A 58429-nucleotide genomic window follows, 5' to 3' on the forward strand; every position below is an offset into this window, starting at 1 on the left:
AAGGTAAAAAAAGCTTTTGGATCTCGGCATTTGAAAGTCATTATTGAGTGTCTTGATAAGACTACAAATGGTGATATCAGGAAGTCACTTATCAATTTCAAACGAGCAGATCTGGAAATGTATTATTTGTGTTACAGACATGGATATCTGGAATATTAAGGGCAAAATAGTCAATTCCTCTATAAGTGTTGGGTGCAAGTCATAAGTGATATGGTATAAGAAGAACTAGCTTAGAATTTATCAATGGAAACTTGCAAGAACTTCTATCAATAAAAAAAAATCATAATATATAAATGAAGTGTAAACACTGTGTTATTAAAAGTCAGTTTTATGAGATTGAGTTGAAGAAAAACTCACTTATTAAGATAATATTAAAACAATCTGATTAATTTATTTGAGATTATTGAAAGTATCCACAAATCTATATTCTCACTCAAATTTAAGATTTTCATTCATTACGTCGCAATTAGTTGAAAATTTGATATTGATTATTAATATAAAAAAGTTATAACATATAAGTACTGGACGAACTTCACATTATAATTCAAATATTAAAATATTAAATTAAACAAAAACCTACTTTCTAAGACCAAATATATATATACATATATATATATATATATAAATTATTCAATTTATAATATTTTGACTAAAATTATTTAATTAATCAAATTCTTATTTTATATAGATGCAATCTTTTTTAAAAAAATAATATTTTTTCCACGAAACAATTTTCATTTTAAAGGTAAATGATAATTTAGGAAGGCGTGAGATGTTAGAAATCTAGTTGTTTAAAAAGAACGAGAAATCTAATTTATATTTTGATGTATAAAAAACATGTTAATTATGTCATGACATCATTTAGCTGTATTAAAAAAAATAATAACTCTAATTAGATAGCATTTTTCCAGTTAGTTATAAAATTTAAGAATAAATTCATATTTTTTTTACGCACTAACTCAACTTTTTCTTAGTTTTAAGAATTGAGGATCTCAGTATAAACATATATATCATCACATCCTTTAATATTTTTTAATAAGCACTTTTAAATTTATCTTCTTACCATGAGATTTTCAAAAACTTATTTAATTTACACTTTTATTTTGTATTTTAATAAAAATCAACAAATTAACATTTCGATGTAAAATCACACCAACCATGTTTTTTAGATGAGTGCTAGATACTTCCACTTTTTTTTTTTCCAAAAACTAACAAAAATATGCGTGTCCATGTTTTATTACACTAGATTAATACAATTTTAAGAAACTTATAAAATAGGTACTTTTGTAATATTAATTTGAAAGTATTACCATAAGAGAAGCACATTTTTTTTAAAAATTTTAGTGCAGAGATGTTACACAATTATTTTTAAATAGAGAAAATAGTTTACGTTTTAAAATGTAAATTTTAAAAGAAGATCACATATCAACATAACATTAATAACTATCTCCAATAATTTTTTTCTCAAAAATTAACTTTTTATCTTCTATATCATAATTTTTTAATATTAATTTCATTGAGATAATATTGTTAAAATCTATAATCACATTTAAAAATATTGTTCGTCCTGAAATTTGGAAATTCCATCATAATTTTTTTTAAAATACATATTCAAGGATTAAAAAAGGACTGTATTAGAAACATACAATGCAATTAACATAAAATTGAAATATAATTTGTTTATTGAAAATAACGTTATAAAAAAATAATATTAGCAAATTAGATGAAAACTTTGGCGTTGGAACTCAATCAAGTCCAATCCACGAACCAAGGAGAAATTAGGAGAATATTTGGTGGGCCGAAAAGTCCAACAACAGCGTTCCCATTTTCTAAAACGACGTCGTCTGCATGCTCTAAAAACCAAACAAACCCCCGCTTCCTCACTCTGTTATTATTACAGGCATAGCCGGTACCGTACTGTAATGATGGTGATGCAAACCAAAAAGCTATTTCCATTCAGTCAGTGTTTTCTTTTCGTATTTTTTTTTTCACTTTTTAGAACAATAACAGTACTTAATTATATGATTTTAATTATAATTACGCCGTGACATTTTTCTGTCGATTTCGAAGGAGAGGGAGTGGAAATCTGAGAGGGTTTCGCGGCAACGGCAATGGCGGAGCAGAGTAACCGCTGGAGCTGGAACATCACCGGCTTCGAGCCGTGGAAGTCGACGACGACGTCTCCGTCGCCGGAGCAAAACGATCAGAAACCGTCTGCGAGTAGAAACTCCACCTACTTAGTTCCTTCGCACTCCGTGGCTTCCAAAGTTGAGGAATTAAGAGACCAGGTTAAGGTAATGCGTTTTCATTTCCACGTGTATCGCATTCTTATGCTTTCAAATTCGGTAACTGGAAGTGAAATTAAGATGTCAAAATTTTTCGGCGAGAGTTCCAGTGGTTTCTGCTTAAAATTTGTGGGTTGGTCCTTAGCTGAGAATTCCTATAGATAGGAATTGATTGTTGTTATTCAGGACAAGAAATAAACACATTGTAACATTGTATCAATACTCTACTCTTTTCTCACCTTAATGCATGTGCGGACGGGCTCCCCATTTTCTGTAATCTTCGTGTGCTGTCCACACCTAGATTCTTCTTCTCTTTTCTCTCTTCTATTCTCTGGTTTCTCTGTTGCTTATTGAGCGCCTTAGTAGTTCTCCCTTGTCACATCGGTTTTATATGCATTTTGAATTTCGGGATTTTTTTTTGGAGAATTTTAGTGCTGTTAGTGGCGAGGATTTGACTGTGAAGTAGTTTTGTAATCGAAAGAGTATTTAACTTGCTGTGGAGGAAATTGTTTGCCTTACGCTATGGTTTGTTGACGAAAGAAATACGAGGTACCGGCTTAATAAGGTTTCATTTCTTAAACGTGTCTCATTGTGTGTAATGCATTTGGAAGAAGATAGCCAAATGTACGCTTTTGATTGTTGCCTTAATTGTTTCCTCTTCCAGTTGAAAGCTGTTAGTGTTGTGTTGGGCAACAAGATAGAGTATACAGAGGGAATGTGAGTTAAGAAGGGATTCACTGTCCTTATCCAAACTGGGGAATCAGAGTGTCTAGAACATACTCTTAGGCGGTAATTTATCGCAGCGGTTGTCTGAAAACTACGTCAAGCAGATTCAGTCAGCATTATTAAGATTCCAGGTTCAATCAACATTAATTAAGTTAGCGTATACAGATTACAAAGGAAAATGTGTGGAAAGAAGGGATTCGCTGTCCTTACTGAAACAGGTGTATCAGAGTCTTTAGAGCACAGTCGATGCTGGTAAATTCTTTCAAATAGGTTCAGTCAGATTGAATTATGATTCCAAATTGGAAAATGCCAATTTATTTTTTTCCCGATAGGTTTAATGCATGGTTTGAATTAAGGTGGACGCCTGGCTTCTATACGTTTTTATGTCTTCAAAATATGCATTGAATCTCTTAGAGTGAGGGATTAAACTATCTTCTAATGCAGAACTGGACATTATAAAATACCGAGCATTTATTATGTCGAAAATATTATTTGTCTAATATTAATGTAAATGATAGATAATGTAAAAATATTATGTCAATAAAAATAATTGCAAGCTAGTTTGTGGATTTTTTAAGCAAAGATGTAAAATCAAACTCTTTTCTCCTTAAAATTTGTGCTAAACCAACAGCAATTCATTACATAAAAGCAAGTTAGATTATTTTCTGAGTAAAAAAAGTGTTATCTATCCTCAAGTATATGTCTATAACTTTTTCTACTTCTAGTATTGCTAAAAAATTCCTCTGCATTTATGGAAACCTTTTTCTATGTTTGAGTTTAAATTATTTTTTAATGGTTCGTTTCGTACCATTCCATGTTTGGTTGGGATTATTTTAATAATTGCTCTTTTTTAACAAGCTTTCCTAGAAAATTGTTTGAAAATGATTATATTGTAAATATGCTTTTCCGAAGAACAATGCTATAAATACTATTTATATGAATTTTGCAGAATTTGTTTATTTGTTACTATGCACACAAGACAAAACCAAACGGTTAGACTGCTCTTTTTTTCCTTAATAATTGTAGAAAAGTGAGTTATTACTTGTCTCATTGGCTAGCAATACCATGTCATCAGAGTCTATGAATTACTTTTCTAACTTTTAGTCATACACTTTGCTAACTAATAAGTGGTAATTGGAGCAGTTCAGATTGCATAGTGAGCGAAGTTCTTAATACACAATAGAGAGGATGTTGTTCAAAATACCCTGGGAAGGGGGTAATGAAGCAAACTACTGATAAAAAGAAACTAGACTTAGTGGGGGCATTTGTCCCCACAATTTAGGATACAGGTATGCCAATTCTTAGTTCTATGGTCACCATGATCAGTTTGATTGATTAAAGTTTTGGCATTCCTCCTACATGCAAACGCCAGTGTGGGCATAATTTCTCAAAGATTCTTGAGTGAACTTTACTTAACTGAAATATTGCAACTTGTCATGATTTTACTGCTTGGTAGTTCTGCAATGAAGAAGGAAAAAATGTGTGTGGTCTTTCAGTTTCAATACTATGAATTTAGACTGTATGCATGTTTTGAGAGTCTGTTAGACCAAAAAATAAGAACTTTGGAAGATAAAATTTAAGATTGTTTTCACTGCAAATTCTGAAGGTTTGACTATTTGATGTGCAAACAGAGAACAAAGATCTTTATGTAAAACAGAGTATAAGTTGTTCTCTTCTGGATTACTAATGTCATGCATAAAATTTAAGAGAAAGCATGCCGTGTCAAACAAATATAAGTGAAGATGACTCTTACACAACATAATCCATAATTGTAATAAACCTTGGTTGGAGAGGGGAAATTATTTAATGTTTTGCAAATACCTGAGTATGTCTGGGTTGATGGAGCGTTTGAGCCAGTTGTGGTAGCCTGGTGGGTATTAGGTCCAGAACTCCAAGTTGTCCTGTACCAAAGAAAAGGATGATTAAAAAGTGGTTTTTCTTTTCTGGAGTATCTTTTATTCTATTTAAACCAATTTTATGTTCTTATAATTGCTAGCTAGTTTTGTTGGTTGGAGTATATGTTTTTATGCGGTCTGCTCTCCCACTTGATCTTTGTGGATCATGGAAACTTTTGTTTTAGACACATGTTGACAATTACATCAGGTATTTTGCACAGCTTGCTAGAAATGACTACCTGCAGTTGAGACAAGAAGCAAGTGAACTTCAAGAATATTCAAATGCAAAACTTGACCAAGTGACACGGTATCTTGGTGTTCTTGCAGAGAAAGCCCACAAGTTAGGTAACAGTAATTTGGCCCATTTGTGGTTCTTTAGATATTCAGCTAGTTTTGATATTTGTCTTTTTTATTATTAATTCATTTGGTTGATTGGCCATTTATATACTCAGATAAACAACTTAAATAAGTGCTTGCTCTAGCAGATTTCATTCAATTAAGCTATACTGTTATGAATGTATAAGAATGTCAACCAGAAATGTCAGCTACGCAGTATTATTTGTTATATCTCTGCTGATGACATTAGTATGATATCAATAGCAAAAGCCTGCATACACAAATGTTATGTGAGCTTTCCTTGGAAAAAATGCACATAATTTATTCTAAACTTATATGTCAAAGTTATTATAGATATACAAAATAATATGTAAAATGCAAATTTTGTCTCACGTACACACATATGTATGTACACATTTATTGTTATATGATATTTCATATATTATAATTATAAAAATGAATCTACATTTTATATTTATTATATCCATGTATTTTTTTTCCATGTATATATATATATATATTACATTACTACATATTATATATAATTTAATATATATGGGATTTGCTAGTATACTGAACTGATGCCTTTTTTTTTAGTTGGAGTGCATTCACAGCATAGATAAAAATTTAGGACAAAATATTCAATAATCTCTTTTATTTTGATTTGTCAAAACTGTTTAGGAAGTTTTATATTTTATCCTTATTATATTTTTATTTTGTATCACAGTTGTATCTTACTATTAATATTAGGATTATGTATTTAGAAACAATCCCACAATCATAGGGATTTGTTTCTCTAGAATTAGTTGTCCATATTTCCTAAAATAACTAGCAAGCTCTCATGTATATATAGGTCTAATGACCTCATAATTTATATAGAAGAAAATATTATTCCTTCTAAACTTGATATGGTATCAGAGCTCCTGATCTTTAGGAGTCTCTGACCGTGCCTGAAAACCCTAAGTTGCAGCCGTCATTGCTGCACAACATTGAGCCTTGCTGCAGCCTTCATTGCTGCACAACCTTGGCCTAATCGCAGCCTTCATTGCTGTGTAGCCTTCACCGCGGCTACTGTTCACCGCGGTTACTGTTCACCACGCACTGTTCATCACGGTTACTGTTCACCGCCGCTACTGTTCATCACTGTGATGGCTGAGATCACTGAGATCGTGAATCCTATTGGGGACAGATCCCAAACTGCTGGAGAATTGCAGAATGTTCATTCTGCTTATAGATTAAATGGAAAAAATTATCTCAAATGGTCTCAACTCATTAGAACCATCTTGAAAGGAAAAGGAAAGGTCAGTCACCTGACTGATATGGCCCCTGATGAACAGGATGCCAAGTTCAAATCATGGGATGAAGAAGACTCCATGATCATGGCTTGGCTGTGGAATTCAATGGTCCCAGAAATCAGTGATACCTGCATGTTCCTTAAATCAGCAAAGGAAATTTGGGAGGCAGTAGAACAAACCTATTCTAAGGCCAAGGATGCTGCTCAAATATATGATGTAAAAGTGAAAACCGTGGCTGCCAAGCAGGGAAACAAATCTGTTACAGAATATGCCAATCAACTCAAGTCCCTATGGATGGAATTGGATCACTACCGAGTTATAAAAGCAAAATGTTCAGAAGACTCAGCAATCCTTAAGGAGTATATTGAACAAGATAGAGTCTATGATTTCTTGGTAGGCCTGAATCCTGAATATGATCAGGTTCGAATCCAAATCTTGGGAAAAGAGAAGGTCCCAGGGCTTAATGAAGTGGTAGCCATTATTCGAAGTGAAGAAAGTAGGAGAGGACTGATGTTGGAGACCCCAACTACTGAAAGCTCAGCAATGAAAGCTGAAGGAGGAACAACCATGCTAACTAACCAGAAGAAAAGCGGGTTTTCCAATATAGAGAAAAAACAGGAGGAAGTCTGGTGTAGCTACTGCAACAAGCCGCGCCACACAAGGGAAAAGTGCTGGAAATTACATGGAAAACCCCCAAGCAGATAATGGGGCCAGAAAGGAGGCCCTCCAAAAAGGGAAGGACAAAGACAAGCACACATTGTTAATGGACAAGGAGAAGAATCTGTCCAGCTGAATCATGAAGAGATAGAAAGGGTAAGGTCCTTCCTTAGTAAATTGGAGAAGCCCTCAGGTATGTGCTCCTTAACATATTCTGGTAAGTTTCCATTTTCTTTTGGACTTACTGCTTCAGATACACCCTTTACTCATTTCTGGATACTAGATTCAGGTGCTACTGACCATATGACCCCTCTACCTAAATACTTCTCCACATATATCCCATGTCCTAGCAACAAGAAAATTTCCACAGCAGATGGAACATGTATAACTGCCGCAGGTCAAGGAGAAGTCCAAATAAGTCCATCTATAACATTAAAACATGTCCTTCATGTCCCTAAATTGTCCACCAATCTGATTTCTGTACAGAAACTCACAAAAGATCTCTCTTGTAACGTTGTTTTTCATAACAACTATTGTGTATTTCAGGACAAAAACTCAGGGAGGACGATTGGACATGCTAGAGAATGGAATGGCCTATACTACATGGAGGATCCTAATCTTGGTATCAATAGTCACTCTCTCATATCTGAATCCACCATGACCAGTAAAGAGAAAGCTCAACTATATCATTGTCGGCTAGGACACCCTTCATTTCAAGTTGTAAAAGTGCTCTTCCCTTCCTTGTTTCAGAATTTAAATGTGGAGAGTCTCCATTGTGAGGTGTGTGAGCTTGCGAAACACAAGCGTGTACCTTTTCCCATTAGTAATAAAATGAGTCCTTTCCCTTTTTTTCTTATCCATACTGATGTCTGGGGTCCTGCTAATATTCCTAATATCTCAGGTGCTAAGTGGTTTTTAACCTTCATAGATGATTGTACACGGGTGACTTGGGTTTTCCTATTGAAACATAAATCTGAGGTTAGCTCCATTTTTGTTCAGTTTGTGTCTATGATTAAAAATCAATTTGGAGTTAATATCAAGAGAATTAGGTCTGATAATGCCAAGGACTACTTTAACTTGGTGCTAAACTCTTTTTGCCAAAAGGAAGGGATAATTCATGAGTCTTCATGTGTTAACACACCCCAACAGAATGGGATTGCAGAAAGAAAAAATGGGCACTTATTAGACCAAACTAGAGCTCTACTTTTTCAAAATCATGTCCCTAAGAAATTTTGGGGGGAAGCCCTTCTTACGGCCACCTACCTAATCAATAGGTTACCCTCTAAAATCTTAGCATCAAAAAGCCCCATGGAAGTCCTATCCTCCTTCTACCCACACCTAAACCCTACAAATAAACTCCAACCTAGAATATTTGGGTGTGTATCCTTTGTGCATGTTCATAGTAATGAAAGGGGAAAGTTGGACCCTAGGGCTGTCAAATGTGTATTCTTAGGGTACTCAACCACACAAAAAGGATACAAGTGTTTTCACCCCCCGTCAAAGAGATTCTTTGTGTCAAGGGATGTCACATTCAACGAACAAGAGAGCTACTTCCAGCCTCATCTTCAAGGGGAGAATGTAAGAGAGGAAGATGAGCCTCTCATGCTTCCAAATATGGCATTTGGACCTGAAATTGGGACAAATAGCATTGCTGTCCCTGAAACTGAGACAAGAACAAAACAAGCACCTGAACCAGCAGCAAGACCTGAATCAGCTCCTGAACAGGCACCTGAATCAGCAGCTGAATCTGCACCTAATGGTGGTGGGAAATTCGGAAAAAATCTGGTATATTCAAGAAGAGGAAAGGTCATTCCAGAATCTATCCATGTCCAAGAATCCAACCTACCATCTTTACATGAGGTAACAGTTTCTAATCCTAGAAATTCCAATAATTCTAATGAGTTTATTTTGGAAAATTCAGAAGCACAGGAGGATCAAAACCTGGATCTTCCTATTGCCCTTAGAAAGGGAACCAGAACCTGCACCCAACAGCCACTTTACCCTTTATCAAATTTCCTATCCTTTGAAAAATTCTCTCCTACCCATAAAACCTTTCTCACAAACTTAAACTCTACACCCACACCGTATCTGAAGCATTATCTGACAGGAAATGGAAACAAGCCATGGATGTGGAAATGGAGGCACTAAACAAGAACAGGACCTGGGAGCTTGTCACCTTACCAACTGGAAAAAAACCAGTAGGGTGTAAGTGGGTATACGCTGTAAAGTATCGGGCTGATGGGACTATTGAGCGTTACAAGGCAAGGTTAGTAGCCAAAGGATTCACTCAAACCTATGGAGTGGATTACTTGGAGACATTTGCTCCGGTTGCTAAGATGAACACGGTCAGAGTAATATTGTCATTAGCAGCAAATCATGATTGGGATATGCAGCAGTTCGATGTGAAGAATGCATTCCTACATGGAGACCTTGAAGAAGAAATATACATGGAGTTGCCCCCTGGCTATGATGGACAGGTTGCTGCTGGAACCGTTTGTAAGCTAAAAAAGGCTCTATATGGGCTGAAACAATCCCCAAGAGCATGGTTTGGAAGATTCACCAAAGTTTTGACAAGTTTGGGCTACAAACAGAGCCAAGGAGATCACACTTTATTTATTAAACATTCAGTTTCAGGAGGAGTAACAATATTATTGGTGTATGTAGATGATATTATAATAACTGGAGATGACAAAGAGGAGCAGCAAACGTTAAGTCAATGTCTTGCCACGAAATTTGAAATTAAGACATTAGGGAGACTTAAATATTTTTTGGGAATTGAAGTGGCCCATTCCAAGAAAGGAATCTTCATATCTCAACAAAAATATATTACTGACTTGCTTAGAGAAACAGGAAAGACAGCCTGCAAACCAGCAAGTACTCCAGTTGATCCAAATATAAAGTTGGGAAGTGCGGAGGAGGATAATGCCGTGGACAAGGAAATGTACCAAAGACTCGTGGGCAGGCTTATTTACTTATCTCACACTAGGCCTGACATTGCTTTTGCTGTGAGTCTAGTCAGTCAATTTATGCACCAACCAAAGGAGGCACATTTGCAAGCTGCCCTTAGAATTGTGCAGTATTTAAAAGGGACTCTAGGAAGAGGGATTTTGTTCAAACGAAACAAAAGTGTTCGTCTTGAAGCATACACGGATGCAGATTATGCAGAGTCAGTTGTGGATAGGAGATCAACTACTGGATACTGCACCTTCCTTGGTGGAAATCTAGTGACTTGGAAGAGTAAAAAACAAAGTGTAGTAGCTAGATCAAGTGCTGAAGCAGAATTTCGAGCAATGGCCCAAGGAATATGTGAACTTCTATGGCTGAAGATTATATTGGAAGACTTGAAGATAAGATGGGATGAACCTATGAGGTTATATTGTGACAATAAATCTGCAATTAGCATAGCCCACAACCCAGTACAGCATGATAGAACTAAACATATCGAGGTGGACAGACATTTTATCAAGGAAAAGTTAGACAGTGGCTTGATTTGCACCCCATATGTGTCCACTCAGAGTCAACTTGCAGACATACTCACCAAAGGACTGAACTGCAGTAACTTTGAAAGAATTATATCCAAGCTGGGAATGGAGAACATCTATTCACCAGCTTGAGGGGGAGTGTCAAAACTGTTTAGGAAGTTTTATATTTTATCCTTATTATATTTTTATTTTGTATCACAGTTGTATCTTACTATTAATATTAGGATTATGTATTTAGAAACAATCCCACAATCATAGGGATTTGTTTCTCTAGAATTAGTTGTCCATATTTCCTAAAATAACTAGCAAGCTCTCATGTATATATAGGTCTAATGACCTCATAATTTATATAGAAGAAAATATTATTCCTTCTAAACTTGATATGATTTATTCATAATGGATTTGTTATAGTAATTTAATGTTTAACCATTGAAAGAAATATTTCTCTCTTTGGTTTCTACGCCATTTTCATTTCTCACAAAACATTCAATCACTGTCTCTGAAGAACATTATCCTCAATTATTTTAATCTCCTTGTGCTTTAACTGCACAACTTTCTTTGTGGATACAAGTTAATTAAGGGCATGTTTGGACAAACTTTTATATAAACACTTCTAGAAGAGAAAATTGAAGAAAATAATGAAATGATCTTTTCCATAACCTAAAATTAGCTCATGCTCAAGTTAAAAATAAGAATTTAGAAAAACTATGAGAGAGCTTTTAGAAATTAGTTTATTGCTAAACTAATTTAACTAATTAAGAAGTTCATTTCATTTTTTCTTCTTATTTTTCTCTTAGAAGTGCTTCTGGAGAAGCTTGTCTAAACATGGCCTAAATAATTCATAAGTAGATCACTTTCACTTTCTCAATCTGAATCATGAATTGCAGTTCTTTAAAACCTCTCCTTTAGATAATTTATATTGGAAAAAATCCAAGTCCCATATCGATTAGAGATAGTACCAAAATACATAATATAATTAGGGGTAATCCTCACTTTACAAGTTGACTTTACAGGATAAAGTTAATCCTAAACCACTTTTAAGATGGTACGAGAGTCTATCCTATATTCATTATAAGGATCACTCACCATAGTATACATGCACCAAGTCAATAGTGTTGGATGTGACAGATTTATTGGGAAACACCCAAGTTCTACATTGTCTAGAGATAGTGCTAAATACATAATATAAGTGAGGTTAATCCTCACTTTATACCCTGGTTTTGTAGGGTTGATATATGGCTAAATCACCTTCTAAGAATTTGAAATTGAATCATTCTGTCTTTGACCTACATCAGGTTCAATCATTGTAAATGAAAACTAAATGAACAATGGTATGAAAGAAAGAGAAGTAGGGCAAATCACTGAATTCGTGCTCTGTGTCACCCAACACCAAATCTATCTTATGAAACTTGGAAGGCAGATTCATTGTAGAACCCATTCCTGGCCAAGCATCAAACTCAAACTGGATTCACCATGCACATTGTGCCATGACCTTGTTTTTTTGCCTTTAAAAAACCATTGAAGCCTTTGACTACAACATCTATCTACCTCATCTCTCCTTCGCCAACTTCATCTGCCCCCAACAAGTGGGTTTCCAAGCTGAATGCCAGCTACCTCTTCTTCATCAGCTTCTATTACTTTGCTGACTGTAGTGTCATCACATAGTATATTAAAAAGTCTCCGCTGGTGGAAAGGGGAGGAAGTTTGGGGCGATGGTTGGATACTAGGTCAACTTTTTTTGGATTATTTTACAAATAAATTTTAAATTACTGTAAAATCCTTAAATAAATTATTTAAAATAAAAGGGATGATTGTATTATTGTCCTAAACTTTTGGTGTAGGGCTGTTAAAGCATTCCAACTAAAAAATGGATATGACTGTATTACTAAATCCCCCCACCCCAATATCTGTGTGTGTCTATATATATATATTAAAGTATATGTAATTTGATATTCAAAATAAAAAAAGATATATCTAACTCCTAACATGTTCAAATCCGATAATGATAGGTGGCATAAATGATGAATTGGTGCATTAGAGATTCTCTTAAATCTAATTCCTAGCAAGTTCAAATCATACCAAACATGTTAGCAGTTTTATCTCAGACGTGTTTACTTTCATGTAGGCATGACATGAGACTTTTACTTCTTTGTTAATATGATGTTCTGTGCAACAACAATAAATGTAGTGGATGTATATCTAGTTGCATTAATTTCTTGAAGTTATGTGAAATTTGTATGCCATTATGCTGATGGTTTTCTATTTTCGAATTTTGTGTTGCATCTGTGAATGTCAGATCAAGCTTCCCTTGAAACTGAGGCAAGAATATCTTCTGTGTTATATGAGAAGAAGAAATTGTTCAATAACTTATTGACATCTAAAGGTGATTGCTATATGTAGTTTCTTTACTATTGTTAGCTTCTTTGTATTGACTTTGTGTTTTGTCCCTCAACAATGCTGTTTTTATATTATGTTATATGTAATATACATCAACTGGAATTTATGTTGTTAACTACATGGCACCTCTCTATTTTTAAGCATACTAAAATATTTAGCTGAACGGGAAAGGCCTATATAGCTGTTAGTTATGGTTCTATATTTGCAGGTAACATAAGGGTATTCTGCCGAGCTAGGCCATTATTTGAAGATGAAGGTTCCTCAGTTGTTGAATTTCCGGATGATTATACCATACGTGTAAATACTGGAGATGAATCCTTGTCTAACTCAAAGAAAGAATTTGAATTTGACAGAGTTTATGGACCTCATGTTGGACAGGGTAAACTGGTTCCATTTTATATTACTGCTTTTTTGGTTGCAGGGGTAGGGACTGGGAGGGAGGGGTTAAAATTCAAAATCGTGTTCATGGTCTGGTTTGCTTCGTGCTTATTTTGCCTCTAATTTTATGTTTGCAGCTGAGTTGTTCAGTGATGTTCAACCATTGGTGCAATCAGCTTTGGATGGATATAATATTTCCTTATTTGCATATGGACAAACACATTCTGGAAAGACACACACTATGGTTGTTCTTTCTGTCTTTCGCTGTGTGTGCTGATTGTTATCCTACTCTTTCATAAAGAAATATATTTTTGAATCAGGGTCTAGAATTCAGTGTTGATATAAAATTGAAATACCTATTCTTTGGGTGTACTTAATTATTTATGCATGAAGTTAATATTGCCTGATAATTTGCATCTGCAATGTTCATTCATTGTTCTCAGGAAGGATCAAGCTATGATAGGGGTTTGTATGCTCGTTGTTTTGAGGAGTTGTTTGACTTGTCCAACTTGGACACAACTGCTACTTCTCAATATACATTCCGCGTTACTGTGTGCGAGCTCTATAATGAAAAGGTCTCTTTCTTTTAACTTACTTTGTGACCCTTTCTGGTTTAGTTTGACTTGGGATTATAAAGGTTTTCATTGTCTCTTTTTATGTGCTTACAGATAAGGGATCTGATCTTGGAGTCAGGGAAAAGCTTGCCTAAACTGTGTTTTGGTTCACCTGAATATCTCATAGAGCTAATGCAGGAAAAAGTTGATAACCCTCTGGAATTTTCCAGGGTTTTGAAAGCTGCACTACAGAGTCGAGGAAATAATCCATTGAAGATTAATGTTTCTCATTTGTATGGTCTCTGGCCTATATTATGCATGACTATATTGTAAAATGGCTTTGTATTTTCTATTTAATGTTTCATATGATTGATTTCTACTGATAGATAGCATAATTTCTCCAATGGAGTTGGTGATGCTAACACACAGATCTGCTTTTGTTATATGATACAATATACTCTCACCGTTCCTATTCACAAGACCTCATTACCTAATAATTCACCAGGATTAAGGAAAGTGGTCAAGTTAGCTGATGAAAATAAATGTCTTAAATTTATATTTTTGCTCCAGAACTACCTTTCATCAATACTTTTCTCTCTTGTCTAATTGTTTGTCAGTATAATCTCTCTTTTTTAATTAGGGATATTTTAGTCCAAAAATAATTAATGGAAGATACATTATGAATTGAATCTTATAAAACGCACCACTTCCAACTTGGGTCTTAAAAATAGAAATAGAGGGATTAATGTAATATGCTAAACATTTATGTGACTTCAATTTTTCTTTTTACAGATTGTACTTTTGACCAATTTAAGTAATATTAGGAAGAAAAAAATATCGAAGGCTGTAAAATTTAGAAATATGGGCTTAGAAAGCAACAATATTTATTAGTTTAACTATGTCTTAAAGTTGCTATGAATTTATCACTGCCATTATAACTGTTCTCTCTGATAGATTATTCTGGTTATTATTTTGATATTGGTGCTCATCTGTTTTGTGTAAGTTGATGTGTTGTACATTCTGTGCAGCGTACACTAATTCAGACCAGTTTCATTTTATGCCTTGTATTGTCAGGATTGTTACAATACACATATTTTATAACAATTTAATCACCGGTGAAAACTCAGATAGCAAGCTGTCTCTGGTTGATTTGGCTGGAAGTGAAGGTTTGATATCAGAAGATGATAGTGGTGAGCGTGTCACAGATATGCTTCATGTTATGAAGTCACTTTCAGCGTATGCCTTTTTTTCATTATGTTTTTTAAACTCTTCAAATTTTTCTTCCCTATGAACTTTGTATTTATTAGCTTAGTAGTCAGCAGGTGTTCTTTGGCCAACCATGTATGTTAATGTCAAATGTCAATTCTCTCAGTATATCACCTGCTAGAATTTTCTGTGTCTTACTGTTTGTTGCATTTTAAAATGTTTTTACAGGTTGGGAGATGTGTTATCTTCTTTGACATCAAAAAAGGATGTTATTCCTTATGAAAACTCAGTGCTAACGAAACTATTTGCAGATTCTCTTGGTATTATTTTTTTTTTCTTTTCTTTTATTTTAATAAGCTTATGGTAATATCTATATGGTTTTAAGTTGTTAGACACAATTTGATTCTTGATTAAAAATGACAACAGAAATTGCATGCGCCTCTTAAAATGCTAAGAAGTTTTTATATGTTGTGACTGTGTGCTATTATATTTTCCATTCAATAATTAGATACTCTGCATAGTTTTTGCTGTAACTCCTCGTTCTCTAATTGGATTGTTGTTACTACTAATCCAAACCTTCTCCACTAAAGATTTTGTTAAATGTTGGAGAAGATCTGACAGGGACTTGGGTATTATTTGGGGCCTAAGTCCTACATCAGGGAGTATGAAATACTTGGCGAAATAATTAAGTGACTTGGACTTGGTTCTCACCCCTGACAACTAGCTTTTAAGCTAGGGTTCTCCAAGTGTTTGGGTGCTTATCAGTTTGGTTGCCAGTGTCTTAGAAAGGACTGCCTTGGATTGGAAGGTTTGACCAAAGAGGCAGAGTGAAGTGGTGTAGAGTGTAGATGCTGGTATGTCTGCTCTCAGGAGTGGTGTTATGATAGGAACTTGGGTATTATGGAGTGCTTAAGCCACACATCTAGAGATGCAACATGGGATGCCAGGTGGAGTGCTTAGTCTCAACATACCCTCCTACAATATTATAAAGGAGACTATAAGTTGATAATTGGCATGGAATTTCCCTCATAATAAGAAAATCTGTAGTCACTTCCATAGTTCTGTTGAGAAGAACAGTGGGTGGGATCCTTAACTGTGATTCTTAGGAATGTAATATTATTGCAGTTGCAATTCTTCCTCCATTTGGTATCACCAGATGCCTCTGACATTTAGTCAATGTTAGTAAAAGTATTTCTAGGATACGTATAAGACTAATGTTATGGGACCTAAATTTGGGAATCTGTATATGACACTTTTTATTGTGCCTAACTTAGGCGCTACCATGCTTCTAAATTGAATTTCTAATCTATGGAAGGTTTCAGTCATGAATGGTTAAAATCTCAAATTAAAACTTTAGCTAGAACATCCCCATGCCAGTTGATTTACATGCTTGGTGGTAAAGAAAATCTATTTAATAAAGAAAAACTCAATTAACCAACTAACAATGGTGTTAAAATAATGTGGTTGTCTTGAAAATACTTTTAAGTTTAAGCCTAAGCATTGATCTGAGAAGAAAAAACTTTGGTCATGAAAAGGAAACTACATGGAACAAATTTTGGATCTAACCTTTGAATTTTTATTTATAAAAGGATGATATCTTATTCTGTGTGGGATATAGAAACACAAATACCACTATTAGGTGAGACTGAATATTTACCTACATTTCTTTATATAAAATTGAAAGAATTTACCTCTGAGCTCATTCTTGCGCTTTTTTCTTTGTCCTGAAAGTTGACATTCAATGTAGTTATTTATGTATTATTATTATTATTATTATTTCTTCATAACTAGGAATTCAATTATTTAGCTTGGTCTTAGACATATGATAACGTTTTCATTATAATTTTTCTTTCATGTTTTAGGTGGAAGTTCAAAAACTCTGATGATTGTAAATGTGTGTCCATATTCTTCGAATTTATCTGAGACATTACTGTCTCTCAATTTCTCTGCCAGAGCTCGAAATTCTGTCTTAAGCCTTGGAAATCGAGATACAATTAAGAAGTGGAGAGATGTTGTATGTTCTTCCATAATCCCATTCCTCCTTTGGAAAAAAGACAGTCTTTTACTTTTGATTTGCTTTTCATTTACAACTGTGGATTTTGTGGAAAGCAGTTAAAAAATCATAACGCATGCTTATTGTGTAAAATGAATATTATATGAATATAATGTTGAATTTAGCATTGAACTCCTCCGTTTACTCAATTCAAATTTTAGACAGTGTTTGCTAGTTTAATACAACATTACTTGTGCATGTAAAGAAAAGATTGATTCTTGTGTGATGTAACTGAGATATTGCTTGGACTTGGCTATATCTTTTCTTATAGAACATTTCCATTTCATAGTAAGTTCAATTTTACTGAGTTTTCTATCACTTTCTCAAAAAAATTGTGGTAATTTCAACAGACTTCAAGATTACATACTATATATTTCCAGATTAAGTTGTGATGGTTTTATAGGCAAATGATGCACGCAAAGAATTATATGAGAAGGAAAAAGAAATCCAAGATGTCAAAGAAGATGGGTTGAGACTTAAGCAAACATTGAAAGATGCAAATGATCAGTGTGTTCTACTCTTCAAAGAAGTACAGAAGGCATGGAAAGTTTCTTCTGCATTGCAGGCAGATTTAAAGGTTTGACTGTTTATGAATTTTACTATGGTATATGGTGATATGTTACTTAGTGGTTTGAGGATTCTGTGTATCTGCACGACATGCTTTAATAATGTTAATTAATCCATTAGGTAGTTCTTTGATCTATATACATGCAGTGAGTAGAATGAGGAAGTGCAGCCTTTAAGTAATTTTCTTAAGTGGTTAAAATTCAATCAAACATTTATAATGTCTCTTCTAGCATTTTCTGATGTCAATTTTTGGCTTGGATTTGAGGTAAATGTTAAGTCAACTGATATGGATCTGATAGAAATCAAACTCAGCAATGTTATCGTCCTCTCATAAGTGGATATCAAATTTGATACATTTTCTTGGTATTGTCCCTGTGTTCCTAAATTGTGAAGAGTGAAGGTTTTGTGTCAAGTGATGTTCTTTTACATTTTAAATATAGATACTATTTGACTACTTATCATCTCAATTGGGTGATGTTCTTTCACTTTTTTTTCCCTATTCTGTCTCTTGTTTTATAGAGTTGATCTCTATTGTCTATCGTTTAAAAGAGTTAATGTTTCATGTGCCTTTGTTTAGAGATATGTGAACATTTGTACAAGATATTTCGTGTACAGGATATGCTTGACGTCCACTCTTCTGAACATTCACACTATGCTGCAATACTTGTTTGTTAGCTTTAAACAGGAGACTTGTCAGTGAGCAACATCATTGCTTTATTTTTCTGCAGGCAGAGCATATTTTGCTGACCGATACTTATAAGGCAGAGAAAGAAGAAAATTCTCAGCTTAGAAATCAAGTTGCTCATATGTTACAGTTAGAACAAGAGCAAAGTTTGCAGATACAACAGCGCGATTCAACCATTCAAAGTTTGCAGGTTAATATTTTTTAGTTTTCATAAAATGTTCAACAAGTACTATGAGTGTTTTATCGAGTTCATTTTCTTTAATAATTCTGTTGGAGATAAGAATATTTAGGAGATAAGAGTTTCTTTAATATATTTTTTTTCAAATATCCAATATACTTGGTATGGCTAGGTTCAATGCATCCTAGGAAGTAGCGGTATCTCAATTATTCTCTGGTAAAGTTTTTGGCATTAATTATGTTTGAAACACTCTTCCATACAATAAAATATCCATTCCACTGGGTGAAAAACTCGAGCAACTTTAGAAATGTTTCCTTTGTCATTTGCTCACTGACTTTTATATCACCTGTTTTTTCCTGATGGCAATTTAAGTTATTTCAAAATAATGTTGTGTGCAATGTTACATAGCAGGATCATCCTTTGTAGTTTGTATGCAATTCAGCAAAGCCACATTAACTTATTTATCTTAGTCAATATTATGGATATTTTAGAATCCTATAGATATAGTAACTGATCGTATTAGGATCAATTAGATTGATTCTATATTTATGTTATTAGCCTAATATAGGGTAACTGATTATTTTGTATTTATGACTGAATATTCTATAAATTGAGTTGCTCCGCAGGGTCAAAACACGGAATTCATCATATGCCTTTGTGGTTCGTCTCTTCTCAAGAATTTGAATAGAAGAATTGATAGGAATCCTTCAACAGAAAGAGAAAAACAAAAAATAATTGGCAAAAACAGTTCTCTGAAAGAAGTGTTATTTTCATCTTAGTTCTAAGAGACGTGGGCAGTTGCTTCCTTAGCCCTTTTCACATCCTCGTAGATATAAGCCATTGGAGTTTCTTCTCACATAGTCTAAAGAAAGCATATGGATTAGAATACCAAGCACCTTTGCAGCACACATAATAACACATCATTCCTATTTTGTTTCTGGATTCCAAACATCATGTCGTGAACCAACTTTCGAAATTGCAAGTGTTAGGTAAGGCTCATGATTGGCTTAACAATGACAATTACAAAATCCCTCACCTAGTACAATTTTGAGACACTCATTTTCCTTGTCTCCCTTTCCCATTTCACTAGTAATCTTCTAAGATAAACATCTTTGTCTAAGTATCTGTTTAGTGTGTGAACTCTAAAAAGCAGGGGATGCAAACTAATTGTTAAGTTGGAAGATGAGGCAAGAACTAGTGGGTTTGAATTATACCTACCAGAACAGAGGATCACCAGTAACTGATGGGAAATCTACAGTCTTCTAGTGTCTTTCTTTCTAATCTACTCAGATAGTGCTGATACAGAGTTCGTGAGCTTGGTCTTATTTATGGCTTTAATATTCAGATTACATTTCCACTTAGCACATACTGTGGTTGCTACTTGCTAATGCTAAGTTTGTTATATTTATGGTGTTAGTACTACAACTATAACTGTGCCATCCACCTATCATCTGCTGTAGTCTGTGGCATGGCATTGCCGGTCATGGCATGCCACCTAAGCTTTGTTATATATATGGCAACTGTGATCTTAGATGCATGTGACCAACTTTGTTCTTGCTTGCCTGATAATGTTTGTATCTCTTTTTATTCTCTTATACAGACCAAAATTGGAAGCCTTGAAATACAACTCAATGAAGCCCTTAGATCCAGCAACACTAGGCTAAATGTTGTACCAGAAACTGTTTCTGGAGCTCTATCTAATTCCAGGACAACAGGGGATGTCATGGATTCATCTGCAGTAATCAGTAAACTGGAAGAGGAACTCAAGAAACGTGATGCTCTGATTGAGGTCTAATATACTCTGATTTTAGTATTCTTCCAATTTCTGTTTCCCACTGGGTCATGGTTATTGATGTTCACTTCTTTCTCCAATTTTCTTTTTAATTCTTTTGGTAATAATTTTAATTGAGGATAGATTTAGCAAACAAATGGCTCATTGGTCAACTGGCAGCTACTCTCTTTTCCGGGATTTCTTATGTTGAAATCCTTGTCAGCCATCTTAATATATGTGGTGAAAAAGGGGAAATGCTAAAACTGCAACCAAGAATCTTAATGTAGTTTTCTCGTGGTGTGAACTTTCTAGAATGTAAAAGTTTGAAGAAGTAATCCCTCTGAATATGACCCCGTGTATCAAAATGGCACCATGCCATAAGTTCCGAATATTAACTTTGTTGAATTCTTAAGCTGTTTTGAATTCTTACTTTCTTATATTAGTCTCATTTGTTCTAGTGAGAAACTCAATTCAATGTTTTGCAGAGGTTGCATGTAGAAAATGAGAAATTATTTGATAAGTTGACGGAGAAAGCATCTCTGGCTGGATCACCAAAGGTAGGCAATTTTTTTTTTTGTCCATTTACATACATCAAGAATTAGTCTTAACTGACTCCATCGAGTAACTATTTATAAATGTTGACAGAGAGAAAAAAAAAAGATTGGAGAGATGCCGAAAACTGTGAAGACTACACAACAAAGTCCATTTTATATAGACCGATGACAAATAAATACATGATATGATATGCCCATAAATCATATTCTGATAAGACATTCCTATAATTATAAAGTTCCTAATTAAATGAGGAAAAGAAGAATAAATCAAAAGAGATCCTTTAAGATATTCTAATATCTATAGAGATTTGTAACAATAATAGAGTTTTATCAATCAATCATTGAACTGTGGTAGACGAAGATTATAAAATTTCTTAGAATTTTAAAATTAATAGGTACTTCATTCAACTACTTTACATTAAATATTTTATGCCTTTCGAAATGTATATAAATGTTAATGTAAAATATTAGATTACTTAAAAAGAGATAGTATATCTTGGAGAGCTTGAATCACCTCTCTTATATTCTCATATTTATATTAATAGTGATACAATGAGTAGAGGGAAAAGTAAAAAACAAAACATAGAACTGGAGTCCTAGGTTAAAATATAGGTATAGCTCATAGCAATTTTCCAACACAAACTATTTTACAATTATTAAGAGGAAAAGAAAGAATAGGGTAAATCCCTTGTGTATATTGAACACATAGAATTATGTTTATATAGGAAAAGAAACATATGGGCTAAGCCCATACATAAATAGAGATATCTAGTAATATCTATAATATCTAATAATATCTAACACTCCCCCTCAAGCTGGTGCATATAGATTAAATGTACCTAGCTTGTTACAAATATAATCAATCCGAGGCCCTCGTAAGGATTTTGTAAAAATATCTGCTAATTGATTATTTGAATTAACAAACTCAGTATTGATATCTCCCGATATAATCTTTTCTCGAATGAAATGACAATCAATCTCAATATGTTTGGTCCTTTCATGAAAAACTGGATTTGAGCTAATATGAAGAGCAACCTGATTATCACATATAAGTGTTATTTGAGTGACCTATCCAAATTGCAATTTTTTAAGTAACTATTTAAGCCAAATAAGCTCACAAGTAGCCGAGGCCATAGCTCTCTATTCTTCTTCTGCACTAGATCTCGCCACAACACTTTGTTTCTTGCTCTTCCAAGAGATCAAGTTATCACCAATGGAGACACAATAACTGGAAGTTGATCTTCTATCAGATGGAGATCGTGCCCAATCAACATCTGAATAACAAACAACTTTAGTATGATTATTATTGTTGGAATATATGGCCTTAAACGAGAGGGGGTGAATTGTTTAAGAGGGGTTTTTGAAAACTTTTTCAGCTTTAACAAAATCCTTTGTGTGAATCCATATCAGAATTTCAGTTAGTCAAGAATTTAAGCACAAAACAGCAAAGCACCAGAAAAACAATAGGTTGTTTATACTAGTAAAGCAATAATAACTGAATTTAAAAAAGTTGAAGGGAAGAAAGAGATACACCAACAGTTTATACTAGTTCACTAGTCCCCAGAAGCCACTGGGTAATCCACTAAGCAATCAAAACAGATTACACACAAACCACCAAAGTAGTGACCTTGAACACTTCAAGAAACACACTCACTTTGGCACAACACACACCAAGAGTATTGATCTTGACCACCTCAAGAGCACACAACACTCCTTGCCAACAACACCAAAAAATACAGAAGATTCAGAAAGAATTACACTTGTTTACAGAACAACTTGAAATCAATACAAATGCAATCCTATTCCACTCTTTCTTGAGAAAACCCAAAGCTTGATGTGAATGTTCAAAACTTAAAAGCAATCTTTCTCACAACTGAAAAAATCAAATCTGTATCACTTGTTTGTTTTAAAACATAAACAAACCTTTTATACTTTTCAAAGATTGGTCAAAACATTTAATGAAGGAGCGTATTCAGTTGAAAATCATTTAAAGCACATTCAACCACCAAAACAGAATTCTGTTAGGATTTTCAAAGAAACAATCGGTTGAAACCATGAAACAACCGATTGTTTTGGTTTGACAGCAAGTCAACCAACCAAAACAGTGTTCAACCTTTTCAAAAACACCTAAGAGTAAAACAATCGGTTGTTTCGACAAAACAACAGATTGTTTTTCACTTAGTTTGAAAAACACTTAAATTCATAAAGGTTTTAAAACACTTTAGCTTTAGATTCAACAAAGAGTGGATTGCACTTTTAAACTACCCAGATCCCACCCCAAACACAGCAGCAACTCCAACCTTGCATCAAACACTTTGGATTTGTATTTTTCAAAGCCCTTGATCACTCTTGATCAACAATTATGACCATATAACAAACCTTTTCTAGGAGAGCCTTTAATGTACTTTAGTATACGAATGACTGCATTCCAATGATCTTCACATGGAGAATTAAGAAATTGACTCACCACACTGACTGCAAAGGAAATATCAGGACGAGTAACAATGAGATAGTTCAATTTTCCAACTAATCTCCTGTACTTCTCAGGATCTAAAAGAGGCTCCCCTGATTGGGTAGAAGCTTGACATTGGGATCCATGGGAGTATCAACAGATTTCGAATTCATCAACCCAATTTCTTCCAAAATATCCAATGCATATTTTCTTTGAGAGATAACAATACCAGTATTGGATTGTGCTACCTCAATCCCCAAGAAATATCTGAGTTTGCCAAGATCTTTGGTCTGGAAGTTTTGACAAAGGTGTTGTTTTACTTGTAAGATGCCATGGTGATCACTGCCTGTAAGAACAATGTCATCAACATATACTACAAGATAGATACACCCACCACTCGAGTGACGATAAAAATCTGAATGATCTGCTTCACTGCGAGTCATACCAAACTGTTGAACAACATTGCTAAATTTTTCAAACCAAGCCCTAGGAGACTACTTGAGGCCATATAAGGATTTGCGAAGACGACATACCAATTCAGAAGACCCCCCATGAGTAACAAAACCGGGAGGTTGCTTCATATAAATTTCTTCCTGCAAATCCTCATTAAGAAAGACATTTTTGAAATCCAGTTGATAAAGAGGCCATTGTTGAAGAGCAACCATGGCTATGAATAAGCGAACAAAAGCCATCTTTGCCACTGGAGAAAAAGTATCACCATAGTCTAAACCAAAAATTTGGGTATAACCCTTAGCCACAAGATGAGCTTTGAGACGATCAATAGTACCATCAGGACCAACTTTGATAGCAAAAATCCACCTGCAACCAACAACTGATTTCCTAGATGGTAAAGGAACAAGTTCCCAAGTTCCATTATTCTGAAGCGCATTCATTTCATCAAGCATGGCCTGACGCCAATCAGGATGAGCTAAGGAATCACCTACATATTTTGGAATGAATACAGACGAAATAGATGAAAGGCAAGAGTAAAAGAGTTGAGATAGTATAATGTGGAGAGGGATTACGAGTAGAACGTATACCTTTACGGATAGCAATAGGAAGATCAGGTTCAACTGTTGGAGCCGGAGGGGGATGAGGTCTTGGCACTAGAAGAAAGTCATCTGATGGACGATGAGACGGTTGACGACGACTATACACCTGAAGAGTTGGTGGCGGTGGTGAATCTTTAGGTGCACTAGGTACAACAAGAGGAATATTAACTTGATTAGATGAAGAAATAGAAGGAGAAGGACAAGACTTAAAGTAAAGGGAAGATTCACTAAAGGTGACATCCGCTGAAATAAAATAACGGTTTAGAGAAGGTGAGAAACATCTATATCCTTTTTGTGATCTAGTGAACCCAAAAAAGACACATTTGTGTGACTTAAGAGATAATTTATCAAGACCAGGACTAAAATTATGAACAAAGCATGTGGACTCAAAAACTTTGGGAGGTAAAGAGTGGAGAGGGTCATGTGGAAAAAAATAGAATGAGGAATTTTGTTATCTAAAACTGAAGATGGCATGCGATTAATGAGATAACATGCACTAAGAATAACATCACCTTGAAAACGCCGAGGAAAATCACAATGGATTAAAATAGTACGAGTTGTTTCAACAAGATGTCTATTCTTGCGCTTAGCTACCCCATTTTGTTGAGGTATATAAGCACATGAAGTTTGATGAAGAATACCATGAGAAGCCATAAAATTTTTAAAAAAATGAGAAAGATACTCATGTCCATTATCACTGTGCAAAATGCGAATGGAAATTCCAAATTGATTTTTAATTTCATTGTAAAATATTTGAAATATTGAAAACAACTCAGAACAGTTTTTCATTAAAAACACCCAAGTACATATGGAATAATCATCAATAAAAGTAACAAAATACTGAAATCATAAATTAGACTTAATACGACTTGGTCCTCAAATGTCACAGTGAACTAAGGCAAAAGGAGATGAAGCACGTTGTGAGACACTACTAGGAAAAGAACTATGAATGTGTTTCCCTAACTGACACGACTTACACGATAAACTAGACACATCAGACAAACTTGGAACAAGCTGCTACATCTTGACAAGACTAGGATGACCCAACCGAGCATGAATGGGAGATGGAGAATCCATAATAGCACCAACATGTGCAAAGATCTGTAGTTGATAAAGTCCATGAGACTCACATCCGGTGCCAATCATGCGTCCCGAACTCCGGTCCTGTAAAGAAACAGAATCTTTGGTAAAAGAAATAACACAATCAAGGGAACGAGTGAGACGACTAATGGATAATAAGTTAAATGGAGACCCAGGGACATAAAGAACATTACCAATAGAAAAAGAAGGAAAAAGGTTAATAGTACTATTAAAGGAAAAGAAAGAATAGGGTAAATCCCTTGTGTATATTGAACACATAGAGTTATGTTTATATAGGAAAAGAAACATATGGGCTAAGTCCATTACATAAATATGAAATATCTAACAATATCTATAATATCTCATAATATCAAATAATATCTAATTATATCTAACACTCCCCCTCAAGCTGGTGCATATAATCATATGTACCCTGCTTGTTACAAATGTAATCAATCCTAGGCCCTCGTAACGGTTTAGTAAAAATATCTGTTAATTGATGAGACAACATATCTAAAACCAAAAGATGAGACATGACTTGGCTCCAAATATTAGAATGGATGATAGCAGAATTACGTCTTGATTTAGATTGCTTAGGAAAAGATCTAACATGACTCGTATTCTAATGTTTGAAGTCTACTAAGTTTAGGGACCATTTTCTTTAATTTTGACAAGTAAAGATTACCCAAGCGTTCATGTAAACATTTAGGAGATGGGGATCCAAAACAAGAGACAAATGAACTAGTTCCAAACTAGTATATAAGCCTCTAGATTTATGTCCTTCTCCAATCAGTCTCCGTACCATGTTTCTATGTAACAAAAGAATTGACATCAAAGGTTGATTGACTTAAAAAGGTAAGAAAGGACAAGTAGGAAGAAAAAGAACAAATTTTAGATTCAAGGAAGGATAAAGGGAAACTTACTAACCCTTTTCAAGGTAACTTTAAAACCACTGGTTAAGGTTATGAAAGGAGGATTTTTGGAAAAAAAAAGAGATGAGAACAAAGAGGTGTTACCAGAAATGTGATAAGAAGTGCCTAAGCCTAAGTCAATTATTCATTGACTTTGACTTTCCCTAGATTGTGAGATGCAAGTTGTTGACAAGTTAGGATTTGTAGATTATTGTGCCAAGTTATTAGAGTTCAATCTCAAATATTCTTGGTATTCTTCACTAGAGAATTTGGGTTCAGCAGCTTTAGCTTTAGAGATATTGATTGTCTTGTCAGGAAAGCCTTGCAAAGAGAAATAATTCTCTTAGATGTGACCCATTCTCTTATAGTATATGCATTGAGGATGTCCCCTATGATCACATCCTCCTCTAGTATTGTGTCCTCCTCTTCCACATGTAGAAACCATGACAGAAGATTCCACAGGTTATTGAACATTCCTGCTTTGAAAAGTTGGAGCCCAAAGGGTTTGTCAAGATTTCCATGGATGGGACTTTCAACCAAGCTGGTAATGGAGAACCAAAGGTCGGAACAGGGAGGTGGAGTTCCGACAAGTGTTGTGGAGAAGGTGCAACGTCACTTCGGTGAAAGGAAGGTGGATTGTGAACGTTGCGTGCTTAGCAGCAGTGAACAAGGAGCATGCGTGTGTGGGGGTTGATTCAGCTTTCAGAACAAACAAGGTTGTGTGTCACTTTGACATATGCTCCAAGTCTGGGGATTATCATAGAAAACTGTGTAGAAGTTGGCGGTGGATGGTGGACGATGGTGGAGACTTCTCCGAACAAGACTACAACCAGTAGAGTGGGATTGATCTGCTCTAATACCAACTCAAAAGAGACTATATTTATTTATAGTTTTCTAATACAATGTGTAGAAGGAAGAGTATAATCAAAAGACAGAACTAGAGTCCTAGGTATAGTGATAGGCATAGCTCATAGCAATTTTCCCACACAAACTATTTAAGACCTAATCTAACAAGTCTAAATATCTATGTATGGGTGGTCTCCATTTGCTCCAAATGTTGAATCCTCTACACTTATGCTGAGTAAACTTTATATAGGATACTAATTTTTACTAATTCAAGTGTCATATCATGATAATGATCATCATACTAAAACGAAGATAAATTTGACATCTATATGCGTCTGTGATTCCTAAATAGCAATCATTTTGCATTCTTTTAAGGATTATTTACATGATAAAGAACTGTGCAACAAAGTAGTTGGAAATGTTTTTTTTTCCTCTCGCACAAATATAACTTCTATTGCAAAGAATTTTGTACTTCTAACTAAACTAAACTGGTTTCTGTCTGTGTGGCTCTAACTATATGAATTCTTAAATATTGTTTCTCATGCTTTCTTTTCTTTAATCAGGCTATCAGCACCATTTGCTAAAATATAGATGCGGTATAGATGGCAGAATCTAAAGTACTGTGACCATTATTTGTAGTGCATGCATCTGTGCTATGAATGTGGTGCTTTTTCCATTTTTAAGATTTTAATTTTATTTTCAGCTGTCAAGTCCATTATCTAGGGGATCAGTTAGTGTTGAGGCTCGAAATGGGGGAAGGTACAATTTTACTTTACATTATATATATGTTGCAGTTCTATTTTGTTTTTAAGCTTGTGAATACTGGCTTCATTCTCATTGTATTGAAAAACTGTAATGACATCAGCACCACTGCAAGAGCTCGTTCTATGGATGTTCTTCCTTCATCTTTGGTGACAGATAAGAATGATGGCAATTTTGCTTTAGTTAAATCCGGTTCTGGGAAAGTTAAGACTACCCCTGCCGGTGAATATCTTACTGCAGCCCTGAATGAATTTAATCCTGATCAGTATGAAGGAGTTGCTGCCATTTCTGATGGTGCAAACAAGCTTCTGATGCTGGTATGGATCTTGAATGTTTAGGTTCAGTTTATACTTTAGTGAAAGCAGATAAATTGAAGTTATGTGCAAAATTGTTCTTTATTTCTATATAAAGTACCTTTTCATACGAATGTTGCTATGCTCATCACACTTCTAAACTTGAAAGCTTGTATACTCTTACCTCTTCTGCTTGAGTTGCTGCCAAAATGCAGGCATGAGACGATGCTTGCTATTAGTTCAGTTTGAAAATGTGTGGAACTTATTAGTGATAGTATTCTTATGGTTACCAGACAATTTGTGTGGCAACATATTACCAGAGAGGAGAAAAATTGCATTGTTTGGGACTTGAAATATCCTCCTGTAAAAGAAAAATACAATAATATCAGATTTAGTTGCTATAAATGCCAAAATTTGTCCAATTTCTTTGAAATAAATCATTTGTGGGCCTTCTTCTGATTGCTAAGCTTCTAAATAGTTGGATCATGACATGCTACCAGGGCTTAAGTTCATATGGGTGGGTTGTCCAGGGTTTGTTCCTTTCTGCCCCTTGTAGAAAGATTTACAGAAATTATGTTATGAGCACACACATGGTTCTCTATTTATTGGGAATAGTAATGATATAATAGAAGGAAACAAAATAAATATAAAACTTAATCCCTAAAATATAGGCTATACAATATTTTCCTACATACTCAATTATTAAGAAGTGGACTTTAATTATTAAGAAGTGTACTTTAGACCTAACTCAACCTTACAAAACCGGCTCATAAAGTGAGGTTTACATCCACTTATATATAAGAAATGTCCATATATCTGGTTGATGCGGAATTTTCAACAGCAATCATATCTTTGACTTGTGTAAGGTAGGGTGTGCTTGTGAGTATCCACACTTCAAGACCAAGTGATCTTGCATTACAGGGCATGTTATATATAAACCACTCTAAAAGCTTAATCCTGCAAAATGGAGTTTTACCATCATTGTTCTTAATGGCCACAGGTTCTGGCTGCTGTCATCAAAGCTGGTGCCTCAAGAGAACATGAAATACTTGCTGAAATTAGAGATGCTGTTTTTTCATTTATTCGAAAAATGGAACCAAGGCGAGTATTGGATACCATGCTTGTTTCCCGTGTTAGAATCTTGTATATAAGATCTTTGCTTGCCAGATCCCCAGAGTTGCAATCCATTAAGGTAGAGTGTTTTTCTTCTTATGACTTGTTAATGCATACTTAGTGATGTGCTATTGTATTTTCCAATTGTACCTTTCTAATTTAGTAAATCTTGCACTCTTGATTGAAAGGTATTGCCAGTTGAGTGCTTTCTTGAAAAGGCCAACACTGGACCCAGTAGAAGTTCCAGCCGAGCAAGCAGTCCTGGTAGATCTTCTGTGCAATATGTTGATGAGCAGATCCAGGGATTTAAAGTGAATATAAAGCCAGAAAAGAAATCCAAATTTTCATCTGTTGTGTTGAAGATACGTGGGATTGATGAGGTAATGATATTATCCTTTAATCATTCTGGTTAGATTTGCTAGAAAATTATTGAGCGGGATTTTGTTTTCCTTGTCTTTCTTTTGTTTGAATTTTGAATATCATAAATAATATGCTATTTCTTGGTGATCCTGTCTCCTATTTTTACCTATGTTGATTAGAATATGCATGTGTGTCACCTTGTTTTATATTTTTGAATAAACCGTGTAGGAAACCTGGAGACAGCAGGTAACTGGGGGAAAGCTTAGGGAAATCAGTGAGGAAGCAAAAAGTTTTGCAATTGGAAACAAGGCTCTTGCTGCTCTCTTTGTACATACTCCAGCTGGAGAGCTGCAGCGCCAAATTAGGTCCTGGCTTGCTGAGAAGTTTGATTTTCTATCTGTTATGGGAAATGATACACCAGGGGGAACAACTGGTCAGTTGGAGCTTATTTCAACTGCAATTATGGATGGTTGGATGGCTGGACTTGGCAGTGCTCAGTCTCCCCAAACTGATGCCCTTGGCCAACTTCTATTTGAATATTCAAGACGTGTCTATACTTCTCAACTGCAGCACTTAAAGGTATATTTCATCTTAAATCTGTCTAGAATGATTATTCTAAATGGATACTATTTGATGTTCTTGATTACTGGAAAAAAGCCCTGTTCAACTTGTGACTGTTCAAGAGAGGTGGCACTGTTACTAGTTAAGTGAATTGTGTTTGACGTATTTGTAAACATGCTAGACTTTGGCTACTTATTTACATTGGCATTGTTATTGGATAAAGTGTTTCTCTTTACTTCACTTTGGTATTTAGCCAATGTTTACTCTAAATGAGTGTTTTTATTGGATGCACAAAGATATTGTCCCTTAGTAAGGTTTACTTAGATGAAACACTTTCTTCTAGGCATGTATTTTGTTGTTTACTTTTTTAGAGGATATCATGTCTCTGTCATAGGAAATTGGACTAGATCATAATACATTATGTATATGTTCTCACTATTCTACAGCAGATATCAATGAGGTATTATCTTCAAGAGATACAGAATAACAGAGAAATGTAGGAAACTGAACTAGGAAAATAGAAAGATTACCCACACTTTGGAGAAGTGTGGTTTTCTGACACAAATCCTTGACTCTTTAATTTTCCTGTTTACTCTCTTTCCCATATTTTCCATGCTGACTCCACTATTTTGTCTATCCTTCTTGAGACCCATGCCATGTAGGATGTTAATTGTTCTCCTTTCTATTCATGCTTGCTTTGGAATCTGATCCCATGTTGCTCATCCAACATCTTCCTATAACATGTTGTTTCCATCCATTATACTTGTTTGTCTTCCCTTTCCTCTTTGTCAGTTCTTGAAGCTACACATGATGCCTTAGCCCACTTTAGATGGAGACAGGCCATGTTTGATGAACTGTGCGCTCTTCAGAACAACAATACTTGGGATTTTGTTCCTTTTTCATCCTAGGAAATCTATTGTTGGTTGTCGATGAAATTTCACATTCAAAGTTAGCTCTAATGGTACTATTGACCATCTCAAAGCTCGTTTAGTGCTAAATATTATATTCAAATCTTTGGGCTAGACTATGGTGACACCTTTTCTTTGATCACCAAGATGTCCTCTTTCAAATTATTCTTAGCCATGGTTGCTCTTCAACATTGATCCCTCCATCAATTGGATGTAAAAATTGTCTTCCTACATGGTGATTTGTTGAAGGGAATTTATATTGAAGAACCTCCTGGTTGTTGCTTAAGGGGAGTCTTCCCGCTTGGTATGTCGTCTCCAGGAATCTTATATCGTCTTAAATAGTCTCCCAAGGCATGGTTTGGTAGATTCAATGCAATTGTCCAACAATTTGATGACTCAGTGAGACTAATCATTCTATGTTTTATCATCACTCAAGGATGTAGTGCGTCTACCTTGTATGAATGGTTAACTCCAATAGTCAGTTGGCGGATGTCTTCACGTATCATGTAGGGTCCTAGAAATGATTATATTTGTAAAGTTTGGTGTATACGATTTATATGCACTAGTTTGAGGAGTGCAAAATGTATGTTCAATATGTGGGCTTGGGCCCATCTCTTTGTAAAGTATTGTAGAGTCTTTATGTAATATGTTCCTTTGTTGTGCCCAAAACACACAAATTCATTCATATGAATATCCATCTTATATTCTTGCAATTACCATATATGGCCAGTAACATTTGTGGGGTTTTCTTGATTGGGGTTTTAGTTGTTTGAACCCATCATGAACCAAAAAATGAGAGAAACTTGTTTGACTAATTTTCTTATACATGTTAAATTATATTTTGATGTTGTTTCATTTTAGAATAATTTATCTTGGTTATATAACTGAACTTGTTTAGATAGGTTAAGTAGTCTTTCCTAAAAAGCTGTTTTTCTTATTAGCATTAATTGCCTTGATATATCATTTTTTCTTTCTTGTACTCTTGGTATTCTTGATGTAATTTTCCTCTATAAATAACAAGGATCAACTAAGAGATAATCAATCTCTTAAACTCTTTTTCATATTTTCAGTCTTAAGTCCTAACATTGACTTATCAGGATATTGCTAGTACATTGGCAACAGAAGAGGCTGAAGATGCAACACAAGTGGCCAAGTTGCGTTCAGCACTAGAATCTGTTGATCACAAAAGAAGAAAGGTAATTTATTTCACACTTGAGATGGAGCAAAAGATTTTTGGAATTGCCTGTGTTAATCCTTAAACCCTAAAAATGAATGCCTATTTATGATATCCTGGCAATTATTTTCAGATTTTGCAACAAATGAGAAGTGATGTAGCTTTACTGACCTTGGAAAATGGTGGTTCACCTGTTCAAAATCCTTCTACTGCCGCTGAGGATGCAAGATTAGCATCTCTTATTTCACTTGATAGAATATTGAAGCAAGTCAAGGTTTCTTTTTTCTTATTGAAATCTGTTTTCCAAACTTTAGTATTCTACTAGGAAATACTCAATAACTTGTGGTATAATTTGAACAGGATATAACTAGACTTTCTACTGTGAACATCATCGAGAAAAGTAAGAAGAGAACGGTGCTGGGTTCTCTTGATAAATTGACAGAACAAATGCCTTCGCTTCTTGAAATTGATCATCCATGTGCTCAGAGGTGCATTGCAGATGCTCGCAGAGTGGTTGAGGTAAGCAAATTGATGCTCTATATGGCTTGATTGTATCTTGAGTTGTGAAGGAATCAGATTGTGCTTTAAACTGTGTTTGCATACTCAGTTTCGACTAAAATCACAACTTTTGCTCTGGGAAAAAAACACATCTCTCATCATAATCACAGGAACATTGCCATTGGGTAGATGAGTGGGGGGAGTTACCGTCTTCTAAACATTACCATTTATGTACTCTGTCGTATACTTTTTAAAAGGCGTCTCTCTTTTTTATGCTTCCCAAGATTTATCTGGTTTTTCTGTATTTGACTATTTTATCATTTTTTTTAAAATTATTGTTAACTAAATTTGTGTTATCAACCCAGTTATATACTTAAGAAATGCTGTACCCAAAAGAAAAAGGAAAAGTAAGGTATAAAAGGATGAAAACAAGTTGAAATGAATGCTTTTCTATCTCGGCATTTCTGGTAAAATTGGGTCTATGTCCGACCATTGTTGAGTTTTGGGATTCCTAAACCCTCTTTTATGATGCAGTCAATTCCTGAAGAAGATGACCGCATCCAAAACCTGTCACATTCTCGTAAGCCATCTACTGATACAGGCTCTGGATCTGGAACTGATGTGGCACAATGGAACGTCCTTCAATTCAATACGGGTAATACCTCTTCATTTATAATAAAATGTGGAGCAAACTCAAATTCAGAACTAATCATTAAAGCCGAGGCCAGAGTTCAGGAACCTAAAGGGGGTGAGATTATGAGGGTAGCCCCAAGGCCGTCCATTTTGGAAAATATGAGCTTGGAGGAAATGAAACAAGTATTTGCTGAACTACCCGAGGCTCTAAGATTGCTTGCCCTAGCAAGGACTGCAGATGGAACTCGAGCACGATATTCTAGATTATATAGGACCTTGGCTATGAAGGTTCCATCACTTAGGGATCTGGTAAGTGAACTTGAAAAAGGGGGTGCACTGAAAGATGCGAGAACATGACCTTTTAAAGGGTATGCCCCGAGTTGCTTGCATCCGAGGCATCGGTTTGGGGACAGGGGTCATTGAGTGTTGGGGACCATTGTGTGCATCATGTACAACTGTTATTCTCTATGTTTGTTATTGTATTTAGTTGTAATTATCACAGTTTTTTTATACTGAAGTTTTGTTTATCAAGTTAGTCGATCCAAAGAACAAGTCTTATTTTTACTTGATATTTGATAATTAAAGGTAGTTTAAACAGTGAGACTTGATTTTCTTTTGAACTTCTATGTGGAAGCATTTTAGGTACTCTTCAGTGTTGGGAATCACTTTGTGCATCCTGTACAACTGTTATTTTTGTATGTCATTGTATTTAGTTGTAATTATCAGTCTTTTTAGCACTGCAGTTTTGTTAATCAATCCAAAGAACGAGTCTTGTTTTTTTTATTTGATGATTGATAACTAGAAAGTTTAAAAGGTGAGACTTGATTTTCATTTGAACTTCTAAATAGGAGCATTTAGGTACTCTTGTAATACTTCTCTCATTACAGATTTTTTTTTTTGTAATTTATTAGATTTTTTATGTTAGATTGATTTTGGGTCTAGACTTGGTTATGTATTGGGAAGATATGAAATCTTATGACGTATTAATGTAGTTTTTAAAATATTTTTTTATCCCTTTAATAATATAAAACTATATAAAATATTATTTGATAATCTTTTAAAAGAATATTTATTTAAATCTAACAAGTTATTGACTTTGTTTTTTAGTATATGTTGAGAAATGTTTTGGTTTTAAAAATTGAATAATTTTAGTATTTTAATAAGATTTTATATTTTTTAGAGTGTAATATATAATAAGAGATTATACTTAATATACATACGAATTATAGAATAAGTGAATATAATGTTTGCGAATTATAGAATAATATAATGTAGATTGTTGACATTGTATGTTAAGTGAATTTTACTTATAAGTATAATTTCATTAAAATAAATTTTATTATATGAAATTATCTTTGATAATTAAATGTATGATACACATAAATATATTTAAATAATTTCCTAAATTTGTTATGTTTAAATTATTTTAAAGTATTAAATATAAGATTAAATGTATCGTCATAGTAGGGGTGATAAAATGAATTGGGTATGGTGAGTCAGCTTGCCAACTTGTCTTTATTTAGGTAGAATTAGTTAATATTTTAAAAATGTTGTTTTGGTCCGGTTCACCTAACTCGTCAAGTCATGGGCGGGATGTTATGGGCGAGTCTATGAAACTCTATTTGCATTAATTTTTTATATTAGGTCAAGCTTATCCCATGTCCAGATGAATTAAATCGAGTTAAGCTTAAGTTAGACTTGATCTAGTTTAGTCGAACTCAAGTAGGGTCGGATTAAGACTAAATCTAGTTGTCGATGTCAAGTCATATAAGACCTATGCCAGGTTAAATCCAAGTTTAATTAGGTTAGACAAGGTCGGGTTAGGTTGTAGTGAGTCCAGATCATATTTAATCGAGTTGAACTTAAGTAGGTTGGGTTGAGTTCAATTTTACAATTAAATTAGAAATAATAAAAATATTTGAGAAAAAATTTATAATTAATATAAAATATTTAGAACCAAATTATAATTTAGAATATTTTAATTACTCATATAAATACGAAAAATATTTAAGAGCTAAATGAAATCTTATTATAATATTGTAATAGTTAAACTTTTATGTGAGGAGTAAATGTAATTCATCTACAAATAAGTCAAATTTATACGTGAAGTAAAACTTATGCATATAGCTTATTACACTAGAATCTTCAATTTGTTTTATAAGTTTTAATGTTTTTAATTTTTATACCTATGATTAAATTTAGTATTAGTTTTTCAAATTATTTTATTATTTTATTTCTCATAAATTCTATTTATTTTCTTAAAATGATTATTTTTTTGTTAAATGATAATGTAATATACATTTAGGTATGTAATATTATTTAATTGGTAAGAATATTGTTTAACCCGTGTGATCATAAATTCGTAAGGAGACTCCGTAAATAATTCATAATTGAATATTTGTTAGATTAATAAAAGTTATATTACTGCAAAATGAACTCGAAGAGAGTTTGAATGTAAAATTGTTTAAAATTTCATAACGGATAATTATAAGAAGAGTATATGAGAGTGATGATAGAGAAAGAGCTACAACTACAAGTTATGTATAAGTGATAACAAATTCACGCTAAAAGGAAGAGTATGTTTTATTGTTAAATGATTATTTCTCCAATAATTCAATAAAATGTTTATGATTATACAAGCCTTCGAATCATAAAATGTTCATGATTATGTGCTACTTGCATAAGTTTATAATGCACTCTTATAGTGTATTTGCATTTGCATTCAATTACTTAAGAAGATCCAATAATCATGATATTCAACACTTATCACAAATAGGTTGCAGACATAGTTTGCTAGGTAGGTTAGATAATTGATTGTATAAATTGATTTTTTTAAAATAACATGGAATTGTCAATTTTTGTGTGATAGTGATAAACTAAGAATCATACAATTTAACGTCACACAATTTACAAATTTCACATTTTTTTGAGTTTTATATTTCAACAGTGATATTAATGTGAAATATATAATAAATAAATTATATAGAATATATGTAATAAATGATATTTATTCATAATAAGCTACACCTCTCAGTACCATCCAATAATAAAAGAAAATAATTTGTTAAACTTAAGAAAATAGAAGAATGTGAATTGCCTATTTGGAGTGGTTTCAAAATTTTACATGACCTGTTTAATATACGAATAAGTATATAATTCTGTGGCATACACATATTATGTAATTATAAAAAATAATATATATATATATATATATATAATAATAATAATTTTAATTATTTCTTTGAACTTATCATTTAATATCTCATAATAACTAAAACAAATGGTTATTCTGATACTCATCTTAAACCACACTTTAAAGGAGAACAATAATTTGTTATAAATCATCATCAACATAAAATAGACTTTGTAGAACAAATTGAGAATGTGTTGTATGTATAGTCAATAAAAATAATTTTTGTTTTAATTATGTATTTTTTTAATAGTCAATTATTTTGTTGGGAATATTGTAAATGTCTAACTTTTTTATTATTTTAAATAACATTTAATTCATATTTTTTTATTTATATAATCAAATATTTTGCAAAATAATAGTCTAGATAAATCACTTAATTTTTAAATTATTTAATAAACAGGATACTTATAATTTAATAGATAAACTTTTAATAAAATATAAGGATGTGAGTATTTTAGTGAAAGGCATCTAAACATCTAATGCAAGGTGCTAAGTTGGAGAGAGTGAATACTAATGAAGTGTTTATATAGAAAAATATAAAAGTAAGTATTGAGTAAAAGTTGGACTTATTTAAACATTCAAAAAATATTACTGTATTGGAAATTACCTTTATAATTTTGTAAAAAGTACATTATAAAATAAATAATATATGTTTTGATAATATAATTTTTATTTTACACAATTATTTTATAAATTAGTATGATTGTGTACGTGGTTAGTATTTAAAGTATCTTATTTCATAATCTTTTAATTTATAAGTTATAACTTATTTTAGTTAGCTTTTAACTTATTTAATTTTGTTATTCTTATATTTTAATATTTTTTACCTATTATTATTTATTTTAATTTTATAAAAAAGAATTAACTATTACACTATTTTTTTTAAATTAATTTTTTTTATATAGTTCAAGTTAAAAAAGATTTAACATTATAAATTAGAATAACTAATGTTTCACAGGTACCTCTGTGAATGTTACAACGAAAAAGGTGAAAAACAAAATTTAAAATTCTGAAAATAAATAAATAAAAAATAATTTAATTAATATTTATTATATCAAATTATTTAAATAAAACAACTTGTGAAAATAAAAGAATCTCGTACAACTTTTGAAAATAAATAATACTAAATTTTTTTATAAAAATATAATTATTTTAAAAAATATGATTACATAATATATTTTTATCAAAAAAACACATCTTCAGTTATATATTTTTATATTAGTTTATATTTATAAAATATTTTTCAATCTAATAAGTTAGTTTATTTTTATAAACTAAAAGTTTAACAACTACTAACTAGATTATAATTTAATTTTGTAAAATCAAACTCTTGGTTTTTAGCACATTCATTCAGAAGATAAATGGAATCCATTTTTATATGAAAAATTCTTAAAAGAATAATAATTAAATATATTTTACGTTTTAATACTATAACCTAAATTAGTTTTTAGTTTAATCAAAATTTTCGATTACGTGAGAATAGTTATAGTAAGAAAACTAATGTAGTTAATTATTTCATGTAAACATTCCATTTTTCTTATGTGACGAATGAATTTCAAGATAACTATATTATAATAGTATAATGTATATATGTATGAGTAATAAAAGTTCAATGACTAAAATCAGTTTTTATTTTATTTTATTTTATTTATATATTCTAATTTTTATATATAAAAATGTTAAAATATTTAAAAAATTGTTATCTAACCCATTGCAATGTATATTTTTATAATATATTTTTAAATATTTTAATTTTTTTTATTTTATATAAAAAATTAAAATTAATTTTAGTCATGTGAACAATCACTCACTATTGTCGTAAATATTTAAATATAATTCATGATGGAAGTTGTTTGTCATGTTAAAAAAAAAAGTTATTATCATTCCTTTGACAATAACTCATTCCAATAGTTTTTTTTATTACAGTTATCCACAATGTCGAAAGTTTTGATTAGGGATGAAAATCAATATCGCGTTATAGTACATGGACGAAAAAACATAGGCAAATTCTTCCTGCACCTCCATATTTTTTTTTATTTTAACATCACCCTTTTGAGTATGTTGGAGAGTGTAGTGTTTTCTTCTTCATTTTCAAGTAGTGATGTTTGCTTGTGATGGTTGGTGATGAACGTTGGTAATTGAGGTAAATTTTGTGGTGTTTTTAATGGTGGTGATTGTGTTTTCGTTTGTTTATTCTTTTCATTTTTTTGGAAGCCACAAAACCTAGAAAAAAACCAGCGAGATGTAAAAATGGAGTACAAAACTAAAAAAAATATTTTTGCACTGGAAAATGTCGAATACAATGAATTTTCTTGCCAACCTTCTTACATACGCTCAAATGATGGAATTGCTCTCAAACGCTACGATTGAAGAATAATGGGAGTGCTACGACTGGAAGAAAGATATGCGACCAGAAGGAAAGTATGGGGTGCAGGAGTGTAGATAAGAATATGTTTCATTTATAATTATTTAAAATATTTAAAAGGATTAAAACCAACTTACTTTTCATAATTGTTCTTATAAGGGCCTAAAAACAAACTCTTTTTTTATCCTCAGTCTGCTAACTTTTCAGTCTTCGCTTTCGGACTTCCTTCTTGACTTAAGCTTTCAGCTTGTCAACTCTTAATTTGCACTTGGTTTATAAATCTTCCTCGTTTAATTGAATTACTCGATGAACACCTCCCAGTCAACCTTAATTTACTCCCTCCATTTTATCTTTCGATGCTTAGTCTCAGCTTCCTCTCACAGATGGGTGTGTGTACCTGAAAGGTGCTCAGATGTCAAAGTTAGATTCGGTTTTACACGAAAATTGGATCAATTCACTCTACTTACCTCTTAGGATGACCCTCTATTTATACTACTCTTTTATTGGGCTCAGAAGTTATTTGGGCTTTTTCTCTTTGTATTCAACATTTACTACACACACCTGCATATTTGGGCCATGTTTCATGGACTTTTAACAATTTCCATTCTATTTTATCTTTTTCTTTTAATTCTTTCAATTTACCTTTTTTTATTCAACTCCACAGCTTAACCTTTCAGTTGAACTTTCTACCCAATGGACCCTTTTGGCCTAATCGGACCTTTCGGTCCAATTGGATTTCTCGACCAAATGGGACCTCTCAACTCAATCAGTAGCCCCATGCATAAGGAGACTTAAGAGATGAAATGCCTATTAAGAAGCGAAACGTCACCTTTTTGTATTTTCAGAGGGAAAACAATTTTTGAAAAAATGGCTTTAATGATGTATTAATTGCGAAAAGACTTTTACGTTTTGCACGCTTCCTCTTGATTGTACTGCTTGACGTGACAAGATAAAAGTCTCCAACCATTGGATGTAACTAAATCCAATGGTTACAATGCCATGACTCTTCATATGTCATCACTCTTCCACCATCATAAATCTTCAACTCCATTCATCTTGTTATGCTATTTCTCCACTCATCACATTCGAGAAGTTTAAGCAAATATTTGCAGAAGGTATAATGTCTTCATCAAGCTCTGTTTCTGTTTCTTCTGAGTTTACGGGATTTTCGAGCACGAGCAATGAATCTACTGGGAGAGTGATTGAAACCAATAAAAATGCCGAATTGACTTCCTCATCTGAAACACTCTCATGTATGAAATCGTCAAGCAAAGAGGTTGTGGATGCTTAAGCCGAAGAGAGGGAGGAATTAGCCGAACGAAGATTAAGTCTTCGTCTTGGTTATGAATGGGTTAATCCGAAAGTTCGGGAATTTTTCTCTCAGTACCAATTCTCTTCAACCCTTCGTAGTTTCCTTTCTAAGCTTTATGTGTATTCTTTTGATGCCACTAAGGAGATCATTTCTTTCCGGCAAGCTCGAGCCATTGATAACGTTTGGCATGGCTATGAGGGCGAGACCTGTGAATTCTTTTATTTTTATGAATGTCTCTTCACTGATCTCCATATTAAATTTCCTTTAAGTGAATTTCAAATGGGTGTCCTCCATTTTCTTAATGTTGCACCTACTCAACCCCACCCTAACAGATGGGCTTACATGCAAGCTTTTAGTGTTTTATGTATATCTTTCTTTGACCCTCAGTCCAAAAACGTTCCTATATTACTACAGTTCTCGGTTTGGTAAGAAACCTAGTTGGTTGTCTTTGATTAGTAAGACAAAAAATTATTTTCTTTCCCCATTTACTTCTTCATACAAAAACTTTAAAGGGGGTTTCTTTAAAATTCTTATTGAAGAAACCAGGAGAAACTATTTCTTTAACGGCGATGTTCCAAAGTTTCCTTTCTACTGGACCCATGCTCCTTTGAAGTTCAACTCTTGTTCACATCATTCCATGAGTATTGAAGAGCGGCATGTTACTTCGGTTCTCAGTCACTTTTCCCAGAAGATTCCCATTCGTGCTCTGCTTCGGCTATACATTTCTCGTAAACCCCAAAAAGATTTCATTGGTATGTGATTCTTTCGGATTCTCTCTTTTGATAATAAGAGAATTTTAACTTTGCTAAATCTTTTGATAATGTTCAGATTTGATGGCGGCTACGAACCCGAAAGGACATGCTTACTTCTCTAAGTTATTTAACCAATTTGGAGGTTCAACTCCTCGACCTGAGAGAGAAATTCAACAAGTAGAAGTTGAAATTGTTGAACCTACCTCTCGAATAGAAGTTGAAGATGCTGTAAACGTCGAAGCAGGGCCTTCCAAGAAGACTAGGAAACGAGATAAAGGCAATAAAAGATCACATTCTTCTAAGAAACACTATCATGGTTTGGGGAGTTCTTCTCAATCTCTTCTTGAAACCATCTTTGCGTCTTCCACACGTTTCTCAGATTTCGTTCACTCCAATCTTGACTCATCCTCTCGCGACATGTTCAAATCTATTCATGTTCCTTCTCTTACTAATTCAATGTTTGAACTTACTAGCCGTGCTTTTTTTATTAATAAGGCGATAAGAGAAGAAACCAAAAACAATATTTCTTCCTCTGAGCTTGAGAAATTGAAAGGCGAAGCTGCCGAATCAAATGAAAAAAGTCATATTATTAACTTCTCAAATTGAAGAACTGTCTCTAGTCAATAGCTGGAAGGAGGTCGAGAAGGAAACATTGAAGAATAAGGTTACTCATCTTTCGGCCCAAAGGATGACACTTGACACTGAGAATCAACAATTGAAAGAAAACCTTGTTGATTTTTCTGCTGGGAAGAAAATTGATTTTGAAAACATTCTCCGCTTGGAAACTGAGATAAACGAGTTGAAGTCAAGAGTTAATCAAGCTGAAAGTTTTGTTGTTCAACAACACAAGTTAGGCTTTGAGAAAGCTCTCCAACAGGCTAAATACTTTTACAAGATCCCCTTAGATGCTGGAAACTTTGATGTCGACAAAGACTTCTATAAGGGTGAATTGGTTCCGGTTGGTGAAATTCCTTATGACGAATCTCCAGAAGATGAAGGGAATGATGACAATGGGCGTGATGACGCCGAATAGCTCTAGTTATTCGTTTTGTAAAAGTTCCCGAGTAAAAACTCTCGGGTTCTTGGATGTATGGCATCAAACTATATATACTATTTTATTTACTTTACATCTATCTTATTTACCACAAAGATACTTGAACAGAGCGAGTTACCTACCAGCTTAAGTCATCTAATATAACAAATGTATTCGACTTCACCTTTCAGCATTAACTTTATATTTACTTTTTCCAGCTAAGATGATCGCATCACACCTTTCGACCTTAACTTTCGGTTTACTTTTTTAAGCTAAGATGAAGGCATCTCACCTTTTGGCCTTAACTTTCGGTTTATTTTTCAAGCTAAGATGAAGGCATCTCACCTATCGGCCTTATCTTTCGGTTCGTTTTTCAAGCTAAGATGAAGGCATCCCACGGCCTTAGCTTCGGCTTTTTTTCAAGCTAAGATGAAGACATCTCACCTTTCGGTCATAACTTTCAATTTGTTTTTCAAGCTAAGATGAAGGCATGCTTGACCGAGAGAATTACAAAATATAACATTCTTTGGGAGCAACTCATGCCGAAAGAATTACAAGAAAACGTTCTCTCGAGAGGGATTTCGCTTGGAATGACGACATCCAAGACTGAAAGATTAATAAAAATGTTCTTTCGGGAGGGATTTCAGGTAGAGTGAAAGCATCCAAGACCGAAAGAATTATAAGAAAATGTCCTTTCGAGAGGGATTTCACCTGGAGTGAAAGCATCCAAGACCGAAAGAATTATAAGAAAATGTTCTTTCGGGAGGGATTTCACCTGGAATGAAAGCATCCAAAACCAAAAGAATTATACAAAAATGCTCTTTCGGAAGGGATTTCACTTGGCATGAAAGCGTCCAAGACCGAAAGAATTATAAGAAAATTTTCTCTCGGGAGGGATTTCACTGCGCGTGAAAGCATCCAAGACCGAAAGATTAATAAGAAAATGTTCTTTCGGGAGGGATTTCATTGGGTGTGAAAGCATCCAAGACCGAGAGAAATTTTGTTAAACACATAGAAATTTCAACATTTTCTTCATTCATTGTTCTACAAAAGGACCCAATATACAGTAGTTGGTGTTCTTACATACAAGCTTAACTGAAATAAAACTTCAAGTGACTTACGTTCCATGTTCTGGATATTAACTTTTCATCTAACATTTCCAACCTATAAGCTCCGTTCTTCAAATTTTCTACTATTCTAAACGGTCCTTCCCAATTGGGTGCCAACTTCCCTTGTGTAGGGTCTTTTATTGCATCATTCCTCATTCTCCATACTAAATCCCCTTCATTAAAAGTTCTCAGTTGTACCTTTGCATTAAACCTCTTACACGCTCTTCTTTTTACTGCTGCTTCTCTGATTGTTGCTTTCTCTCGAAGTTCTTCAATCAAATCTAATTCTGCCTTTAAGCATTCATTATTAATATTCCAATCTTCTATTTGTCTTCGTAATGTTGGTTCATTGACTTCTATTGGCAACATAACGTTTGTCCCATATGTAAGGTTAAATGGCATTTCTCCAGTTCATGTCTGTGGTGTGCATCTATATGCCCACAATATTTCTGGTAATTTCTCGGCCCACAGTCTTTTCGCGCTTCCCAATCTCTTCTTCAGTTGGCTAAGAATGACTTTGTTAGCTGACTCTGCTTGTCCGTTTGTTTGCGGATGTTCAACTGAAGTGGTTGTAGACTTGATTCCCAAATTCGAATAGAATTCCAAGAGTTTTTTATCAGTTATAATAGAGTGTGGGATACCAAATCTACAAATTATATTTTTTCACACAAACGTTTGAACTTGTTGAGCCGTTATTTTTGTTAACGCTTCAACTTCTATCCATTTTGTGAAATAATCAACAGCAACAATCATAAATTTTGTTTGTCCTCGGCCTAAGGGGAATGGGTCGAGTATATCCATTCCCCATTTAGCAAACGACCAAGGGGAAACAATTCCTTGTAACTCTTGTGATGGTATATGGTTGAGACTTCCAAATTCCTGACACTTTTTACATGCTTTGACATATTGGTTATAGTTTTCTCGTATTGTCGGCCAATAGTATCCGCCATGACAGATTTTCGTTGCCATTGTTCGCACACCATAATGCAATCCACATAGTCCTTCATGAAGCTCTCAGATTACATGTTCAGATTGCTCTTGAGAGAGACATTTTAACAAAGGAATTGAAAACCCTCTTTTGTTCAATTCATCTCCTATGAGGATAAAGTTAGCAGCTTTTCTAGCCATTATGCCATCAGTTTCAATTCCTTGTTCTTTATTTTTAATCACTTCTTTGTATGATCGAATCCAATCATCTTTCTTTGTGGTAACAGTAAAACATTTTTCCACTCCAACTGTCGAACTGTGCAAGGTTTGTTGTATAATGAAATTGTGTTGAACTTGTCTTTGTTGACTTGTCAATTTGGATAGGGAATCCACTTTTGTGTTGTGTTCTCTCGAAATATGTATGATCTCGGCCATGTTAAAACTTTCCATAATGTTCAAGACTTTGTGATAATACCTCAGCAACAAGGGATCTTTTACCTGGTACTCTCCTTTCATGTGCCCAACCATTAATTGGGAATCACTTCGACATATAACATTTTGTCCACCCATGTCTTTGGCTATAATCAATCTGCAATTAAAGCCTCAAATTCGGCTTGATTATTCGAAGTTTTGAATTCAAATTTCAAAGCCATTTCCAAATGAAAATTTCTTGGGCCTTCTAACACAATTCCTGCTCCACTCCCTTTCTTGTTGGATGATCCATCAACAAATATGATCCAAGTTTCCTGATCAGCTTCTGTTGTCGGCATCTGGATAATAAAATTTGCTAACGCTTGAGCTTTAATTGCTCCTCGTGGCTCATATTTCATTCCAAATTTTGACAATTCTACTGACCATGCTACCATTCTTCCTGCGAGTTCAAGCTTTCTCAAGACTTTGGCTATCAGGCAATCAGTTCTTACAATTATCTGATGATTATGAAAATATGGTCGGAGGTGTTTATATTGTGTACACAAGTGTTAAGGCAATTTTTTCGACTAGTTGGTACCGAGTTTCAGCGCTTTGGAGGACTCTACTTACGAAGTATATAGGCTTTTCTTCTGGATTTTCTTGGATCAAGGTTGCTCCTATGGCTTCATGAGAAGTGGCAAGGTAGACAATGATAGGCTGAGTTGACACGGGCTTGATTAGGATGGGAGGTTCAACTATCATCTTTTTAATTGTTGCAAAAGCTTGCTCACATTCCTTGTTCCACTTAAACGTTTCGACCTTCCTTAACAATTTCATTATCGGCTTTGACCTCTCAGCGAGTATCGGTAGAAACCTTGCCAAGGCATTCAACCTTCCTATTAACCTTTTAACTTCCTTCAAATTTGTTGAATTCCTCATCTTCATAATCGCTTCACATTTATCCGGATTTGCCTCAATTCCTCTGTTGGTCAACATGAAACCGAGAAACTTCCCACCTTTGACTCCGAAAACACATTTTTTTGGGTTTAATCGCAAGTTATACTTTCTTATCTGTGCAAATACTTCCTCAAGATCTTTCACATGGTCACCTACCACACGTGACTTGACAATCATATCATCCACATAAACCTCCAAATTCCTTCAAATCTACTTTTTGAACACCGTATCTATCAATCTTTGATATGTAGCTCCAACATTTTTTAAGCCAAACGGCATAACCTGATAGCAATAGTTTGCCATATCAGTGGCGAAAGCGGTTTTCGGAATATCAGGTTTGTACATCTGTATTTGATTGTAGCCGGAATAAGCATCCAAGAAACTCATCATGGCTTGACTTTATGCCCCATCAACCAACCTATCAATACTCGACAAAGGATATGAATCTTTCGAACATGCCTTATTCAAATCTGTATAATCAGTGCACATCCTCCATTTTCCATTCACCTTCTTGACTAGAACTACATTCGCCAACCAAGTCGTGTACTGAATTTCTTTGATGAAACCTGCCTGCAACAATTTTTCTGTTTCTTCAAAATCAGCTTTTCGTCTCTCTTCTCCCAACTTCCTTCGTTTTTGAGCTATCGGCTTTGCTTCTCGGCAAACAAACAACTTGTGAGAGATGATGTTAGGATCAATTCCTTGTATGTTTGATGCCTTCCATGCAAAAAAATCTTTATTCGTTCTTATTATCGCAACCAGATCATCTATCATTTCTTCTGGTGTACTACCCCCAACATATGTACACTGCATTTCATCTTTACCTAATTGAACCGATGTAGTTTCTTGTCTTGGATCTATCCTTTCATCATCATTCATTCTAGGATCCAAGTCCACCATTGCTACCGTGTTTCTGGCTTCCATACTTTCGGCTCCTAGATCATTTTCAAACCTGCTACATAACATTCTTTGGCTGCTTTTTGGTCGACATATATGGTTGCTATGTCTCTTCGTTCTGTTGGAAATTTCATTGCCAAATATGGTGTCAACACTATAGCTCCCAGCTTGTTCAACGAAGATCTTCCCAACAAAGCATTATAAGAGGTGAGAGTATCTACCACCAAATATCTGATTTTAATCGTTTTCGTTGCGTCTCCTCTGCCAAAGGTTGTCGGCAAATCAATGTATCCTTTGGTGTCAACCTTTTCACCCGAGAACCCGATTATTTGCTCCTGTAAAAGCACCATGTCTTCTTCCTTCAGATGTAACCTTTTAAAGGTTTCCTAAAATAAAATATCGACTGAGCTCCCTTGATCTACTATAGTTTTCATTACCGCATATTCGGCAATTTCAACCATCTTGAAAATCCTCATTAGTGAATAACATCGGCGGCAAACTTCTTTTAAAAACATGATTCACGGTTATGGCACTTCTCAAATATTTTTTTCCTATCGTATTATACGTTTCCTTTTCTGCAAAGCCTTCGGAAATAGTATTAATGAACCCCCTAACTGGTCTTCCCAAACTGTGTTGTCGGCTCCTTTTTTCTTGTGAATGGAGGTAACTTCCTCCATCTCTTTCACTTCTTTTTTCATCTCTTCCTCCTCTTCTTTCATTTTGGTCGCTTCGTATGTCAGTTGTTCCTCCAAAATTTTCTCCTCTTCTACCTCCATGGTCTCTACTCCTGACATCTTGCTCTGGACTTTGACTGGCCTTTATTCTTCCTTTTCTAACAAAGCGTTTTAATTGCCCTATCTGGATCAACTCTTCAATTCGGTCTTTTAGCGCTATACATTCTTCAGTGTGGTGACGATGATTTTTATGGTATTGACAATGTTTGTTGTGATCAGCTTGATCTGGGGTTCGTGCTTTCCTTGGTGGCGGTATTACTTCAGTTGTCATCGCCTCTTGAAGTATCCAATCTCGAGTTGTACTCGATGGTGTGTATTGTTGAAACTTTCGGCCACGAGGTTTCTCTCTGAAATGTCTATTTTGATCCCCTCTCTTTCATTTGTTTTCTTCTCGTTCTTCACGTCCATCCTTATTTGATTCCTGAAGTCCCTTAACTCCTCCATTTGCATAAACTTCGTTGCATGTTGTCTTAGTTCATCAAGGCTTACTGCTGGTTTTTTGCACAAACTATCGGCAAATGGTCCCGGCCTCAATGCAGTTATCATATGATGCATAGAGACTTCTGGACTGAGGTTTCTAATACTTAAAGCCACTCTTCCAAAGCACTCCATAAAAGCTCGTAATGATTCATTCTTTTCTTGTCTTATGTTTACAAGAGCTATCGATGTTAAGTGATGTGGTCTACTTGTAGCAAATTGAGCTCCAAACTTTTTCTATCAAAGTATCAAAATAGGTAATAGATAATGGTGGTAACCGGGTAAACAAGCTTAAAGCTTCTCCTTTCAGAGTTACATAAGATGGCGTCATTCCATGTATACAAACTTATTTGAGTTGTGTATATGGCAACATGTTCATCTGGATCTGTACTCCCATCATACTTCTCCATTGTTAAACTTTTCCAGTTGTCAGGTAGTGGCGTTCCCACAACAATACCAGAAATCTCAGGTAACCTCCTTTGTGTGACTCCAAAACTTTCTTCATTATTCTCTCTTTGATTAAGGTGTGTTCTCGGTTGAACAGTTTCAAGGGAAGCATCCAACATGGTTTCTTCATTTAATCTTTGTCTCATGTAAGCATTATCCGCTCTCAACATACTTAATTTCTCCTCGATGTCTCAAATTCGTCTTGCAACTGTATTAACATGACCATAGTCATGGCGTTCTAACAATCTCCTTGTTCCCTGGAATGCTCTCCTCTTTCGCTCATTTTGTTTCTTGGTCCCACGGTGGGCGCCAAAATGTTCTTACAAGGGCCTAGAAACAAACTCCTTTCTTATCCTCAGTCTGCTAACTTCTCGATCTTCGCTTTCGGACTTCCTTCTGGACTTAAGCTTTCAGCTTGTCAACTCTTAATTTGCACTTGGTTTATAAACCTTCCTCGTTTAATTGAATTACTCGATGAACACCTCCCAATCAACCTTAATTTACTCCCTCCATTTGATCTTTCGGTGCTTAGTCTCAGCTTCCTCTCACAGATGGGTGTGTGTACTTGAAAGATGCTCTGATGCCAAAGATTCGATTTTACACGAAAATTGGATCAATTCATGACCCTATATTTATACTACTCTTTTATTGGGCCCAAAAGTTACTTGGGTTTTTTCTCTTTGTATTCAACATTTACTACACACACTTGCATATTTGGGTCATGTTTCATGGGCTTTTAACAATTTCCATTTTATTTTATCTTTTTCTTTTAATTCTTTCAATTTACCTTTTTGGCAGTTTCTTCCTGCACCCCCACAAGGTTGCGCAAAGACAAAATTGTCCCTCTATAAACTGTACATTTTTTTTGTATTCTGGATTATGAAATCCCGTCAATTTTCGGATTGGCGCTTCCGGTAAATTTTCGGATTGGCGCATCCGGTAATCTCCCAGATTGATGCTTCCGGTAGTACATGAATAATAGTGTCAATTCAAAATAAAAAAAATGCAAAACATCCATAATTGAAAAAACTATTTCGAATTCGCCAATCCGTAATTCAAAATATGCATTCCGGCTTTAGAAATCCATAATTAAAAAAAATCATTTCGGATCCACCAATCCGTAATAGAAATTAGGCTTCTGGATTCAGCAATCCGGAAATCAATAATTTATGCAAACTTTGCTTCCGGAACACCCCCTCATCTGGAATGCACCATGATTCACTTCCAGATTGATGAATCTGTAGCACGCTTCCAGATCCCGAAATTGTGGGGGTCAGTTTCGGAATTTACAAAATTTTGGGGGTGCAGGAAAAAAAATGTAGGGGTGCAGGAAGAAACTGCCTACCTTTTTTTATTCAACTCCACAGCTTAACCTTTTAGGGCTTCTTCTTCCTGCACCCTTACATTTTTCTTCCTGCACCCCCACAATTTTCTAAATCCCAAAACTGGCCTTAATCTTTTACTTGAAAAAGGACACCGTGGTTACCGGAAAAAGGGGTTTGGGAGTATGCTATGGATTCATCAATCTGGAACTGAATATTTTTTTTTTCCTGATGAGTGGGTGTTCCGGAAGCAATTTTTGCATAAATTATTGATTTTCGAATTGCTTAATCTGGAAGCCTAATTCTGTTACGGATTCATGGATCCGGAATGCTTTTTTCTGAATTACGGATTTCAGAATCCGGAATGCATATTTCTGTTACGGATTGGTGAATCCGGAATGCTTTTTTTGAATGATGGATTTTTGAATGTGAAATGCATATTTTGAATTATGGATTGATGGATCCGAAATTTTACCAAAAGTGCCAATCCAAAATTTTTCCGGATTCCATAATCCATAATGCAAAAAAATAAATACAGTTCAAGTACATTTTAGGGTTTTTAAAATATAATAGGGATAATTTGGTCTTTACATAACATTGTGGGGGTGCAGAAAGAAAAATATAGGGGTGCAGGAAGAAACTGCCACCTTTTAGTTGAACTCTCTGTCCAATGGATCCTTTTGGCTTAATCAGACCTTTTGGTCCCATTGGACTTCTCAGCCCAATCAGTACAATAACTAATATGGAGGTGCAAGGAGAAGGAATGGAGGTGGAGGAAGAATTTGTCAAAAACAAATTTAGCCTAATATAAATAACTCATAACATTTATTTTTCAGTGCCTAACTTACATTCACATTAATCCGTGCTGATAAATTTATTTTATTTTATTGTAAGGTCTTAATTTATTTTTTACCCTATTTTATAACTCTCATCTAAAGCTTTAACTTTAAAATAATTTTTCAGTTGCAAAACTATTGAGTCGATCTTAGCCTAAAAGTCACGCTAGAAATAATTTTTATTCATGAAGGTGAAATGATAATGTAAAATTTGTTACACCAATTGAACTCATTTATATGAACTAAATACTCCCTTCTTTAATTGTCACTTTTTTTCGAAAGGTTTTTATTTATGTATCATTTTCAAAATCTAAGTTAATATTAATTGTTCTTTATCATTTATACTCATACTCTTAACTTAATTTTTAATTTATTTATTTTTATTTATTATATAAATAAAAACGTAAAATAAAAAATCTCATCACTGTTTTACTAAAATAAAAGAGTATTGTATTTCTTGTTTTTTACATAAAATATATTTGGATTATAGCCTAATATTGTATTTAAATATATTTAGAACGAGTAGAGGTTCTAAATTGGACAAAAAAACCAAATGCAATGGTGGCCACAATGAGCTTACAGCATACCCATCCACTTCATCTGGTTGCTGTGAAACATTACCTACAAAGGCAAGAGGTTAAAACAAGTAACAAGGTGATTCACTTATTTTATGAAGAAATTTAACAGTTTTATTTTCTCAGCTATGCTATTGCCCATATGTTGTTTCAGGTCATCAAACAGATTTGGCAAAGAATAAGTCACACCATAAATACTCAAAACTGATGCAGCTAAACCAAACCAATACAAAACAATTTTGGCTTTAAAAATTTAAGTCACTTATCCCTTGAACAAAGGGTGAGTTCAACCTGAAGTAGTTCACCCTGGTGATCCCTAACCTATAATCAGTAGCAATTTAGGAAGACCAAGTGATATATTCCCAAAAGAACATAGTAGAATTGACACATACCTCATTAATCAAAACCTAAAAGAGAAACTCAACTAGTCTTGCTCCAAAAACACTCTAACATAAAGGCCCAAAAAATACCAATTCATTCAAAGAACAGAAATGTAGATCAAACAAGCCGAAGCACACAATCCAGAAAGACATCAAATATTTTCTTTTAAATTTCAGGAGGTCATCGGATTAAAAGAAACATTACAAAAATGGCAAAATATGAACATGGCAATGCCCTCTTTAACTCCAAATCAAAAACTATTCTCTAATTTCTTTTTTCAGTTTGTTTACAAATAATCTGTGCAAAAAAACTATAACTACAGTCACTACATTCTCGAATCACCAGCAGCCTATACGATGCTACAAGCATTAGGAAAGGAAGAAGTGAAATTTGATCACCATCACTGCATGCATCACTTTCGAGATCGCACACCAACAAAGACATCATCATCTCCTTCAGTGAACTCCAATTCATCATCTCCCTCACCCAAATCAAAATCCAAATCCGAGTCACTATCAAGAGGTCTCCTCGCCCTGTTCCCACTAACCTTCTTCGCCACAGTCTTTACCCTCATTCGCCGCTTCTCGCCATTCCCACGCAACCCTTCATTTCTCATGGCAAACCCTTCATTATCATCATCAGAAAGGTACACAAGCGATGCAGCATTTTGTTCACCAAAAACGTTGCTACCCTTAATCTCCTCCTTGACCTCGTAATACCTCAAGGGCACACTCGCCTCGCACGAGTAGTACTGTCGGAGCTCCTCCCCCTCCACCACCGCGTCGCCCACCATTTTCGGCGGTACCACCGCCACGCCCTGGAAAGCCTTACTGCAAATCTGGCACAACAGCGCGCAATCCTCGTACTTCTTCTCGTACTCGAACAGGTTCCAGCAGTAGGGGCATGCGCTCCAAAACGTCGCCGCTACGGGGACTGGGCGCTCGCGGTGGTAAAGGGCGCGGCGCTCGGGGCGGGAGAGTATGTGCCAGGCCTCCTGCACACGTGCGAGGGCCTCGTCGGAAAAGGGGAACTTGTCAGGGCTCGTCGGGTCCAGGAGGAGCGCCATCTTCGTGTACTGCCGCCGCACCAGGTCGCGGTTGTCGCCGTCGGATGGGTGGAGCTGGAGAACAGAGTAGAAGTCAGCGGCGGAGAGGACCTCGGCGACGGCGAGGACTCGTGCGACTGTGTCGGTGGGAGGGAGGCGGTGGGCGAAGTCGCGGCAGGCGGAGAAGCGGCGGAGGGAGAGCATGGAAAGGCATGTGGCGATAGGGTTTTCGGGTTCGGATCCTTTGAACGGATCCATTCGCGTTTGTTTGTTGGAACGTGAGTGTTGTGAGTGAGCAGAACCAAAGGGTTCAGGTCAAATTAATTGGAATGTTTTGGCAAGAGATAAATATAGAGGGTATTTTCGTCAATTTATACCCATTTGTTTCCCCCACCGCGGTTTTTGTTCTTTATCATTTTTTTACTGTTTTTATTTTATTTTCAATTACTATCGATTAGCATTGATTAATTACTGTTATAAATGTCATTATATTTGGCAGTTTTTCTTTTATATTCATGCAGTTTTTACAAGGACTCCACTATTACAGTTATTAAATTTATGCTTTCAGAATTTGCTTTTATAATTTTGCATCGCATGTTTTGCACATTTAATTGTGTATTTATTTTGGGAAAAAAATATAATGTAACTCAGATGTGACTCAATTTCTTATACAACACTATTTACATTTTTATTTTCCTCATCTAGTATCCTTTTGTATTTATTTTTCTATCTAGCACTATTTTATTTTAATTTTTCTATCTAACACCATTTCAAAAGTAAAAAAAAAATTAATAATAAAAAAAATTGATAATTTTAATTTTAAATGCATTAAAAAATAAATATTTTTAATTTTTAAAATAGTTAAAAATATAATTAATGAATAAAAAAATAAGTTTTTACAAAATAAAAATTAAAAAATAATAAATTAAAATGTTTAGTTTAATTTATTTTTTAAAATGAAGAAAATAAAAAATTAAATCCTACAATAACATAAAAAAGTTTAATCTATAAACAAAAATTAGTATTTATTTTTATTAATTGACTTTGTTTTTTTTATAATTATTTTATGTATTTTTTACTTGAAATTAACATTGATTACATCATCAATAATAATAAAAATAAATATTAATTTATGTTTATAGATTCAACTTCTATGTTATTGTAGGGTTTTATTTTTTATTTTTTTCATTCTTAAAAAAAACTAAACATTTTAAATTTATTATTTTTTTATTTTTATTTTGTAAAAACTCATTTCTTTATTCATTAATAATTATTTTAAACATTAAAAATATTTTCTTTAATGTATTCAATTTATTTTTTTTTACTTTTGAGATGATGCTAGATAGAAAAATAAAAAAAACAAAAAGGTGTTAAATAGGGAAATAAAAACAAAAGGGTGCTAGATGGGAAAATAAAAACAAAAGGGTATTAGATAGGAAAATAAAACACAAAAAGGTGCTAAATGAAAAAATAAAAGTATAAATAGTGTTATACCTTGTAGTTAATTATATATCAATTTAAAGTTTATTTATTAATACTAAAATTATTTTAAACAATAATTAAACTATTAATATATGAGATGAAACCAAAGTTGATTTATAGGAGGGATCGATTGTAAAACAAATATGGTTCAATAATATACCACTTACAAATGATTAGTTTTGTTTGTTGTAAATATATTATTGCTGAAAATTTCAAAAAGCTTATTTTGATTTAAAAACAAATAAATCAAATAATTAATTTTCACCAACGAATAATTAAGTTATCTATTTATGTAAAATTAATTATTTTACACAAGATAACAAAATAATAAGACTAAAAAAATATTTTATTGCAAGTAAAATATATTTGTTTTGATATAATAAACTAAAAAAACAGCATAAAAGAAAATAAAGTATAAAAGATTCATTGACCGAATCCAAAACTTAAAGTATACAAAAAAGGTAAAATCTTATAACTTTTCAAGATATTTTTTTGTATGCATTATTTTTATATGATAAAATATATAATAAATACCATGAAGAAAAATTGTATGTAATTTTTTTTCTTTTTTACCTTATATCTTGTTTTTATCATAACCTCTTATTTCTCCTTTTTTTTTACAATTCAGTATACTATAACTTATTTGTAGTGCCTTAAAATGAAAACTAAAAATAAACAAAAAGAAATCATCATTTTATATATATATATATATATATATATATATATCAACCATATTATATCTTTATCATTTTTATCAAGGACAAAACTATTTAATAAATTTTGATTGAATCACGTTTCTTTCAGAAGAGATTATTACTTTTAATCCTTTCACATGGAGTATTTATACAAAATTTTGTATTAACCAAAAATTATTTTATACTTTATTTCCATAAATTAATTAAAATCAATATCATGCATACTTTTCAAAATATACTAAAATATTAATTATTTGGTCACTTTGCTACAATCGATCAATTTTAATAAATTTGAAATGATAATTAATAAAATTGTAATTTAATACAAAATTAAATTTTTTATATAAAGTTAATGATAATTTGGTAAAAGTTATACCTAAATAATTCAGTTCTTCCTTACAAAATATTAAGTTGTTTAATATCATTCAAAGAAATGATTTTTTTTTCTTTAAAACTTACTATGAAATTGAAAGTTTCTTTCACATTCATTATATTTTAAAAAAAAAAAAACTATATTGATATATTAGAACATGAACTATTTTATGACCTTGTTATTATGTTTAATTTTTATAAAATTTAACATTTTTTTTAATCAGCATATGAAATTTAACATTGATAATGATGATGATATGAAATTATAATTTGATATTTAGTTATTTTCTAGCACAAGTTACATAATATAATCCCTACTCGTAAATTAATATGAAATTTTATCACTTATTCTATCAAACATTAGGAATTAAAGCATTTATATCGATATTAATTCCATAATTCTTTAGACATGATCTAATAGATCTTAGAAACAATTTGTTACATCTAATGGATCATTCTAAATAGAGAATGGTTTCTAACACTTGTTGCTCAATTTAATTAATTATTTTTTCAAAATAATAGATTAAATGTACATCCATAAATCATTAAAAAATAATTAATAATTAAATCAATTACAATAATTGATTATTTTCACTTTTATGACTTAAATAAGTTTTAAAATCTTAAAATAATGGATTATAATCAATTAATTTGTTCTTTATGTTTTTTCATTAATTTGTTGAGATTTGCCCAAATATACTAAAAGAGTAACCACTCAACATTCTAGAAAAATTGAGAACAAATACTGATGCATTTAAAACTTGAAAACATATGCATTTATTCACAAACACTACCACAACATAAATTTGAGCAATTAAAATGGCAAGTTGTCATAGATATGAGAGAATATTCGCAGCATGACAATGGTAGAAACTTCCGGAAGTTATAGAATGGTTCCATGAATATAGGCTTCTAACTCTTCAAAAGAAAGTCTCTCAAAAATCTAAACAAATTACATTGCGGGTACAACCAAGTTATACTACCAATATGTTAGAGCACACAAGTTCACCATGAAAAGAAAATACTTATTTATACCTTAGCTTTTGTTTGGTGTATACCGGATGAAGGTTTGAGGTCTTAGTGTCTGATTGGTGCTGTGATGATTGATGCATACAAATTCATTAAACTCAGCAGAGAATTAATAAGCCTAGTATTTGATAATGTGTTTTTATTCAAACGCTAATTCGGTCAAGTAACAATGAGTTCATAATAATCATATAGATAGTTACGAGCTTCAAGAAAAACATATGTCATCATCATGCATTAATTGTACAAAGTACCAAATACTGAGATTTTACTTGAGCGTCTGAGTGTCTTTTGCATATACTATCCCGACTGAGAGATTGCAAAGAAGTGAAGATCAGTGGAAGAGGAGTGACAAGTGTGATTCAAGAAGTGATAGTCGTTTAATGAAGGGAAGAAGGTGATCGACGATGAAAGAAGTAGGTAATAATTCTCTCAATCCCTTTCGGTACGAGAATAGTTACTAAGTTAGCAATAAGTACGAAAATGGTGTCAAAACTCCACTTAACCTCTTTGGAAATGATTTTTAGAATTGTAACAACTAGATGATGCTTCCTCTCTTTAAACCCAGATTAGTTTTTCTAGGAAAAATGGGTCTTTGAGAGACCAAACTCTTCTTTTGTAATGTTCATCAAAAAATGAAAGTTGGACAATGGTATCTGATATACTGAGGGTGTGTAGGAGTATTTATTTTGATCATTCCCTTACTGTTTTATGGGGTAGGGTGGAAGTGGGGTGTTGTATTTGGAAGAGGGGGTTTAATTGTCAAATCACTTGTTTTTCAAGGAATTTTATTGACTTGGAGGTTCAAGATGCAAGTTGGGGATGATGAAGAATTAATTATAAGATTATGTAGTTCCAAAAGGAGTTGAAGGAAGGATTATTTGAACTTGTTGAGACAACATTATTAATGTCTAGTTTACGTTGTGCATTATAGGTGATGTTAATGACATTTTGTCTTTGGATGACAAACTTGGATGAGTAGATCATCCTCATGATTGCTTAGATCTTAGGGTTTTATCTATGTAGGATAATAATAACTCGAAATTAATGATATTATCTATACAGAGATAATATCAAAAAACACAGCAATCTGTTTGTTATATCTCTAATTTACTAGTTGATTACAATTCCATGTAATTATATCATCAACTAAAATATAAAATATTAATATTCATTTACTTTTTGTTCATTATTTTCTTGTTCACTCAATTACTTGAACATAAAAACATAATTTGTAAATAGATCTTTATTTAGTTTTGTGTTCCCTTCTCATTACAATTTAAAATTCAGCTTACACTTACACACTAAAAGATCAAATATCTTAATTTCATAAAGAATAAGGCCCAAGTTCAATTAATTTTGGATAAAAACATGTTTGAATGTAATTTTATTGATATTTCTCGTAAGACAATTTCTTCCTCCCCCTTCATAATTTATTTCTGCATCTTTATAAATATTTTAATTCCAAAACCACCTTTCAATTAAAGGTGTACGATTTTCAATTTGTATTCTAAATTTTAGAGTTCAAAATTTTAAAATTAGAAAAAGAGAAAGAGAGGTGTCAATGTAAAAAAATGACAAAATTGTCATTTTATGTCTTCTATGGAGGTGCAGGAAGAAAGAATGGAGGTGAGGAACAAATCCCTATAACTTCAAATCCAATTTCATATCATAATCCAATTATTCTGAAGCTTTTACATAGCAAGGATGTTTAGATTTGAAGATGCATGGCAAGATAAAAATTATTTAAATGAGTGGTCTAACGTTTAGGAGAGGCAATTGGAGGTGCTCAATAACTTGATTAATACAGAGTTTGTTTCAAAACTTAAATCTTTGAAGGATAGTCTAGTTGTTTTATTGGTGTGGAAGGACCATTATTGGAACCAACGAGCTAAAACTCACTGGCTTTAAGATGGCGATAAAGAAAACCATTTTTTCACAATATGAATATGACCAGGAAAATAAACAGTATAAGAATGGTGAGCAAGATGGTCTCTATAGACTAAGAATGATTTTGTTAACCTTTTTACCCTCCAAAAAAAAGTATTCAGTTAGTGGAGGTTAAAAACCGTAAAACCTATTTTAGTAATTACATACATCAATTTTATGTTTCCTGGTAACATTTTATGTCAAAAACGACTTCCTAAATGTTATTCAAATACAAATCATGTTATCTTAAACTCACATTTACTTATATATACAAATTTATAAAATTGTGTTGATTCAAAATCAATTTCCCATGCACACATTCAAGCACTCACTATTTTTTTACTCTGGATTGTCCACCAGATCGGGAGCACTCGACTTGTTCATTAATGCGATCCTTGTAACCAGACAATAGTTCATGTTTTCTTAAAGACCAAAATTTTCTTTTGATTCCTCATTTCAATTTTTTCTTTTAGTTTCATCCCAAGTTTAA

At 33.6% G+C, this 58429-nt stretch overlaps 3 protein-coding genes across 4 annotated transcripts; 1 reads left to right on the plus strand and 2 right to left on the minus strand.

Annotated features, from left to right (window-relative positions):
• Window positions 1-1834: 1834 nt before the first annotated feature.
• LOC137811327 (kinesin-like protein KIN-14B) lies at window positions 1835-34387 on the plus strand. Of its 2 annotated transcripts, none has more exons than XM_068613020.1 (24): window positions 1835-1959; window positions 2071-2294; window positions 5128-5251; window positions 12973-13059; window positions 13282-13452; window positions 13589-13695; window positions 13895-14026; window positions 14120-14298; window positions 15080-15241; window positions 15440-15531; window positions 17074-17225; window positions 17668-17841; window positions 18560-18706; window positions 20295-20483; window positions 20951-21022; window positions 28064-28119; window positions 28226-28439; window positions 29416-29607; window positions 29717-29908; window positions 30117-30467; window positions 32455-32553; window positions 32665-32805; window positions 32892-33050; window positions 33564-34387. In XM_068613020.1, the coding sequence occupies exons 2-24, from the start codon at window positions 2112-2114 to the stop codon at window positions 34017-34019; spliced, it is 3831 nt and encodes a 1276-aa protein (XP_068469121.1). In that variant the 5' UTR covers window positions 1835-1959; window positions 2071-2111; the 3' UTR covers window positions 34020-34387. The 2 variants fall into 2 exon arrangements, with proteins under 2 accessions (XP_068469121.1, XP_068469122.1); XM_068613021.1 differs by having other exon boundaries at window positions 1888-1959; window positions 5115-5251.
• Window positions 34388-42960: 8573 nt separating this feature from the next.
• LOC137809343 (uncharacterized) lies at window positions 42961-43828 on the minus strand. Its single transcript, XM_068610468.1, has 2 exons — window positions 43439-43828; window positions 42961-43092 (listed from the first exon to the last, which is right to left on the minus strand). Exons 1-2 carry the CDS (start codon window positions 43826-43828, stop codon window positions 42961-42963), a joined length of 522 nt encoding a protein of 173 aa, XP_068466569.1.
• A 7974-nt stretch (window positions 43829-51802) lies between these two features.
• Window positions 51803-52693, minus strand: LOC137809344 (uncharacterized). Its single transcript, XM_068610469.1, has one exon. It carries the CDS (start codon window positions 52691-52693, stop codon window positions 51803-51805), a length of 891 nt encoding a protein of 296 aa, XP_068466570.1.
• Between the last annotated feature and the right edge of the window lie 5736 nt (window positions 52694-58429).

The sequence above is a fragment of the Phaseolus vulgaris genome, chromosome 2, assembly GCF_000499845.2.
Source record: "Phaseolus vulgaris cultivar G19833 chromosome 2, P. vulgaris v2.0, whole genome shotgun sequence".
NCBI classification, from domain to species: domain Eukaryota; kingdom Viridiplantae; phylum Streptophyta; class Magnoliopsida; order Fabales; family Fabaceae; genus Phaseolus; species Phaseolus vulgaris.

Coding starts and splice junctions, on each gene's coding strand:
- LOC137811327 (XM_068613020.1), top strand. CDS start 2,112: ATGGCGGAGCAGAGTAACCGCTGGAGCTGGAACATCACCGGCTTCGAG. Junction 18,707..20,294: donor CAACCATTCAAAGTTTGCAG/GTTAATATTTTT, acceptor TCTCTTATACAG/ACCAAAATTGGAAGCCTTGA. Junction 30,468..32,454: donor CTCAACTGCAGCACTTAAAG/GTATATTTCATC, acceptor TTGACTTATCAG/GATATTGCTAGTACATTGGC.
- LOC137809343 (XM_068610468.1), bottom strand. CDS start 43,828: ATGCCATTTAACCTTACATATGGGACAAACGTTATGTTGCCAATAGAA. Junction 43,093..43,438: donor TAATATCCAGAACATGGAAC/GTAAGTCACTTG, acceptor CTTTCATTCCAG/GTGAAATCCCTCCCGAAAGA.
- LOC137809344 (XM_068610469.1), bottom strand. CDS start 52,693: ATGGATCCGTTCAAAGGATCCGAACCCGAAAACCCTATCGCCACATGC.